This window comes from Ichthyophthirius multifiliis (genome assembly GCF_000220395.1).
Source record: "Ichthyophthirius multifiliis unplaced genomic scaffold scaff_1120509250387, whole genome shotgun sequence".
In the NCBI taxonomy this organism is placed as follows: domain Eukaryota; phylum Ciliophora; class Oligohymenophorea; order Hymenostomatida; genus Ichthyophthirius; species Ichthyophthirius multifiliis.
In genome coordinates this window covers 1-55910 of record NW_004086786.1, presented here as the reverse complement: position 1 = coordinate 55910, position 55910 = coordinate 1, and the positions used below count along the sequence as shown (strand labels likewise).

The following is a 55910-nucleotide window of genomic DNA, read 5'->3' as shown; positions in this document are numbered from 1 at the left end:
TATTTTCTCTATTTGATATAAAATCAAACTTTTACATCTCATTTCTAATTTTATTTAATTTTAATTTATTTATATAATATTTATTATATTAATTTAGATATTTTAATTTATATGATATTTTTTTATTTTAGTTAAATTAGTTATATTATTTTATTAATTACCTATTAATGAAATCGATTAGTTTCTAATTATGATATGTCATATTTTTAACTTTATAAATATTAATTATTTATTTATGAGTTAGATTGTTAAATTATATAATATTTCTTTCACATTATATAAAATAAAAAGGGTATTTAAATTATTTTAATAATATTATTTATTCCTTTTACATATAATATAATAATTTTTTCAAAAAAAATATGAATATTATTTATAAATATACTCCATATCTTTTTAGTCTCTTATATTAGTATTATTTTAAAAATCCACAATTTTTTATTAAGAGTTTTATTAATTTTAGAATTTTCCCTTATAAGCAATTTTTTTATAAAATCAAAGTTTCTAATATATTATTTTTGCTTTATAAAAATTAAAAGATATGAAAAGCCTTTAATTATTTTCTAATAAATATTATAGTTTTTAATGATTTAATAGATAATTTATTTTTTTATTTAGTAAAAGTTTTATCTATGTATTAAAATATTAGTTTTCGATAGAATTCTTTAAATTATATTTGTAAATAACATTAATAATTTATTACTCAAAAAGATTATACTTTTTTTAGTTTCTCTATTAACTTATTTATTACAACTTATATTAAGCTATTTTATTTTTTTATTTAAAACTTTTCAGAAAAAATAAAAAATATCTTACAATCGTAATAAATTTTATATATTTATATTATCTTTACAAAGTTTTTTTTTATAAACAAGTCTATTATATCCATCTTTATTTCATTTAATAGAATCTTTAATTTATTTTTATCTATTTTATTTTTAGAAATCTTTGAATTTTTTTAAAAACTACTTTTTATTAAAAACTATAATGATTAATATAAATGTAACTAAATTTACAAATAATCTTTTTTGATCTAATTTGAGTTTTATTTTAGATTTTTATTTTTTACTAGTTATTTTAATAAATTATAGGCTTATCTGATGTTCTTTTCTAACTTTGCATTATAAGTATATATTTAAAGCTTTTTATATTTAAAGAATGTTCATAAATCAATTATTTAAATGAAATCTTTTTGTTATTTTTTTAGATTATTTTAATAATATTTTCCATTTATAAATTATTGAATCTTTTATTTTCGAAAATTATATTCTCAGATTTCAATCTTAGTTTATTAATTTTAATTAAATATAATTACGTAAAAATATTATTTATAAGCATTTAAGTGTTTTTAATGTCCACAGTATTTAAACAGTAAATAAAAATAAATAAAATAGCTTGCATTTAAATTGTAAAATAATTTAATATATTTTAAAACAAAACATTAAGATATATTATATATTCTAAAATAATATAATTTTCAAGAAAAAATATAAATTAGATATAATTCGTATTTAAATACAATTAAAATTATGAATAACTAACTAAAGAAAATTTTGAAAAATCACTTACTTTAATTTTTTTTTAAGAAATAGTATTAATAATTACGTGTATAATAATAAGTTAATAAAGAATAAAAGAACAAAATATATGAGAAAGTTAAACTTTTAGATGAAATATACTAATAATAAATTATACAAAAAATGAAAATATTAGGCAATAAACAATTAGAAACTAAAAACTTTGCCTAAAGATAATTAAATTTTATTTTTTTTGGAATACTGAATTAGTTTATATACTAAATTAAGCTAATATTTGAAATATTTTTAAATAGAGAAAATAAAGTAAATTATACATTACAATAATATACAGTTGAAAATTTATATAAATCTTTTTTAAAGTTTTTTTTTTTCTCATAAAGGATAAATTATTAGAATGACTAAACCATTTATCCGTTTCAAATAATTTTTTTATAATTAAAATATTTAATAAAAATAAAGAGCATTTTTATAATAAAATTTAGATTTAAAACTTATTATATTTTTATTATTAAATGATGAATTTTTTAATTTTAAAATAGGTATAATATATAAATTAAATTATTACTTTTACTAATAATATTTAAATATGTTTTTTGATTATATTTTTTTTTTTTATATCGATAATTTTTTTAAAGACTAATCAAATAAAAAAAACAATTATAAATTTTTTTCTTGGCCTTATTTTTTTTGATTGTGTTTTTAAATAAAAATTACAGAAAAGATAAAAATAAAATATGAACATTTTTCTAAAAATAATATATTTAATTTGAAATGAATTTTGTTAATAAAATGATATTATTTATTTAGTAAATATAATGTTAATATTATTATTTTATTTAAATAAAATAAAAAATTTAAATTAGAAAGCAATATTTTAATATGTATTTTTTTTTTTTTTTTATAAAAAAAATGAAGCTTAGACATTATCATTATAGAAAGAAAATTAAATTTAGTATTTTTATTGATAATTCTAAAAAAAAAAAAATTGGGAAAAATATATATTATATTAATAATCTATTGTTAATTATTGTTTTTTAAAAAATACAAATAAAATAATTGCATTATAATTGTAATATTAAATAATACTTAATTATATAGTTTGATTCAATTCAACTACTTTTTTTCATATTAATATCTTCTTAAAAATAATCTTCCTTAAAGAAATACATTAAAAGAATGGACAGTAAGTAAAAGGTAATTTCTTGGCTAAACCCTCCAAGCAAAACGCATGAAACAAGCTGAATAAGTTGTTAATATAAGTTACATATTTTTAGAAATTTTTTATGCAGGTCTATCCCAATCTAAAAATCCTTAAAATACAAATCCAGCATTAAATAATGGACCCCAAAAATGGGTAGTTTTTGGACCAACAGGAGAATTTAAGAAAGTTATTAATACTTACATCTTTCTAAATATTTTTAATTTTATAAAAAATATTATATTTTAATTAACTAATTATAAAAAAATATTTAATATGTATAAGAGGAATATAATATAATAGTATTTAATATTTTATTATATTAGCTTATTTATAACTGTTTTTGTATTAATTATTTATTTTAAAAATATTTTTATAATGTATATATTATTTATATTTAAATTTTAAATAAAATATAAATATATATATTATATATAAATAAAATAAAAATCTTTTTTAGTTTAATGAAAAAAAAAAAAAGAGTTTACAAATTTTATATAAATTTTAATAATTAAATAATTATTATTCATTCTCTTTTTTTAAAAAATAAAATATATTATTATTTATATTTAAATATAAACAAAAATTACATGTTTTTAGAATATCCGAATATTTTTTAACCTAATAGAGAAAATATTTACTAGGACACTTTCTTTTTTATATATTCAGCGAAATCATCGTAAAGCTATTTATTAGTCCAAAAAATTTAATTTATAGCATAAGGTTATATAATAACAGAAACTCCATTTAATCTCTTTATTTTTTAAAAAAATATTAATGAAATTAAAATAATTGAACCTTTAAAGCAGAAGAAGTTTTGTAATGAATACATATTTTTAGATCTTTAATAACAACTCTATCATAATAAGAAGGAGGAATAAACTATTCATCAAAATCAATAGTATTAAAGGATTTTAAACTTTATCTATTATCCTCATTTTATTCTGCTTCTTTAAAAAAATATTAATAAAATGGATCATATACATCTTCAGTTAATTTAATAATTAAAGGAGGAATATTAATTTCATAATTTTAATATGAATGCCAGAAAGTATTATTAGTTAAACCAGGAACTATATAAAAAGTATTTTCAAATTTAACTTTTTGTTCATTTCCTGCATACTATACAATTTGCATAAAATCTGAATCTTCTTATAAATTAATAACACTTAATTTCATTAATTGAATTAAATAATTTCCCTTTTTTTATTCAATATATTATAAAAACTGCTTTTTTTTTTTTTTTTTTTACTGAGTTATTAGAATAATAATTTGTTTAAAGCTTAAAATCTTCAATCTGAAAATGTAAAAAAGGTTAATCTTTTTAATCAATCATTTAAAAATTACATTCAAATAATTAATATGTTATATGTGATTATTAATGTTTTTAGGAATTTTAATTGAATATTATAAATCTTTATATTTTACTTATTACTTTTCCACTTCCTATTCCTTTTAATTCTCTTTCTTTTCTTTTTATAAGGGTATTATAATTTTAAGTTCTTTTTTTTGTTTATTTTTAATTAAGATTTATATTATTTTTTATTTTATTTTTATAAACTTTTTTTCTGAAAAAACTAAGTTTGAAATAAACTCTTAAATTTAAAGGAATATTTAATAAGATTAAGAATTCATTCTAGATTCGAAATTTTAAATTCTAAATATAAATCCATGAGATCTTGGTTCCTTAAAAAAAAAAAAAAAAAAGGGTTAAAAATAAAAAATAATTATTTATACGTTTTTCCAAAAATAATGTTAAATATTCTAATCTATATTATTGAATTCAAATGATTTAGAAAAGTCTGCTGCACATTTTTATAGATAAAAGTTCGTTATACTAATTGTAGCATGTTTTGCTTTAATTATTTTTACTATTTTTTCTTCTATACAGAGATTTTTAGTATAAGCCCAGTATATATGATTAGATTTATTACGAGTAATAAAACAAAAAAGAACAGGAAAATAAACTTTGAAGTCTTTTTTGATATCAATTTAATATTTATCATATGGTAGAATAAAGTTAGAAGTTATTATAAGACAATCTTATTAGGAGGTGAATATTATTTATATTTTTTTTTCATTACAAAAGAAATTAAACTATGGTTTTTAAACTGAAATTACATAATTATTAAGTTTAAGATATTCCCCAGGAAATTTTCGGAGTAAACTAAACATGTTTTTTTTCAACAAAAATTAACTTTTTTTTTCTCTTTAAGGATTATTATGGTCTTCTAGTACTTCTTAAATTTCATTATTTGTTGTTTAATCTTCATCGTCTTTTTAATTTTCATTTTTAGAATCTTATTTGAAAAATATTCTATTTAATAAGTTATTTAGATTACGGGTTATTAACATTTTGCAGCCTATAAATTGTAAATGATTTTTTATGTTTTTATTTATTGGAATTTCTGTTTCAAAATTTCCATTTTCATCTTTTTTTTTTTTTTTTTATAAATTTTATTTTGTTTTTTACCTAAAAATTTTAAGTCTGAATCATACTTTTTGTTTCTTTAATAAATTATTTTACTTGATTTTAAAAATACTCCTTCATTTGAAAATTATGTTTCTTTATTTTATTCATTGCTATCTATAATACTTGCCTTTTTTTATTATTTTGATCTTTTAAAATCTTATTAATTTATAATTTCTTTCAATTCATTATAATTTTTAGTCAAAATTTCTTAAATATCAAAAATCATTTATTTTTATTGGAGATTTAAATTATTTATTTAAAAGAATTACTCAAAAGATGTTGCAGAATATTCTATTTTTATTTATTTATTTCAATATAAATAAAGAATATAATTAAAACCTTTATTATTTTCAAATGAATTCAAATCAAGTGGAATTATATCAAAATTATAATCAAATAAAGAACCTTAAATATTATTTAGGTTTCCAAAGCTTTCACATATTTACCAAGATAATTCCTCTGAAAATTGGGTCATTCTTTAATGCTTAATTGCAGATTAAAGTTAAATATTATTAATTATTATTGAAAAACCTTTTATTATGAATTTTTAATACTTTTTTTTTTTAATTTATAATTAATATTTACCTATAGGAATATCTTTTTACGAGAAATCTACATTTGTATTTATATTGTCATTTGACTATTAATTAACAATTTTTTTATTATCAGAAAACAAGATAGTTGCTTTAGGTAAAAAAATCTAATACTAAATATTTTATATATGCTTAAAAATATTCTATTTCTTTTATTAATTCAAAATATTATTTAAAGTAAGCATTAGTAAACTTAAAAAATCAGTATTCATCTAGATTTATATAAAAAGATATAATATATATTATATTATTTTTTAATTTACATAATGAAATTATTATTACTGTTAAATATCATCAGATTCATTGTTTTTATTTTGTGATTATTCTTATATATTCGACAAGGTTTAATTTGTTTTGCTTTCTGTTTACTCACTTTATGATTTTCTACTTATTTCACTTGATGAATTAAATTATTAATAAGCATCAGATTCTTTTTTGAGCTTAATATTGTATAATAATAATGTATCACTTCTTAATTAGGGAAGATTTTTTAACCATTCGAAAACATCTTTCTAATAATGAATAAAAACGGACTCAGTAGTTTAAGCCATTTTTCTTTTTTTCTTGTTTATATCGTTAATATTTTATATATTATATGAAGGCTCTACTGTTGGAATGTTAAATTTACATTAAATATCCAATTGCTTAGATATGAAATTTCTTAATTGCTATTAATTATTTTACAAATCGAAATGATTATTATTTATACTATTCCATAAAGTTTCTATTTATATTTATATCTTTTTAATTTTTTATTATTTTAAAATATAATTTAAAATATTAATACTAAGGGTATTTTTATTATATGAGATTCATCAACTTTTCTTGGAACTCGTTTTACTTGAAAATCTTAAACGTCTATTTTTATATCTTCGCTTTTATAAAGAATAAATGATTTTCCTATTTAAATCTTTTTATAATTTATTAATATATGTCTATTCTAATATAATTAATTATTAATACACACAAGGCTTCATTAAAATATGGAAATATATGGGTTAGTAAATTAAACTTTAACAAAGAATCTTTGCAAACGAGAATTTTTCCATGATAAATTATTCTAATTTTATCCCAAAAATTAATTTATAATTCATTATCTTCATTTTTTTATGTATTTTAAGTGTTATGTAAAAATGTTTTGCTTTTTAACCTTATTGTTTTTTTACTGATATTATAATCAATTTCTTAATTATCACATACATTTACTCTTTTTTAAAAAATTTAATTAGAATTTTATTTATTTTGAAAATAAAATATTTAATTTAATCTTTTTATTAAATAATTAATTCCAGGAGACATACACAAGCCTATATTAATAATTTAATCTCCAAATAAAGTTTTTAGATCATAAAAAATTCTCAACCTATTAGTTTGATCATTTATTTAATCAGATTTTAGTTATGCTAATATTGCTTGTAAAGAAAAACTAGATTTATTAATTTCGTAAATTTTAGAAGGATAATCTCTGACTTAAATACTTAAATTATTTATATCTGATTAGACTATTAATAAAATGTATAAATGTTAAATATATTTTTTGTTACTTTATAAACAGGTGAATTAAACAAAACTTTACTAATTTATATTTTCGTTATAATTATTATCAAGTCCTTAAATAAATTCTTGTATATCTTAATAATTTTGTATTTTTTAAAAAGGTTCTATTAAAAAGTTTATTTATTATAAATTTAGAGAAAATAAAGGGTATGTCTTTTTTAATTGATTTATTTTTAATATTATTTTCCTTTCATTATAAGGAAAATCATTTTATAGATATTCCCTTATAAACTTTTAATAACAAAGGAGATTCGAATCCATTTTGGATTCTTCTATTTGAAATTAAAAGTTATTTAATTTTATTTCTAACTTTTAATTTAAAAATTGAGAAATAAATTATTTTTATTATTATTATTGCAAGTTCTTTTATTTAGTTGATTACTTTAATTTATATATAAAAATAAGATTAACAAAAATATTTTCATTTTACTTTATTTACTTTAGTAAATTATTGTTTTATTAAATTTAAGCTTTTAGTTAAATCCTTTTAGAAATCATATAAACCTTATAATTTTTCGCTAAATGATATATTAATTTAATCTATATTTAATAATTGTTATTCATTTAAAACATATTAATATTAAATTTATTAAAATTTTAAAATTTATTCAATAATTTATTTTTAAGGTTTGAATAATATATATAATTCGTTTAAAGAAATATCATTATACTAATCTTTATTTTAATTATAAATTAAATGATTACATTTAATTTATATTTATTATTAATTTTCAAATGAATAAGTTGATTAAATTTTTTTTATATTTATATTTATTTATTATTAATATTAAATGGTGTTATTATTATCTTTTATTTTTATCTATTCTTAATTTTCATTTAATTATTAAACTTATTACTATATTTATTTATAGTATTTCATATCAAATATATTTTAAATTTCTTATATATCTTAATAAGATTCTTCTTATAATGATATTTCTAAATCAGAACATGTTAATTATTCTTAATTTTAATATTTTATAATAATAAAATTAAATATTTTTTGTTTTTTGTTTTAATTAAAATTAGAAAAATTTACTTTAAATAACATTTTTAATTAAATATTCTTATTCATAGTTAAATTTATCTATCATAAAATATATTAAAGTTTACTAAGTTTCTTCGGTTTTTAAAAATTTTAAACTATTAAATTAATATTTTTATTAATTTAGAATTAATTTATGATTAGTTATATATGTATATTAAGAATTTTAAATTATAAATGAATAATCAAAAAGTCGTATTTTTAAAATTTCAACCTGAATTTTAAACAAAGATTGTATGTTTTACTTAGTTTCGCTTTTTATTTTTACTTTTTGACAATAATCTTCAACAGGATTTTCAATTATCATTTATAAAAGCTATTTTTCATCATAGAAGTTAATTTCTAAGTTAGTTTCTTTCTTTTATTTTTAAATATAATTTTCTAAATATTATCTATAAAATAAAAAGTCCAAATTGCATTATATTGAAACGTTTAGTTTTTAAAATATTTCATATATTTGCAACAATATAAAATCAAAATTAAATTAAATATTTTTTAACTGTATTTTTTATTTATAAATAATATAAATATATTTCTTTTTTTTACTTAAAACTCTTATTCTATTTATTTATAACTTTCATTTGATTAATTATAATTGCCTTCTTATAAATCTAATATCTAAATACTTTATTATTATGATAAACAATCAATTTTCAGAGAATGAAAATTGCATTTAATATTCTATTTAAGATATTATTAATTAACCTTTTTTGTAGTTAGTTATATGTTTAATTGCATTAATCTTAAATATATTTCTTTACATTTATTATCGGTTTCTAAAGAGATAAGCTTATCTAAATTAAGAAAAGCTATTTTTAGCTCTGGCAATTATATTAGTATATTTTTCGGAAAAGAACTATTTTTATTAGTTTTGTTATCTTCTTTTTAAAAAGAGTTAATGTAGCTTTAAAAATTTTAATAAAAATTCAAAAATTTCTATTTTTTTTTTTAAAATACAAACATATATTAAATATTTATTTTAACTTAAATTTTATTCAATTAATTAATTGTTTATTGTGTTTAATATATTTGTAAAGATTCGGTTAATATATTTATTTCTGAAGAATTTAAACATTCAAGAAAAGTAAATGCGAAAGGCATTTTGAACAAAAAAGTTAAGTTGATTATGCTTATAATTTTTTAGTATTTTATTAATTCTTTTAAATTAAAATTTAAAGTATTTATTTTTAAACGAATCTCTAGTTATTAATTCTATTATTTATATATTTTTTAAACTTTTACAATATTTAAATATATATTTTACTTAATTTATAAAAGAGTCTAGTTTGATACTTTTTATTGATACTTTTAGTTATTTATTAGAGGTCTATATTTTTAAATATTCATCCATTTTGTTTTATTCAAATGATTTTTCTTCGATTTAATTTTAAATAAAAATTATTGATAACTTTTCTATTTATAATTCAAAAAATTAGTAAAAAATCATAATTATAAAATTTATTAATGCGTTTCTTATTTTAGTAAATTAGGTTTCCTCTTGTTTTTTTCTATATTTTTGTAAATATTTTACTAATTTTTTACTTATTCTAAATTTTAAAAAAACTACGTTAATAAATATTTTAAATTTTCAAAAATAATATTATTGCTATCATAATTATTATTTTCAAATATACAAATTTCATTTTTCTGTATTTTATAAAGTAATTATTATTAAAATTTAAAAAATTATATTTAAATATAAAAAATTACTTTTATTTATAAATAAGTTTGAATTTCATTAATTATTATTATTAGCTTTTATTTTTATATTGTTACTTTAATACTCGGTATTTTTAAAAAACCTTATTTATATTATAGTTTAGCTAACAATCGAAAATTATCAAAATGTTTTTTAGGTTATTTAATGATGCAAATTAAAAATCAAAATAAAATATTTTTTTATTGACTAAATATCTTAGTATTGATGGTATTAAGAGCAATATAAATAATATTAATATTATTAAAGATATTATTTGCATTAGCTTTTTTATTTTTAATAAAAAATAAGTTGATACTTGTTATTATTTTATATTTTTCTATTTATTTTTATTTTTATAATTTATAATAAATTAAAAATATTTTTATTTTTTAAATTTTTTTTTTTTTTTTTTATAAATTAAAAATAAATATATTAATTATTTATTAAACTAAAATAATATTTTATTAAAAATTTACCATAATTTTTTATTTATTTTATGTAATTAAAGATTATATAAATAAAATAAAATTATTATATATTAGCATTTTTTTTAATATATATATATATATATTAGTATTAAAATTATTATTAAATATTCAAAAGAATATTAAAGTCATATGAAATTTCAATTTATAATTTATATCCTAAAATATAATAGAAAATAAAATAAGAAAATAATTTATTTATTATTTAAAGTTGAAATAAATTAAAAAAAAAAAAAATCTTATTTAAATTGAATTTATATTTATCTTTATTTCAATTAATTAATAAAAATTTTATATATTTAAAAATAAAGTTTATAATAATATTATATTTTCAAACGTTTAAATTAAAAAATAAAATAAAAAAGAAAAATTTTAAAAATAAATAGAAAAATATTAATATCAAATAAAATTATTTTAATCTAACGATAAATAAATATTTTAATTATGTCTAACATCTGAAGATGTTGAATTATTTCCTTTTTAAAAATGATAACTTTGTGCAAAGACATTTTATGATTGCATTTTTTTCTTTAACAAATTTTAAGATTAATTATGTATATTATACTAATTTTTAATTATTTATTTTTAATTTGAAGAATTTTAATCGTAATATTTCATTTAATTTTAATCATTATATTTCACTTAATTTTAAATATTCGAAAGAATATGATTATTTTAATTCTAAAATTAACTTTATTAAGAAATCATATTTTAATTATAATCAGAATTATTAACAAAAAGCGAATATAAAAGTTGTTAGAACATATATGAAGAATTTATAACTTTAGTCATTTCTTAACTTTTAGATACTTCAGTAAGCATATCTTAAAGAAAATTTAAAGTTTATTCTTAAGAAAGCATTTCGGGGGGTATAAAATTCAAAAATTTTTGAGTATTTTATTACTACTGAATTTAAGCTAAAAGAAGTTATCTTTTTCTTTCAAATTAAATCGATATTTCTTATAAGTCTTTTTTATTCATATTTATGAGGTTTATTTTATCTCTTTCTAATATTTTGTTTTTAATTTTAAGTTCCAGTATTTTTTATTTGTGTCATATTATTTTTCCATAAAAGATTCTTTTATTTCTTTAAATTCATTTTCGTAAGATTCAATTTACTAATAAACGTTTTATAATTTTATTGTCATTTCTATTATATCTTAATCTGAGTTTATAAGTGAATTCATACATTTTTAAGATGTTTTTATACTATTATTTATATTATTACAAATATCTATATTATTATTATTAGTATATGCTGTATTATTAAAAATATCATAGTTATAATAGTCATTATTTTTATAATATTTATTATTAGTATTATTGTTATCATTGTTGTTATATTTATCATTGTTGATAATATTACTATTGCTATTATTGTTATTATTTTTAATAATACTATTATTGTTATTATTTTTATTATTATTATTATTGATATTGTTATATTTATTTAAATCATTGTTATCATTGTTTATATTATTAATAATATTATTGTTAATATTATTATTATTATAATTATTATTGCTAATATTGTTATTATAAATATTTTTTGTTATTTAAGTTAATATTAGTATTGTTTTTATATTTATTATTATTATTATTATTATTATTATTATTATTATTAAATGTATAATTTTTACTGCTTGAATTATCAGTTTCGTTTGTAATATTATTATTAATATTCATTAATAAATTTATATTTTTATTATTATTATTATTCATTAAATTACTATTTTTATTTATATTATTTTACTCGTTTTTATAAGAATTTAAACTTAATTATGAGTTACTTACATTATTATTAATAATTTATTATTGTGGAAAATAATTATTTTTAAATAACTTTAGGCTTGTAATTTTTGCTATATTTTATTATGAACTTGAACTATTTAATGAAGTATTTTTCTTTTATTATTTTGTTTAAAATTTATTTATATTTGAACATGATTTTGCTTTATTATGATAAATTGGTGATTATTATTATGAATTTAATTATAATTATTATTACATTTAATCATTTAAATTTTGAATATTGCTAGAAAATTGGAAGTTTGTTTCACTCAAATTACGATTAGTTTTGGATAAAATACGTGAATTTTATGCTTATTCTTTAAGTTCTTTTTATTTATAATTGAGTTCTTTTGAACTTAGGTTAAATTTTGCCTAAAGTTTTTCATAGTTTATTTTTAATTAGTTTATATTATCAAGTAGTTGTTAGTTTTCTTTTTATAGTTCTTATATTTCTTTATCTTTTTGGAGAATTTCTTTAGCTTTTTTTTCTATTTGTACTATTAAATGATCATTTTCGATTTTTAGGAAACCCTTTTCTTAAATTTCTTTTTTTAGTTAGTTTTGGGATATATTTTCATCGTTTAAATTATTATTAATAAAACATTCATTATTATTATTATTATTGTTGTTATTATTATTATTTATTAATCTTTTTTTTGTATATATATATTTATAAATAAAAAATAAATATTAGTTTAATATATACGTTAATTTTATTTATTTTAAAATAAAAAAAATGTCTTTTTTTTCATTTTTTTCAGGAATTTTTAAAGGAACTATTTCTTTGAAAATATTAAATGTTTTAATAAAGAGGATTTCACTTTTTTCCTTTTCTATTTCCTATACATGTACTTGAAAATCTTCTTATACTTAGTTCATTTCTTAACATAATTATATTATTTTTTCTTATAATTGTGTATTTTCTTCTCTTAAATATTAATTTTCAATACATTGTTCTTGCAATTATTGTTAAAACTCATTCATTCGGTTAATTTAATTTTTCAAATCATCTATTATTAGATTTTGGTTTGATAATTGTAGTTATAATTTTTAATTCTTTTCTTTTTCTTTTGATAATTCTTTGCCTCTTAATGATTTTAAACTTGTATTATCTTTATGTTTAGCTTAAAGAAGCTAAATATAAGAATTTAAATCGTCTAATTATTAACAAAAATACATTTTTTCAATTTAAAATTATTTAAGTAGTTATTCTAGAGTTTATTAGAGATTATTCTTTTCATTTTGAGTCTATTGAAGTTAATTTTTTATTGAAAAATCTTCACTTTATTTAAGATTTATGGTTTAATTTGATTTATTTTATGTATTTTATTAATAAGAAAAATTTTCTTCTTCTTAATATTAGTTCTATATGTATATTATATTATTTATTTATTTTATTTATATTTACTTGCTATTATTTTGGAGAAGATGTTTAAACGGTTATTGATAAATCATTAATTGGAATAGGGATTTTTTCAATTATTTTTTATAAATCTTCATTTGTTTTATTATTGAATGATTATCGATTTATTAGTTAATTTTGAATTGGATTTTAACTTTTTTTAGGTTGTGATTGTAGTTGTGTAAACTTTTTGATTCTATACATGAATCAGAATCATTCTCAGTATTATGGAATGCATTATTTATTTAATACATTTTTTTTGTTTTGGTTTTTTTTATTTTAAATAATTTATTTTTTATTTTTTTATTTAATTTTTTTTTAAATTTTTTTTTTGGTTTTTCAAAATCTTCTTAAATATTATATGTATTTTATTTAAAAAAAAATGTCATTTCTATCTCCTTCAAAAAATAATAAATATATTTACAAATTTTCTCTATTATATGAATTTTATATTTGAAGGATTTTTAAAAAAGAATATACTTTTTATTAAACATTTCATAATCTTTTTATTTATATATTTACTAAAAACTAAATATTATTCTGATTATTTTTATTATATTTATTATTTTATATAATGATTTTTATATATTTGAAAAATATTTAAAAGTTTAAACTTAGAAAAATATTTAGTTTTAATATGGAAAATACTTTATAATTATTTAAATATATTTATTTAATTTAGTTTATTTTCTATAAGCTATAAAGGAGAATTTTATTGTTTTTTTTTTTTTTTTTTTTTATATTTTTAACTTTAATTTTTTTTATTTTTATTCACTTTTTAATATTTCCAATTTTTTTTTTTTAATTTTTAATATTTTTTAATTTTTATTTTATATATCTAGAAACATGATTTGCTCTTCTGTTTATTATTAAATTTAAATAAAATATTCATATTTAGTTTTGACTTTTAATGAATTTATAATTTTATTTATGTTGCTTTTCTATTCATTTAATTTAAAATCTCTTTTCAAATCAAAATATTGAATTTTTTTTTTTGATTACTATTAATATTCTTTAAATACTTAAGAATATATTTCTAAAAAAAATTACTATTTTGAGATTAATTTCCAATAAAAATTAACATTATTTTAAAAAAAATAAAAAATTCGCCCTTCTATTAATGGAATATAGATTATAAGACTATAGTTTAATCTTTTTTTTTGAAAAAACTGTTTTATGTTTTATATTAATAATGTAAAATATTTATAATAAAAAAATAGAAAAAATAGTTTCTAATTAATTAAATACAAATAAATACAAAACACAAATATTATTTAACATGTATAATTAAATTATTATTAATATTTTTGAAAATAATAACAAAATTTAGTAAAATATATATGCGAAAATTTCCTTCAAACAACTGGACATTTAAATTCAAGTAAAGTATTATCATCAGGTTATAATCCTGCACAAGCTCTAAAAATATTATCTAATCCAGTTTTTTATCTAAAGAGAGAGTTAATATGAGGTGTATCCTAATCAGTAAGAGGAGCTTTACACAAATACCCAAGAGTGGATAAAACTCTATTAAATCTAGAGAAGTTTCTCATTCCATCAACTTAATAATCAATTCTTTCAAATAATTCAGTTAGAAGTATTAAATCTAAAATAATAGGAGCTGCTAAAAGTGAATCTTCGCAAACATTGTACATTACAATAGTATTTTATCCTCCTAAGAAAATTTCACTGATGTATTCATCCATAGCTTTCTTAGAATCTCCGGTATATGGGACATATTTAATGACTATTTCGTGGTCAATTTTATGAGTTTTGGGATATAGGACTTTGTTGGATGCTAAAATGTCATCTACACATGATTTTTTGCTCAATTCTTTAGATTTGAATTATCTTTCGGAGGCTAAGTTTTTTCCGTCGTTGTTACCTAAATGATTATATGAAACAATAGACATAGGTTTGATTCCGGCAGTTACTAAAAAATCGGTGAGGGAAGTTTTCATTTTGGTTTAGCCGGATTTGAAGTCGTCTCCAACGATGAATACGTCTTACATTTTAGCAAGTTAAATAACTCCAGGAACTAAAGTGTTTTAGGGAGAACCGTTAATATAGCTAGATCCTTCTAAGAGAGAGGCCACAGCATATATGGTAGAGGCAGAGATTTCAGGATCGGAATTTTCGATGGCTTTAAGGACGTTTTCGGCAGTATCATGCACTCCAGTCTTGATTTCACAAAATCTTTCTGTATTTGCTGTCCATAAAACAATTACTTTTTCGCATTTATTCTTTTCTTTAAATTCTCTGATGTCCTTTCTTATAGTTTCTAAGTGTTTTTATTTATCGTTTCCTTCTAATATATTAGTGGCTCTATCTTTTTGATTTGCAGCAATGAAATCTTCATAATAAACAGATTTCATAGGCACTAAATCTTACATGTAAGGGGATACTTTTTCTATTAAGTTATAGTCTAAAACTTAAGCCCTTCTCATGGCATCGGATAAGTTCATTTCGTTAATATCCCAACCTCCAATTATTACATCATCAGGATTTACTAATGGGAGAATATCTTTCATGGGTAAAAATACTTCTTCAGATCCATTACATCCGACTTTTATGGTTGAAGATTAAGTAATAGAACCATAGTAATTAGCAGTTTATTCACCTCTTTTGTTTTACCAAGATAATTTATTTTTATTAGCGAGAATTCCGGCAGTGAATGTGGTTCCGTTGTTACCACCCCATCCGACTAACAATATGCCAAGTTTAGGTACCTTTGTATTTGTTTTAAAAGTGTAGGATGTTGTTTTGGGAGTGATAATGATCTTTCCATCTTATTGTTTTTCAACATTTTAATGACGATATTCATAGGTTGCGGTAATTTAGTCTTCAGAATAGACTACATTTTATGAGTTTACTATCATTTTTTTTAATTTTTATTTGTTATTTGTTATTTTTGTATTTTTATTATTTATTTATTTTATTTTTTTAATTTTTTTATATTTATAATATATATAGCATAATTAATTTAGAATTTAAATGCGAATTTAATATTTTAATTTATTTTGTATTGTTTTTGAAGTGCGCACTTTTTTTCACTTGCTTTTTAATTTTAATTTATAATTTTATAATATTTCTTTTTAATTTTTTTTTTGATTAAATATAATAAATTAATTTTTTAAATTTAATTTAAAAAAACAATATCTTTAATTAATACACAAAAAATAAAAATAAATACAAATATAGTATTTAAAAAGAAGTATAATTTAATAAGATAATTTTTCTCTTTTATATTTTTATTAAATATTACAAAAAAAAATTAAATTTAAAAATTATAAATTATTATATAATAATATATATAGAAATCATATATAATTTTAATATTTTTAATATAAAATATAAACTATTTCAATATATCATTTTTATTTACATGAAAAAAAAATTAATATTAATATAAATTTAAATTTAATTAAATTAAATAAAAAAATATAATATAATATATTATAATAAAATAAAATATAATAAGTAAAAAAATATATTATTATTATTTTATTCATTAATAATAAAGATTATTATAATTGCTTTTATTTATTTAGATATTAATTTCCTTATTAATTTTTATAAAATAAATATTAATAATGAAGATTAGCAATAAAAAAAATTAAAAGAATTGATAAAAATAAAATATATGTTATTGAATTTAATTAAAAATATACATTTTTTAGTTATATATTATTATTTTTTCTAAATATTTTATAATTAATTTAAAATATTGATGTTTTGAAAATAAAAATTTCTATATAATGAATTCTTTTAGAAACAAATACAATGTTTTTTTATATGAATAATTTATATAATCAAATTAAATACTTATTATTTAATATTAATTATAAATTAAAAGATTTTTTTTTAATATTATAGCTTCAAATTTAATTATATACTTTTATAATTATATATTATCTAATGTAACTTTTTTATTATTAATTTAAGTTTAAAGTTAAAAATAAAAAATAATTTCTAATATAATATTAGATAACATAGAAGATAAATAATATAATAAGATTTAAAACATTAAAGTTAATTTATTACTAAAATATATTTACAAAATTGTATTTAAATATTATTTATTTATATAATAATAAATATTTATTTATCTTTTTTCTTAGCTATATTTTAAGTTAATTAAAATTTTATTTATAATTAATTAATTTTAAGAATAAATAATTAATATTTTGTATGCTAAAGATATAAGGTAAATATTGAATTTAATAAAAATTATTAGTTAACATTTATTTTTTATTATATTATTTAAATATGATATTATAATTTTAATATTATTAATTGAAATACAATTATAATAATATTGTATATAATAAGAAAAAAAAAATAAAAAAAATAATAGAAATAATAAATTTAAAAAATTGTATAAAATTAATATTAGAACTTTTTTAAAATATATATATGTAAATAAAATAAATTTATATATATATATATATATATATATTTAATATTCTAATTAATTTTTAAATATTTACATTTAACTTTAAATTTTTATTAATTGAAAATCTTTCATTCCTTCATCCAATTATATTCTATCAAAAAATTTTATATATTTTTTATTTATAATAATAATACAAACTTTTAATTTTAATATATAATCATAAAATAAATATTAATCAAACTTTTTTATATATAATATAAATTTAAATTTTATTAATAATAAAACTTTATTAAAATATAAAATTTATCATTCAAACTCAAAATTATTAAACAAAAATATAATATTCAAATTAAAGTATCTTTATCAAAACTAAAATATTAAAATAAAATTCCATCTCCTTAATAAAATTTACTTTAAAATTCTACCCAATGTAACCTTATACTATGCAAAAAGCATTCGAATGCATCAATACATATCAAAATTGCGAAACTAAGAACTGCAAAAAAGAAAAATCCGATTATTATATATAGAATATTATTGCTTTAAATTTAAGTTAAAAGTATTTTCTCGAAAAATATTTCTGCTAATTTTTAATGAGCTAGACTTAAAGCCCATAATCTTAAATAACTAGCTAAATTCGAGAAACTGCCGAGTACAAACTCAATTGTAAAAATTAATTAATGAATGAAAACTTCGGAAAAATCTTCTTCTTGTGGATACTATATATTATGTTAAATAAGAACATATTAATTATTTAAGTTTTTTTTTTGAAGAGATTTTAAATATAGGAAAGAAGGCTTTGCCAAAAGTAAAGAAAAACAGCAAAAAATAGGTAAAAAAAAAAGATAAAAAATATCATTTTTTGTCCCCATAAATTATTTATAGAATAAGTTTTTTTCATCAAGTCCAAAATTTAACATAATTTAAATTATAGAAGGTGCAGATGTATTTTCTTATAAAAATTAAATATTCCACTTTTAAATAATTAAAAGTACCAAAAAACCATAAAATGAGTTCACGAAAATTATTTATGGGATAAATTCGAAGATAAATGTGGCAAAATCTTATTATATAAATAACTTATTGAATCCTTTAAGTAGTAATCCGAGTTGGATATGGAAAAAACCGAATAATATGGACATTTTCATCTTATATGAGTTCATAAATTACATTTTATTATCAGAAATTCCCCATTTTGGATCTATTCCGAACTTATATGGGCAATCCTTTTCTTTAAAAAAACAAGAATCAAATAGATTTAGGCTTATTCCGCCAAAATCATTATATATAAAACCACAAAAAGTTGAAAATAATCCCATTAAAAGCACTAAATATTTAATTTATTTAAAAACTGTGAATGTTTTTTCTAAAAAAAAAGCGAAAAAAATCAAAATTATTCCATGGAAAATATCTCCGAACATGATTCCGAAAAAAAAGGAAAAAAAACAATATAAAAAATAGCAGGATTTATCTCATTATAAGCAGGAATTCCATATAAATTAACAATTTCTTGAAAAATTTTGGTAAAGTTATTTATTTGAATTTTCGTGGGTATTTTTTTGACTTTAAAATTATCATATTCATGTTATGGGACTAAAAATAATTGCACATAAGATATTTTCTGGCTTTTTAATTATTCTAAAATTTAATCTTCTTTAGATTTAGGCAACCATAATAATGCTTTGTTTATGTTTTGGATTTATTTGGTCATATTTAGAGCCTAAAATAATATTTTTTAGTCGTTTAAGTTCTCTTTATAGGTCTATATAAGACTTTATTTACTTTTTTGTTAACTTATACTTATATATAGGTCTTTTAGGGTTTGGTTTAGGAGAAATTTTAGTTTGTTGTTTTTCTTTAGTTGCTAGAGGTTTTCTTTTTTAATCCTTTCGACCTCGTATATATCGTAGAGGGGAATATTGAATATATTAGCTTGGTATATAGAGAGGACTTTGTTGATTTTTTATTAGATAAGGACTGATTTGAAAAAGAAGAGGTAAAAATAGGAATAATTTCCTTGCTTTTTTGCTAGAAATATTCCATTGCCTTTAGTTATTCGGAAATATAATTTTTATAATAAATGTTCTTGTGTACTTACAATAGATCCGCATATTGTTTGAAAATAAAATTCTGTATTTGTAATTGTTTTTTTTTGTAAATAAAATATTTAGTCCATTAATAAGTCAATAAATACATTTTATTGTTCTAATAAAAGGTTATTTTCGTCAATTTTTTATAAAGATTCTTTATATTAATTTATGTTTTGTTCGATTTTTTCAAGGCTTTCTTCTATTTCGAGTAATGGAATTTAGTTTTTGGTGTATTTTTAATTTTTATATTCTTATATTTGAATTATATCAGATTTATTTATATAGTTTTCAATTGTTTTTAGTTTTTTAATAAGTTTGTTGCATCTTGTTATTTACTATTAGTATGGTCGCTAAAAATAAGGAGTTTTTTAATCCATATTTATTAAATTTATACATTCTTAATTTGCTAATAAGGTCATTATTTAAAAACTGGATTCTTGACAAAAAAATAATTAATAAAGCTCAAGCTTTTCGGATTTTATAAAATTTAACATTTTTTAAAAAAAAAAAAAAAATTAAGATTTTTTAATTAATTAAGGATAAATTATAAAAATATTTTAAATATATTTAATGACTATTTTAGTTTTTTTTATTATTTTTATAAGTTTTTTATTGATTTAATTATTATTTTTTTAAATATTTTATATATTATCATAAAATAGTTAGAATTCTGATAAAAAAAAAATTATACTTAAATAATTATTAAGATTAAAAAATAAAATTGTATAAATTATTATTCTTAAATTACATATAATATAAAAATACATTAATATTTTTTTTTAATTATTAATAAAAAAATAAATTAAGAAGTTGTTTATAAAAAAAGAAAAAAAAAGTATATATATATATTGTATAATGAAAAAGTTTATTTATTCGCATTTTTTTTATTAATTAAAAATAACAAATAAATCTATTTTTTTATTTAAAAAAAAATAAAAAAAAAGCAAGATTAAATTATATAATTTAAATATATATATATAAATATATATTTTTTTATTTAAGAAAATATTTTTTTTATTATTTAAAAAAAAAAACTTACAACAAAATAAAATTTTAATAAATATTAAAAATTAAAAAAAAATGATATAATCAGAATCATATATGCATAATGCAACATACTTTTAAAATTCGCAAACTGCAGTAGATTTACAATTAAAAAACTTTAAAGGAGAAGCTTTTAATAATGAAGAGAAATAATATATTCTATCATCAATGAAAATTCTATCAATAATATTTATATTAATAAATATTCCTTTAGCATTTGTATCAACAATACATTAATTAGAAACAGACTCTGTATTTATGTTAATAATAACAATAAATGGATCTTTAATGATTTTGTTAGGTATATTAATATTCGTATGGGCAAGATCTACATCATTGAAAATTTTCAATAGTGAAAATAGTGTAGAGAAACTACATTTAGCATCTAATATATTTACACAATTTATTTTTATTTTGAGTATTTTAACTGCTTTTGTGAATATAATTATTCTACTTTTTATTTTAGAATGGAATAGTTTTAGTGATGATAGATATATAGCAAAAAATGGAAAAGTAAAATTTGAAAATTTTTAATAATGTAATTAAATAATATAATTAAAATTTAAATAAATATTAAAATATTTTTTATTTTAATATATAGTAAATATTTATTATATAAACAATAAAAAAAATAAAAAAATCACATATTTTTTTGAAATAACTATTTTAAATAAAAAATATGAAATTTGAAAATAAAAAAAATATAAAAGTAGTAAAAAATAAATATTTATAATAATGATTAAAATTATTATTAATATAATTATTATTATTATTATTATTATAATTATTATTATTATTATTATTTTTATATTTATTATTATTTTTAATATTTTTAATATTTTTTTTTTTAATAGCCTATTATTATAGTTTAATTGTATGTGTAACTTTATTGTCTATAAATTAATTATTTCTAAGTTTTTTTATTTATTGGGAATATATAATTGGAATCGGCCAACATGATTTAAGAGTTGTTTCTCATTTTTTTAATGTAGTACTTATTTCATTTTCTTTATGCACAGCTTGGAGTTGTAAACAAGCCTAAGAATATTATTCATTAAATGGTATGGAATCTTTTTCTAATTCTACTTTAGTATAAAATGCTCATATATTAGCATATGTTGTTTTAGGTTTTTCTTTTATAATTTATTTTACTATTGTGAAAAAAATAAGAGCAAATTATCTAATTATAGGGTCTATATTATTTATTTTGAGTTGTACATTAACTGGTTTGAATTAAAAAATGTTCCGAGATTCTTAGTAAATAAGAGAGAAAATTATTAAGACATGGAATGAATAATTGCCTTATATTTCAAAAGATTATGTACTTGAAAATTTTCATTGCGAAAAATATATTAGAAAATAAGTCGGCAATGAAAAAATTTACTCTTTACATTGTGATCCTGATTTTTAAACTTTAATTTGGGAAGAAAATGTAAATTTAAAAGTTTCAGATAGATTATATGAATATGGATGTTTAAATTAGGACTGTAAAGGAGTACTCGCAGATAACTTTTCAACATGGTTTTATAGAGTTTCGCTTTTTATGTGTTGTTAAAGCGCATGTTTATTTATTATTGCAACTGTTTTTTATAATATTTCACTTATTTTTAGAGTAAAGCAAAGTAAAATGTTTAATGTAGATTATTTTTACGGATTCGCATGCTTAGTATGTGTTGGTGTAGGAATTGTTTATATGATTTTTTATTAATTTGGAAAACCTCCATAATAAAATAAAGGCGAAATTTTTTGAAAAAATTAAATACATATATATATATATATATATATATATATATATATATATATATATATATATACATATATATATATATTATAATCTTTAATTATAATTAAATTATCCTAAATAATTTTCAGCAATATTTATCTAATAAAAACTAACTAATTATATTAATAATTTATATTTTAATATTTATTAATTATTTATGATTATTTCAAATATTATTATTTTTTTATTTATTATACATTTTCAAATATATTTTTTTTTAAATTCATTTTAACTGAATTTTAAAATTATTTATCAATATATTTTATAACTTTTAATTTTTATTTCAAATTTTAATATTATTTAATATAAATAAATTTTAGAATATAGATTAAATTTTTAACTGCCATTAATTTAAAATATATAAATTGGCGAGGATTTAAAAAATAATATTAACTATATAATTATTATATATATAATTAAATATTTCATTCAAATTTGAATTATTTATTTTATATAATTTCTGATAAAATAGCTTTTATATAAATTAAATTAAATAACTTAAATATTAGAAAATATAATTAAAGCAAAAATTATACATATAATTAAATAATTTAAACATTAAATTATTTTTATAAAAAAATTAAAATTAAATTATAATTAAATTTTTTTTATGTATTTACACGTTACAAAAATATATATTATTTACATTTTTTTTTTATCATTAAGAAAATATTTTTAAAGGTTTTTATTATTAACTTAAATATAGTGAGACTAAAAATACATTATCTTCAAAGCTCTCTATTACTTTTTTGACTATAACCTATTTATTTTAAGATATTAAGACAAATATGCTATTAGAATTTTCTTTAAATTGAGGAATATCGTTTTCATCAAAACATATATAAACTTATTCATTATCAAAAATATTTATTTCTTCCTAAAATTATAAGTCTTCATCTTTTTAACCTTCCATTTATAGAATAAGGCCTTAACCACTTTATAATGGTATTTCTTCTAAAAGTTAGTTTTTATTCATTTAAATGGAAGAAGAATTCTAGTATTGTGAAGATTAGTAAAAATCAAGTAATTATTATTTTTCTTAATTTTACTTTTACTAATATTTAGTATATTCGAATTCTATCATATCGATACTTTCATCTAATATACCGAAAACATTTATTTAATAAAATTATTCTTAAGTATCATAAAGATTATTATAGTTGAAGCACTCTTGCATTTATTTTTTAGTTAAATTTTTTTTTAATTGTCTTTTATTATTATAATTTTATAAAATTGAAGAATTTTATTTTATCTATTATTAATGTTAAATATACTTTTTTACTATTTATTTTTTAAAAAATATAAGTGTAATTTTTACTTCTTAATTTAGCATTTAAGAATTATTTAATAATATAATACTATCAAAAAAATTTTATTTATGGGAAAATATATTTTTTTTTTTTTAATGCACTATAAATTAATTTTTTTATATATTTTTTAAGCAAAATAAAGAAACAAAAAAAACTGAATAAAAAATAATTAAAATTATAATTATAAATTAAATAATATAGAATAGAATAATTAATCTTATAAAAAGATTTAAATATAAAGAAAAATATTACATTATAAATGTTTTAATAATTTTTATAATATAAATTAAAATATATATATATATTTTTTTGTTTCTTTATTTTTATAACATAATAATATATTTTTTTAATTTAAGGTTAAGGGTAAATAATTAAAAATTTTATAAATTATTTTATTAAACACAAACTAGTAATAATTGTTAAAATATTTATTATATTTTATTATTATTAATATATATTGTTACATGTTATTTTATATAAAATTTTAAAATATCAAAATTAAAATTTATAAGATAATAAAAATAATACAAAAAAGACTTTGAATTTAAAAATAATTTTTATAATCATAAATTAATTTTCTATATTTTTATATTAATTATTAAAATAAGATAATTAGAAGAAAAATATTCCTTAATCAATATAATTTATAATAATAAAAAGTAAAAAATTAATTAAAATTGAAAATAATGAATAAATATTTTTTGTTTTGCTTTTTTTTTTTAGAAATTTTAAATTAATATAAAAATTTATTAGTTTAGTCAATATTAAATATTTTATATTTTTAAATAAAAAATGAAAAAAAAATAATATTAATCTATATAAAAAAAAAAAAAATTAACAATAGAAAATTAAAAAATTATAATTTCAATAATTTTTTAAAAAAATATTAATTTTATTTCTTTTAAAATTATTATATAAAAATAATTTTCATTTGAAAAAAATATTTAAAGTAAATATAATATATTTTAAAGCAAACCGATAATTTTACATAAATAATTATAAAAATTTAAATATATATATATAATATTTATATAAAAATGAATGATAATATATAAAAATAAATTTATTTTTTAAAAATATTAAAAACATATATATTTATTATTATACTATACATAATTTTACTACCATTATATATTTTATGTATAAATATTTTATAATTAAAATTAATTATATGTTTTTTATATTTTAATACTTAAAATATTTTAAATTAATATTATTTCTTTTTACACTTGCATAAGAATTTATATTTTTAAATTTAAAAATTTAAAAATAAACATAATTTTTTTAATCATCAATTAAATATATAAAAGTATAAAAATTAATATTCTTTTTATTTTATTAAGATATTAACGATTAAAATTTGTAATTTGAAAATTTATTTGCTTTTTACATATATTTTTTATAAAAGTATGTTTTTTGATAAGAATAGGTTGAATTTTTTATTATTTTTTTCTAAAGAGATAAATATTTTATTCAAAATATAATGATGATATGTAGTAAATATAAAAAATAAATATTATATAATTAATAAAAAACTGAATATTGTGATGAAATATTAATTATATATTTAAATTAAATATGATTTTTTTAAAAAAATCAATATTTTTTATAAAAAGTAAATATAATAAATTTCTATATTTAATTTAAATAATATCTTAATATTTTTATATAATTCTTTTGATAAAATTATTTTAATTAATAAATATTTTTAGTCGATATAAGTAAAAAAAAAGCAAAAGCCATAATTGCAATTTTTTAGATATAAATCTTAATATAATTAATATGTTTCGATTTTTTTAAAAATAAAAAATTTGACTAAATAACCATATGTCTATATATATATCATTAAATTATACTAAAAAAAAGCATAAAATATTAATAGAAGTAATTATTACTTTGATAATTCATTAATAATTAATAAATAAAAATAATTAAACTAAAAAATTAATAAAAGTAATTAATTTTAGAAATAAAAACAAGAAATAAATTAAAATAAATGGAATTACTAAAAAATCTCTAACCCAATAAACAGATATAAAATTATGCTTTTTCCACAAATGCATGCATAGGAAAAGGTTCACAAGGTACAGTATACATTGGCCGTCATAAATAAACAAACTAGCCAGTAGCAATAAAAGCTGTAGATATGCGTTTATTACGTACTGAATATTCTCAAAAAATGTTATAATCAGAAATAAATATAATGAAGAAATTAAAACATCCACACATAGTGAGATTATTAGATGTATTTTAAACTGAAAACAACACATATATAATCTAAGAATTCTGCAATTAAGGCGACTTGAGAGAACTTTTGAAAAAGAAAAAAAAATTGCGGAAAATGAGATTATATGTATTATATCTTAAATTATAAGTGGATTATTTGAACTTGCAAATCATGGTATTATACATAGAGATCTAAAACCAGCAAATATTTTGATAAATGACGGAGTTTTCAAAATTACAGATTTCGGATTTGCGAAAAAGTTAACTAATATTTAAGATTAGTTAATGGAATCTTTAGTTGGTACACCTTTATATATGTCACCTTAAATTCTTCATAAAAATCAATATTCCTCAAAAAGTGATGTATGGAGTGTTGGAATTATAATTTATGAATTAGCTTATGGTGATACACCTTGGCCAGCTAGTAATTTAGTGGATTTGATTTTCAAAATAAGTAATTTTCCATTGTAATTTCCTAAAAATGTGTAGATTTCATCATAATTAATATTCTTTATTTAAAAATGTCTTAAATTTATGGAGGATGAAAGATTTACGATTTAGGAATTATGCACATTTTCACTTTTTAATTATTATAATAAATTTATGATTTAAAAATTAAAAGAATAAAGTCCTAAAGATCGTTAAAATAATTAAATACCTTAAACAAAATAAGAGAATTATATTTTAAACAATAAATATTAAGAAATTCCTATTATAAAATATTATGATAATAATGAGGTAAATGAAGAATTATAATTTAAAAATAAAATAAAAAATAATAAAAATAAAACTTGTGTATAAATTAAAATTGAACCATAAAATAATGAATAAAAATAATATTAATAAGTAATAAAAAATAATCAATATAATAATATAAATATAAATATTAATATAAATAATAACGAAAATAATAATAATAATAATAATAATAATAATAATAATAATAATAATAATAATAATAATAATAAAAATAAATCAATCAAATTAATGAATGTGATACATAGATATAGAATATTAATACATATTAAAAACCTTTTTCTCGATAAACTATTGATATACAAAGTATGTCTAAATTATAAAATTAAAATATATAAAATAATAATAATTATTATTCTTCGCCTTAAAGTTTATAAAAAATTTAAGATTAAAAAAACCTTTCTATATCTCCTTTTAAAAGAGATTTACATACAAAATTAAAAACTGAAGGAAGTAACATATATTAGAATAACTTTAATTTAAATAAAAATATTTTAAACACAAATCATAATAATATAAAGCCAGAACACAATAATGAGTTAATATCTAAAATGCTTATGTTAATAAAATGTTCTAGATTTTTAAAAAACTAAGCCGAAATTAACATTAAAGGTATAATTTAAATTTAAGATTAAAATATGTTTGATTTTCTAGTTTTTCTTTTGAATAAACACCTTCTTATTTAAATTTATATTCTTAAAGTTTTGTAAATTGATATGAAAATTAATACTCTCAAAATTAAAAATTGGGAAGAAATTAGAAATTCAGAAAATTTTAATTAAACTATTAATACAATATAATAATTATATACCCATATTATGAGTACTGTTTAAAGTAATTAAAATAAATTTCGTGAAAACGCTGTATTTAAAGAATTGGCTTAAAATAATGCTAACTTTAATAATATTTTTAATGTGGAAAATGTCGAAATTTTATATTCTGAAAGCAAAAATTTCTATTTTTATATATTTGGATTTTTAAGAGATTTCCTAACTTAAGTTTATTAATAATGTTCTATTAATATGGTTAAGATTACTGATAATTGTTAAATGAGCAGAGAGTAAGGAATGGTTATTGAGTTTTTAATTAGATTAATTGATCTTTATTAATATATTTGCCTTGTTATAAAATATAATACTGATTTTGGATTAGCATTGTAGGAAATAAATATACATGATATTATTAAAGAAAAAATTATTTCAATGCAACTCTATGAAGACGTTAAAAAAAGGCTATTAGGAATTGGTATTATTAAAGAGTGAGTTATATAAAGTCTGAGAATAAGACTGTAAAATATGTATTTTATATTTAGTAAAGAAATATTTTTTAATTTTTAAGTATTTCTAGTTATAAATATTCTTGTTTTCATTTTTATATATTATGAAATTTAAATTCAGTTTGTATACAAGCTGGTTTAATAAGTATCATGTTAATAAAGTATAACATAAATAATACTTTATATATAAAAAAGAATAAATGAGATGTTAAATTAAAAATGAAAGAAGAAAAAAATAATTATAGCATTTAAGAAAAGAATTTTTTTTTTTTGTTAATCATAGTTGATAAATTAATATTAAATAAATTTATAATAATAAAATATTTAAATTGATATAATACAAGTTCGTCTATATCTATATATATATATATATATATATATATTTTTTTTTTTCATTAACTTAAAAATAAATACAAATTTAAATAAAATATTAACTTTCGAAAAAAAAAAATAAAAAAAATTATCAATTATTAAACAAAAAAATCAAAAGCAAAACTTAAAAAATAAGAAAGAATTATTAAAATGAAATCTTATTAAAAGTATCTTAATAAAATATAAAAGTTAGATAATATGAATTTAGCAAAAAAAGTGCAAACAAAAGTTTAGCTTGGTAAAATAAATGTTTATATAAGAAAGTATTATATTAAAATATAAATTAATTATTTAAAGATAATAATACCTATAAATCTATTTCAAATTAAAATACTACTATAAGTAGATCAGAAAATATAAGTAATAGATTTGCTATGACACAATCATCAATTTAATAACAAAATTCTTAACAATACTTAGTAGAAAATAATGGTTTTAAAAGATAAAGAACACAAACTCGTTACATAGAATCTAGTTAGTTTGAATCTTTTAATTCTCAATAAAGTTAAAAAGCTAACAAGATTTAAAAAGTAGAAATAAAATTAAAAGTAGAAAAAGCAAATTAAATAAATAAGAATTCTTTTGGAGCTTTTTTACAAGAATTCAAGAAAAAAGAAAGAAATTAAGCACATACAAACTTATTTAGTAAGTTAAATAAATTAACAGTCAATAAAAAGCCAACTGATTTAAAATAAAATGCAAACAAAAAAATAATAGAAAAAAATAAAAAGCTATTAAATAATAATATTATTTATAAAAATCCAATTTTAGAGAAAAAATAAAATGTTTAGCAAACTAAAATATAAGTAAATAATAATTAAAAAGAATATTTTATTTATAATTATAATATAGAAAAACCAGCAATTGCAATTTATAATGTTTTTCAAAATAAAACTTTAAAATCAACTAATTAATTAAATTTAAATGTCAAGAATCTTTATTTACCATACTAAAATAAAAAATCTTAAATTTATTTTAAGCTCCTAAATTAAAGTCGAACAATAAGACTTTAAATTTAAATACATTTAAATATAATCAAAAAAATATAGAAAAACCTTTAAAAACCAAAACTATGATAGGTCAATTGAAAGAAAAAACGAACAAAGTAGAAATATAATAAATTTAAAAAAGAAATCCCCTTTATTAAGATTTTTTGGATTTCGATATAACTATTAATTAATTCAAGATTGAATAAGAAATAGGAAAAGGCTCTTTTGCAATAGTTAAATTAGCAACCAATAAAAATTCTTTTATTTAATATGCTTTGAAAATTTACCCAAGATTTGTACTATTAGATTCTTAAAAATTGAAAAACGTAAAAAGAGAAATCACAGTTTTAAAAAAAATGGAACATAATTCTATAATGAAACTTTATTATGCAATATAAGATAATTAAAATGTATTTTTTTTAGTTAAAAAAAAAAAATTAATTTATATAAAGTAAATTATTTTGATAATGGAATATATTGGGAAAATAAGTCTTAATTAATATTTAAAAATATAACCAAGAAAAAGATTATAAGAAGATAATGCAAAGAAAATATTCAAATAAATAGTGGAAGGAATTAATTATTGCCATGAAAAAAATATTATTCATAGAGATATTAAATTAGAAAACATCATGCTTGATAATATGAATAATGCTAAAATTATTGATTTTGGATTTAGTTTACAAATACCAGATAATAAAAAACTAAATATATTTTGTGGAACACCTTCTTATATGGCTCCTGAAATTATTTCTAAAGTTGAATATTTTGGATAAAAGTCTGATGTTTGGGCATTAGGAATTTTACTTTATGTAATGTGTTAAGGAAATTTTCCTTTTAAAGGAATTACAGATAGAGATTTATATGCCAAAATAAAAAAGGTTAACTATAATTTTGCTAATAAGATATTTCTTATTCTTTAAAAAACCTTATTATTAGAACTTTAAATATAAATCCAGATTAAAGACCAAGTACAAAAGAGGTATTATAAAATTATTTTTATTTTTAAATTAAATTTTTTATTAAAAAAAAGATTTTATAAGATGATTGGATGAAAATATGAAAATAATATAAAAATTTAATATTTTTTAAAAAATTTAATAATAAATATATTTAATTTTAATGAATGATATAATAAATTATAATAAAATAAATTTTTATGTTTTCAAAATTAATTGACTTATATAATAAATTTTAAAAATTAATTATAAATATAAAAAATATATTAATTCATTAAATATATTTATAAATAATATAATTAAATATAAAATTATAAAAAAAACCATTTAAGAAAAGATAATTAATTTAGAAAAAGAAAATAAAAAAATAAAATTGAAAATAATGATAAAAAAAAAAATATTAAATAAAAAAATAATAAAAAATATATATAAAATATTAAAAATAAATAAATTAATAAAATATTTTTTATTAATAAAATTAAATTAAATAAAAAAAATATATATAAAGAAAAAAAAAAAAAAAATTAATAAATAAATAAATTTTATATACATTAATTAATTGTTTTAATATTTATTTTTTCATAAATTTTATATTTTTAAATAAACTTCTTCTATTTAATTATGATTTGGCTTTTAAAGCATAATAACTAAATAATTATATGTTTAGTTAAATTTTGTCATAAAACTAAAAAATTATTAATTAATTTATTAAAAAAAATTATGTAAATTAACAGAACTTATTTTTAGAATATCATATAAAACTAAAAAATTATTTAGAATTTCAAAAGAAGCCACATCATTTTTATTTGAGAAATTATTATATTTTAAGTTTAATTTATCATTCAAACTTAATATTATTACGTTTAAAAAATTTAGAATTATTTAAGATAATTCAAAATCATCAATATTTGAGTTTGTAAAGGCATTTTAAAATTTTATATCAGTCAAAACTTATTACTAAAATAAAAAATTAGAACTTAATTTATTATATTCGCTTTCTAAAAAAGACTTACATTCATTAAATAGAAGGAAAAACTAAGTTTATGTTTCTACAAATTTTCCGAAATTTAAAAATTAATCCCAATTTTATAAAAGTAGAATATTTTCTTTATTTTAGCACATTTTTTCATGTAAAAAGCTTAATTTAGAAAAGCAGTTTTTTAATAAAAGAAATTAGATTTTTTCAACTAAAAATTTTTGAGTAAAGCTTTTATCAAAATTTGAATTTGTTAATATTTTATATAGACTTATAAGAAATTTGAAATAATTTATAGTTGTTTGTAATATTTCAGTGTTTTCTCGATTTAAATTTTATGCTTTTTGATATTATTCTTAAGAATTTTTATATATTTTTATATTTCCATATTATTTCTAATAATCGATTTCAGATTTATAATAATCGCATTTATAATCTTGTTTTATTTCTTATTTATTTTCTGGTTTTTATTCCTATTTAAAATCGTTTTTATTATCTAATTAATATTCCTATTTGATTTCTTGTTTATATTCTTTCTTGTTATCTTATTTAAATTTGCTTATATTATTTTTTTGAATTGATTAAGGGGATAAACTTACATTTTTATATGAATTACTTAAATTTGAATTTCGGTTGTACTTTTTGTAATCTTTTACTTAATCAACTGTTGTTTTAAAAGGATTAAAATTATTTTTCTTTAAAATATTTGAATTTTATTGCTTTTACTTTTCATCCTAACTACTACTTGAAAATGCTATAGTAGCGAATTTATTAAATTTTTAAACTGTTGATTTGCTAGATTTTTTTTAGATAAAAGTTGTTTAATTTGTTTTTTTGGGGTGACTGATCTATTATTTCTGAATGATGAATTATTTAATAATTTGTTAGCTATATTTTATTATTTTCCTAAATCTATTTTAACTGTACGTATAATATTTCCTAATTGTTCTTATAAAAATTTTGCATTCTAATTATAATGTTCTTATTTTATTTTTAAATTTTGTTTAAATGCTTATTATTATTATTATTATTATTATTATTATTATTATTATTGTTAATATTATTATTATTATTATTGTTGTTGTTATTGTTGTTATTATTGTTGTTATTGTTGTTATTATTATTATTATAGTTATTATTATTGTTGTTGTTATTACTGTTGCTATATTTATTGTTATTATTGTTGCTATAATTATTGTTATTATTGTTGTTATTATATTTATTATTATTAGTATTATTATTATTATAACATTTACTATTATTACATTTACTATTATTATTATTATATTAATTCATATCTGTTTTACTTTTATTCGTTTTATTATTTATGATTATTTTCGAAACTGTTTTTTATCCTTTAATATCCTAAGTTTACCTTTAAGTTTTAAATTCTTAAAAAAATTTTCTATATTTTTATTCTTAACTATTATTATTTATTATGTTTTTATTATTATTATCTTATGAATATTTTATATTTAAAATTAAGTCTTTTTTTGGATTATAACTATTTATTTCTTAATTTGTTTTAATATAAGTTAATGGTGGTGTTGCAGGTGATTATTAATTACCAAAATTGATAATTTAATCATTTTGTTTTTTTTTGGAAAATCTTTACTTATTTTTATTTTATTTTTTTAGTCTAAAAATTATTATTTTTTTGTACTTTTTTAATTATCTGTACATATTTACGGCGAATTATCTTCAGTTTTATTGTAATATTTTTTTCTTTCTTTTTCTCCTTCTAATTCATATAATTATTAAGTCTGTTTATATGGACTTTCTAATAAAAATTTACTATTATTTTTTATATTTAATTTCTTTGTACTTTTTCTATTTTAGTTAAATAATTAACTCTTCATTATATCTTCCCAAGAAAATCTTTCATTTTCTTCAAATTATAAACATCCTTTTATAAATTCTTTCACGCTTTCATCTATTAAATCACCGTTTTGTCCATATTAAGGGAATAAAAGAGGCATTTAGAACATATTATTTACCAAATCAATAACTGAATTAGATGGCCAAGGTGTTTTGCCATAAATTAATTAATAGAAAATTATACCTAAACTCCAAATATCGCATTTATATGTATAATTTTATCTTTTTAAAATCTATGGGGACATATATAGGGGAGTTCCAACTAAAGATTTCATTAAAAAATCTTCATTTTCAATTTTTCTAGCAAAGCCGAAATCGGAAATTTTAAAAATGTTTCCATTTTCGCTTATTAATATATTAGCGGGTTTTAAATCTCTATGAATCACCCCATGCATAAACAAATGTTCTAATCCAAAAATTATATTTTCAATTATTTTCAGTGACTCCTTTTGGGAAATTTTATTCTTATTTTTTTTCATATATTCAATTAAATCACCTCCCTAGCATAATTCAGTTACTATATATGCGTTATTTTGAGTTTAATATACATCTATTAATCTCACTATGTTTTTATTATTAAGTTTCTGCATTATATAAATTTCTTGACTAATTAAACTCCAGGTATATTCATCTTTTATTTATTGTAAGTCGATTACTTTTATTGCAACATTTTCGCCTGTAAGTGTATTTTCGCCTAAATAAACAGTACTTGAGGCACCTTTTCCGACTATATGAAGTAATTTAAATTGATAATTATCTATTTTTTTCATATATAATATATATATATTTTTTTATTTTATTTTTTTTATGAATATTTAATTTTTTTTAATTATATAAATATATATATATTTTATGTTTGTTTATATTTTTTTTATTCAATATTTTAATGTATTTTCGTTTGATTTATTTTTTTATTAATTTTTTTGATTTTTATAGTTTTAATTTAATTTATTTTCTTTACTTGAATATTTTATTTATTTATTTTATAAATTTCGTTTTATTATGTAAAAAATAATAATTTATAGTCCATAAATATATTCAAATTAAAAATAAATTGAATATTATAAACCAATATATATTATTTATTAATTATAAAAGTTAATATTTTTTATATATTAATATAAATTAATATTTATATTCAAAATTTATAATTCCTGAAATAAGATTTTATTTAAAAAAAAAGTTTAATTAATAATTTTAAAATAATAATAATAATAAAGATAATCTTTAAAAATCATATATGTTTATAATAAATATTGAAAAAAATCATATTCATATACATAATTATATAAATAAACATATTAATTATATTTTAAAAAAAATCAAAAAAATATATAAAAAATATTAATTTCTTTTTATTTGCTAAAATAATATGTATGAAAAAAATTTGATTTCAGAAAGGACCTGAAAGTCCAATAGTGCAACAAGCTAATCTAGCACCAGCATGTCCTGTTGTTTTTGAATCTTCGAAATTTCCTTTTCCTAAATCATCTTAATCAGCATGTATAACAAAAGATCTTCCCAAAACAGAATTTAATCCATCTAATTTAATAAGTTTATCAACGATTTTAAAATGAGTAGTTTATCCATCTTCTAATGTTTCTACATTTCCCAAATCTCCTACGTGTCTTTCGGTATCTTGTGGTCCTCCGTGAGTGCTGTTAAAAGGATTAAAATGAGGTCCTGCTGTTTTACAGCCTTCTGTTAAATTTCCAAATTAATGAATGTGGAAACCGTGTAAACCTTTTTTCAAACCATTTATTGTAGCCGTTATAGTTGTATAATCTCCTTATTAAATAAGCTTAACTAAGCCGTTTACTCCTGAATTTCCATCTGGAGATAATATACATGTTGCGTAGAGAGGTAAATTATTTTACATTATTTTTTTATAATATTTAAAAATATATTTTTTATATTTATTATTTTTATATTGTATTATATTTATATAAATATTTATTATATATTTTTTTAATTTATTTATCATATATAAAAATTATTATATATAAAATTTATTATTATTTATTTTTTGTATATTATTTATATTTAAAATTTAATAAAATAATAATAATTTATTTTGTATAATTATTTATTTTAATCAAATCTTAATAAATAAATATAAAATTAAATTTAAAATATATTATTATATATTATATAATATATATTTATATATATTTATATATATATATTTAATAAACTTTATCCTTTACATTCTTAATATTTTTAATTATTTATTTTATTTATAAATATTATATTTTAAAAAAATTAAATTAATATTAATTATTTTATCATTATAATAGTTAAATTACATTATATAAAATAATTATTTTTTACTTTAATTATAAAAAAATATTTTTTTTTTACTCTTAATCAAAAAAAATTTATAATCAAAAATATTTTTATATATTAATTTTTATTTATATTAATTATATTTTTATATTATTTTTTATAATTTAATAAATATAAGTTGTTTATTTCCTTATTACTTTAGATAAACAATATAAATATTATTAATTCGTACAATAAATTCTAGCAATCTGGATGTATGGTGTAGTGGTTAGCACTGAGGATTCTGATTCCTTCGACCGGGGTTCGACTCCCCGTATATCCTATTTTTTTTAAATTAATAAACCTATATAGATATTTTTTATATAAATAATAAAGTTAACTAAGAAACTTTAAAAATATTTTTTTTTTAGTGAAATAATGTTTTATATAAGATTTTAAATTAATTATATTGAAATTGATACTAATTTAAAATTGATTCATTTTATAATATATATTTTTTTTTTTAATATAATTATATCTTTCTATTATTTTATATTAAAATAAAAATTATTAAATTATTTTATATATTAAAATATATATTTGTTTTAAAATATTATATTTTTTATTATTTGTAAATTTATTCTTCTTTTATTTTTATATTAAAAAATTTTTAATATCATTTAAATTATATGAAAATAAATATAATATAAATTAATTTTAAATATATTATATTTTTTATAAATAAATTAAAATATTTAGTTTAAAAATATTAAATAAAATTAAAGATATTAAATCAAAATATATATATTACTATTAATAAATTAATAATTAGTTATTGAATAAAAATTAAGAATAAAAACCTTATTTTTTTAAACAAAAAAATTTCATATACATTTATATTTAATTTTAAATTTGTAAAAATATAGTTAAAAATATACATACATAAAATTAAATTCCAAGAAAAAATAAATGAAACTAATATTAATTGATATTAATATATTTCTTATGAATAAACTAATATATGAAACAAAAAAATAGTTTTTTTTCAACAATATTTAAATAGTCGATAATTAAATATAATTAAACTAATAATCCTGTAATTTTAAAAAAATAAACTTAATAACATATTTATTAATTAAATATATTAGGAGTAATACTTAGAAATTTAAAACCTGAAAGTATATTATTTTCTTATAATAATTTAAAAACGATTTTCTTTGTACTTTCTTACTATATTTAATATCATTGTATAAATATTAGTAAAAAGATAGTAGATATTTTAAATTAGATATCCATTTAAATAATAAATGATCTATAATATTGAGAGTATTGCGATATTTGGAGTTTAGGGGTTACTTTTTATATTATTTTGTGAGAAAAGATTGAAGGATAAAATATTTTTAAAATTATATAAGGTATTTTTTGTAATGCAAAATAATTAAAAGTATTCTAAATATGTAAAAAAAAAAAAATTGATTTAAATATTTAAAATATATTTTCAGTTTTAAAAGCTTTTAATCATTTTTTAGTTTTTTAATTTAGAAAAAGAATTTAAAATAGAATTTTTTTTGTAAAAAACGATGTTTAATTTATTAATAATTTAATTATTATGTGAAAAGATTGAGTTGAGTTCTTGTTAATTTTTTTGCATTAACATTTAACATAGTAATGATCACAAAAAAGGGTGGATAATAAATACTAAGAGTAATATTGTTTTCTAAAAAAGAATTTACTTCTAACTGATAATAATTACAAAAACAATATTTTTAGTTATTATTTAATTAACAAGTAAAATAATTAAGGCTTAGTTTTAATAAACTTAATATTTTATTTTCTTTATTATTTATATTTTTTTAAAAAGTATATTATAAATAAACGTATTTTATATTATTAACTATATTAGAAAACATAAAATATTATTTTTTTTTATAAAAAAAAAAACTTTAGAAGCAATATGAAAAAAAAAACAATAATTTAATTAAAATATCCATAAATAATAATATTATATATATATATATATAAATCAAAATCCTAAAGTTAAAGTATCTAACATAGCTTATTTTTCCTATAAAATATATAAGTATACAAAAAAAAAAAAAGGATTATTATAAATATATATAAAATTATTTACTGCAATAATTAATTTCAACTAAGCAATTTCTTTTGCATAATTTTTAGCATTCTCAAGCATTTCTTCTTCCATAGCTTCAATTTTGGAAGTGGCTTTATGCAATTTAATTTCAAATTCTACTTTTTCATTTTCCCATTAATAATCTTACACTGTTTATGGATTTTTACTATGTAATTATCCTTATAAATCCGCTATAACTTTTTAGAGTTTAACTATTTCTTATTTATATATATCTAAGGAACTATTTTCTTAATTTTATGATGTATTATTTATTACATAGGCATTATTTTTTAATTATATTTATAAATTAATATTTTCTGTTTATAGTTTTTCTGCTTCTAGTTAATATTTTCGAGCATTTTGAGTATCTTTGAGTGTATTCTCAATTAATTTTTCTAGTTTTTCGATTACTTTTTCTTATTTTCTTATTGTTTCTTTAAGTAAACTTGTTTTAGATATTTCTTATTAATAAGAAGATATTTTTTTTAGAGCATCTTGCTATTTTTTTTATAAAATCTCGAATTCATACTCTATTTGGCGGGCATTTGATATATCTTTTTGTGTTTTTTTCAAGGCTTTTTCGAAATCTTCGTTTCTTATTCTTTCGTCTCTATATGCGGTGGCTAGTTTTACTATTTTTTGTCTTAATTATTCCATGCTCATGGTTGAAATTTCCTTTTAGATTATACTTTAGACTTCTATTTATTCATCATGGTTTAATTTTTTCCTTAATATAGCATTTTCGCTTTATAATAATTTTATCTATCGACGTAATTCTACTATTTCGACTCCTATTTTATTGTTTATTTTGTTATATAATAATATTGTTATTTTTAATAGTTTTACCAGTAATTTTTAAAGATTCAGATTTATCGTCAAGATCTTTAATCATTCTGTGTACAATTTCTTATTTTTGGGCTAGTTCTTTGGCTAGTATTCCCCATTTTTCGTTATTTCCAATATTTTAGGGTACATTTACACCTAAATAACCAGCTAAAGTATCCATTGGATTTTTCGGGTTTTCGCCTTATTATTCTTCTAGTTATTTAAGTCCTTCGGCTTATAGTATTTTTTTTTAATCTTCTTATGTAAAACAGGCAAGTTCTAACATACATTTAGTAGTGGAAAATACAGGGTATAGTTTAGTGTCTTTTTTCCACAATAAAGGTACAAAAGCAGCCCTTTTTTCTTTTGCAAACATTAATTTTTTTAATGTATCGTCTTATTCTAAACTCATTCCAGCAATTCCGTTTGGCATTTAATGTGGACATGCGATTGAGTCGTCTTTTCCTGCGAGGAAAAAAAGGATTTGTTTAGATAAATAACTTCTTGGAAGTGTAAAATATGCAACTGCTTTATAAGTTTTGTGTATTTAAAATGGAGGGATTTTTAATATGGAAGATATAAAACAGGCATTTAATTCTAATTAATTTTCCATAATTTTCTATGCAATGTTTTATGGACTGTCTAAGTCTATATGAATAAAAGACAAACTATTTTTTTTTTTTTTTTTTTTTTTTTTTTTTTTTTACGATTAAGGATTATAACCATTTAATGTCATAACTATAAACATTCGGTTTGTATATGGAAGTGGATCAAAATGGACATTATGGATAATTACATCTACTAAACCGTCTACAAAAGATTCTTAGTTTGGAACTTCTAAAGTTAATGATATATAGTATTTTGATTTTGATTCATATTCTACATTTTGGCTTTAAAATTCCTGTAAATATATATATATATATATATATATATATATATATATATATATATATATATATATATATATATATATATATATATATATATATATAATACTAAATTTATTGGGATAAATGGTCTTAAATATTATATAGGGATATATATTGTGTCTAAAGGTTGAGAAATATATTGGTCTCTGAAGCATATGTATATGAATCCTTCTTAGCGTGTTATATCTTCAGGATTTGAAAGTAAAAATTATGAATTCCATATTGGATGTCTATTATTTTCGACTATATTTGTCAAAAAAAGTTATTGCATGTTAGGCTATTGGTTATTATATAATGTATATCCAACCTCTATTGAAAATAAAAAAAATAAAAATAAATATATATATATATATCTAAAACCTGCAAAAGGAGATGGTAAGCCAGATGGATTTGCCCTATTTAAAGGTAAATCAACCCCACATCTAATATCGACTCTAACTCGCCATTAAAAATCAAAAAAAGGGTCAACTAAAGGCAATTCATGGAAAATATCTTCTTTGTCTAATGGTTTTATATCATCTTAATTAGTTATTGGTATAACTTATTCCGCCTTTTTATTAATTTAATTATAATAATTTTTTTTTTTTTTTAGATTACGACTAATTTTATATTGACAATAAATCGACCTACTGTAACTTCTTTATCACCTGAAATTCTTTAAAACTTTAAACTTTAGCGGATTCCGATTCCACTAAAATCCATTAAAGCAGGAATCGAAGAACCTAATTCTAATTTACATTCTCCTAATAATCTTGCTTAACCTTTTGAATGCAATTCCTATATGTTATTTTCACCTCTATCTAATACAACAAAAGCTGCAAACTATTTTTTTAATTTTGGATTTATTTTTATTATTTCTATTTATTTAATTTATTATTACATGTATTTTTTCACTTATATCTATTCTTTATTATTATAATGGTATTACAAATGTGCTTGCTGTAAATACTGGATTTGCTACACATGCACTAATATCGGTTCTACGCTATTTTTATTTGATTTTTTTAGTTTATATTTATTTTTGTTACTTTCTCGCCTTCACTTTCCATTTAACATGTAATAAAATAGTGATAATCTCTTTAAAATTCAACATTGCTTATTGATATTAATAATGAAGCTTTTTAATCGTTCATTTTTTTTTTTTTTTTGATTTTTTTTTTTTAATCAAAATTTAAATCTTTTAATTATTATTAAAAATAAATTATGAATAATAATCTAATTTTTTTTTTAAAAAAAAATATATAAATATTTGTGTTTATATGTTTCTTTTTTTAATGATATATACTATCTTTTATTATTTTAATTAACGAAATTAATTATTTAAAATGACTATTTTATTTTAATATTTTTTAAAAAAATATTTATTTAAATAAGACATCTCTATTCGTTATTTTTTATTCATTTATAACATTAAATTCTTTTAAGTTTAACAATAATAATCATTACTTCAATAATTAACTAAAAAAAACTAAGTTAATTAATTAATTGAAAATAAAAATAAATTTTTAAGTTATATAATCAATTTTATTTTATAAAATTATAATCAATTTTATAAAATAAAATTATTTAAATTTTATTTACCAATATAGAAATCAATAAAAAAAAATATTTTTATATATATTAATGAATTAAATATAAATTTAAAAACCATAAAATAATTTAGTAAATAAGGCAAGTAAAATATTTTTATAAAAAATAAATTAATTATATGTATTTATGATAATATATATTCAATCATTTATCTATATATACTATTTTTAAATAATAAGGTTTTCATTCTTTTAATAATGATGAAGAAAAATAAAATAAATAATCTCCTATTTTACTTTAAAAATTTGAATCTGCTTCACTTTAATCTTATAATTCTAAAAAAAATAGAAAAAAAAAGCACTCATAGTAACATAATCATGGTATAAAAAAATTATTTTAAAAATAAAAAAATTAATGTTTTTTTTTTTTTATTATTTATTATTAAGATGATAACTATGACTATCTTAAAATACCTCCAAATTGGGATTTAGCTAAATTACATGCTGTAAATAATTTTTTTAATTAATTATAACTTATTAAACTTAAATTATATATTTTTTTTTTTAATATAGAAATCTAGAGAAACAAAACCTGAAATTGGCGATGAAAACTAAATTCAAGATATTTGTTAATGTTGTGGTTATGAAATAGTAAAAAAAAAATAAAAAAAATAAAAAAAATAAAAAAAAATAAAAAAAAATAAAAAAAAATTAAAAAGAATCGAAAACCAATAAACCTTTGGGTAAATTTAATAGATATAGGCTTTTTAGGACCAGGATTTCCTTTATTTTATAATTATTTAAAGAACTGTGTAGTTATGTTGACCTTTTTATTCTTAATATAAGGAATTCCAAATATAATAATACATAGCTAGGGTACTTTTTGTCATTCATCTTCTTTAAAAGCCTTTAAGCATTCAGAACAATAAAAAGAACATCCGAAAAAGAAATTTATAGAATATTGTGTTGAAAATAGTGTGGTGAAATATTCTTTAGCTAATATAATAAATTAGTAAGGTCATGAAAGCTTTGCAATATGGTCTTTATTGGCTATGATTGTGTAACTTATATTAACTGTTTATTTCCGAAAATAACAAAAAGATATGGATAATGTTGTCGATGAAGAAAATGTTACTCCGGCAGATTATTCAGTTTTTGTGGCAAATATCCCTAAAGATCTCCCTAATACAAAGAAGGAAATATAGAAAATTTTCGAAGAAGAATCAGTATAGGGAAAAAAAGTTTAGGTTACTAAAGTAGTTTTAGTTTATGATATTAAGGAAATTTTATTACTCGAAGAAGAAATAGATGAAAAGATTAAAGATAAATAAAATATTTTGAATGATAATTTTGATCTGAAAAACCCTAAAGTGCTTGAAATTGATGTTGAAATACATTATTTGCACTCTTAATTACATAATTTATAACATAATATAGAAAATGATTCAAATAAATTTACTGGATAGGCTATTATTTGTTTTTAAACTGAATAATGTAAATATATTATTATTATTATTTTTTAATAAAAAAAAATTAGAAAAAATTGATGTTTTATAAAATAATAAAACTAATTCTTTCAAAAAACTAGTTAATTATTTCAAAGGAGGTGCTTCGGAAAAATACTAAGATTCTTTATATGTAAAAGATCGTCATTTATATATATAATAAGCCCCAGAACCTGCTGAAATAGACTGGGAATATATTCATTCAACTACAAAAGAGAAAATAATAGCTAGAACAATTGCTAATTTAGCTACTTTACTTTTAACAATTTTTACTTTTAGTGTTATTGCTTTATTGTCGTATCTATAATCTTTAATGATAGATCATGCTTATGAGAAATTATTTGAACAACAACTACATAATAAGGATAAGAAAGTAAATGATGATAATATTATATATATAAAGTCTATATCATTTATTATTTCGTTATTTATTGTACTTTTTAATAAGTTTTTTTACCTTTTCTAATACATTAGATCGTTGATAGGGAAAAATGGTCTACTAAAACAAGCTTGAATATATCTTTTGCAATTAAACTTACTCTTTCATTATTTACTAATACTGCACTGATTACTTTTTTTGTAGAAATTATCTTTTTCAAGAATTATTATGGAATTGGAGGAGGAATGATTCTAGGAGAATATCTTGTATTTATTAATAATGCAATTATTCCAGGTTTGGCATGGATTATTGACCCTTGGAGTATAGCTAAAAATTATTAAAGAAATAAAGAATTAGCTAAAGGTGATAAATCTACTCTTACTTAAAAATAAGCTAATATGTAATAATGAATTTATATATGTAAATATTAATATATTTTATTTTTAAGACTTATGGAACATCCAGATTATGCTATGGGAAAAAGATATGCTGATGTAATGAAAACTATGTGGTTTACCTTCTTTTATTCACCTGCTATTCCTATGGCAACTTTATGGTCTATTTTAGGAATTATTATTTATTATTTTGCGGATAAATATAATCTTATTTATAGAAGAACTGTTAAAGAAAATATTGGAAAGGGACTAACATTTGAAATGATTGAAATGATTGAATACTGCATTCTATTACATTGTGTATTTTAAAATATATTATTTAAATTAATTATATCTTTTATTTTTATATAATTTTTTAAAAAAAGTTTGGAAATTTTTTTTTTAAATATTAATTATTTTAATACTTTGACATTCATAATATCATTATGTTTATTGTTGCTTTAATTGTTTTAATGTTACCTATGCAAGATTTTAATGATTTCATATTTAAAAATCAAGGTGAATAGGAAATTAATAATTATGATGATGTTTAAATGTTTTTTGATACGGTATACTATTATTAATATATTAATTTAAAAATTTTAAAAATGTATAAAGGACTATGATAGAGAAAATCCTGTTACAAAATAAAAAGCCTTAAAAAAAGTATTAACATAAAGAAGTATTAATATATATAAAAATATATATAAATATATATATAATTATATATATATATATATTATATTTATATTTATATATTTATTTACTTATTTAAATTTTTAATATTAGCTACTACTAAATTAGAATTTGAATAATAAAATATATAGAAATAAATATGATTTTTTTTTTATAATAAATATTTTTATAGATATATTTTTTCTATTTATATTAAATTAAACTTATTAAATATATCTTATTTTTTTAATAAAAATATATATATTTTTTTTTATTATTTAAATAAATATAAATTTATATATTTAAATTTTTTTTATTTATTTTTTTTAAATAATTAAACTATTTTATCATTTTTTTATAAAATAATAATTTTACACGTAAATAAAATAAATTTTAAAATAAAATCTTTTTAAAATTAATTTATTTATAATTAAAAATATAAAAATATAAACAATATATTATAAAATGTGGGGTATAAATAATTTTATCCAAAAAGGTATAGGTTCTAAATCAAAAGAACCTGTATTCTAATAAATAGATTAATAATAATAATAATAATAGCTTCCTGAATAAATTCGTTTAATAAAATAATATAACGAAGATTTACAAAAATTAATATAATAAAATGAAAAAGATTAAAAACAATAGAAATCAAATGAAGCCATTAGAAACATTTTGAAAGAAAATACAAGCAGTTTTGTATAAAAAATAAAAGAGAAAATTATTTAGAAAATTTATGAGAGATTAAATGATTTAATTAATGAAAATCTTAATTCTTCCTTTGAAAATATTTCTGAAAAAGATAAAGAAGAAATAAGAAGCTTTTTAAATATATAATTAGTAAATGATGAGGTTTTTAATATAAATGAAGAGTTTAATTATTAGGTTATTCTATAAAAACTCATTTAATAATAAGATTTTGAAGAAATTAAATTGAAAATGGAAATCGAATAAAATACTAATATTTAGTTAAAAGGATTTATTGATTTATATATTGAAAAGGAAAGAAACGAACTTAAAAACTCAAAGGAAAAATTAGAGAAAGAAAATTCTAAATTAAATGAGAATATTTTGCATTAGGAATAGACTTTAATCAATAAAAATAGTGAATTATAGAAATACATTGAAGAAAATAACCAACTTATGGAAAAAATGAACAGTTTTAAAGGGAAATTATTAGAATTTTAATCTAAAATAATTGAATAATAGAAAGTTTATGAGAAAAATAAAGATTTAGTGTAAAAAATAAATGAATTAGAGGAAAAAATTAAGGTTTTAGATGAAAAGAATAAGGTTTTAGGTTTAAAAAATAATGAAGTTATTGAAAAAAACAGTGTTTTTGAAAAATTAATTTAATAAAATAAGAAATATATTGAAGAGTTGGAAGAATAAAATAAAGATAATTTTAATAAAATTTAAGGGTGGAAAGAGTAAAATTTTGATTAAAAAATGAGGGATTTTTTAGAAATAAAAAAAGAAAAAGAAGAGATTATTTTAAGACTGGAAAAAAAAAGTGAAAATTTTAAAGATTAATTGAATGTTTTGGAAAAAAAAAAAAATAATTCGAAAAAGAATTGGACGAAAAGAATTAAGAAATTCAAATATTGAAAGGTTAGGTATTAAAAAATGATGATAGGGTAATATTTGAAGAAGAAAAAAAGAATATTTTAAAAGAATTAGAATAAAAGGAAGCTCTTTTGAGAGAAATGGAAGGAAATTTCAATGAAAAAGTTAGATTAATAGAATAAAATATGGATTAGAAGAAAATACTGATAAGTAAATAATATGAAGAGGAAAAGGTGAAAGTTTTTAACTAGTTTTAGGAAGAAATAAGTAAAAAAAATGAAGATATACTTATTTTGGAGAAATAGGTTTTGGAATTAAATTAGAAAATTTAAGATGAAATAAATATTTAAATAAATTTGAAATTATTATTGGAAGAAAAAAATAAAATATAGGAAAAATTAAATTCAGAAAAATTAAAAATATAAGAAAATTTTAATATAGAAATATAAAAATTATAAGATGAAAAATAATTGCTTTTTAATGAAAAAACTATAGTTTTAGAATAAAAAGAAAACATATTGAATAAATATAATGAATTAAGTAGTTAAAATTTATAAGTTTAAAATGATTATTAATAGGTATTGGAGAAAAGTTAAAGGTTTTAGAATGAAAATTAGTTGCTTTTAGATTAAATTAAAGATTAGGAATATAAAATTAATTAATATTAAGTAAATAATAATAATTTATAATTAAATAATCATAATAATAATCAAAATAAATAAGATTATTTAAATGAAGAAAAAATATAAAAATTAGAAAATTTATTAAAAAAAAAATTGAGGAAATATAAGATATTAAATAAGATAAAAATAAAGAAATAGATTAATTGAAAAATAATATTTAATTATTATAAGATGATATTTAAAAAAAATAAAATTTAATTAATTAAATATAGAAAAAAGAAAGTGAATAAAATGAACATATTCTTAATTTTAAAAAAGAAGAAAATAATAGACAATATGATTTTTAAGAAAGCAATATATTATAAAAATAATAATAATAAATTAAATAATTAAATAATGAATAAGAAAATATAAATTAAATAAATAAAGAACTTAAATTATAATTAAGTATTAAAGAATAAGACATGTAAAAATTAAATTAAATATAAATATAATAATAATAATAATAATAATAATAATAATATAATAATAATAATAAAATACAAGAATAAAATATTATATTAAATGAAGATTTATAAAATATAAACATAGAATTAAATAATTTAAATATAAAATATTTATAAATTCTCGAAGATAAATAAGAAAGCTAAAGAGAAAATTAAAATTTTTAAAATTAAATTGAAAAATATTAATTAGAAAAATAATAATTATAATAAGAGAATTAAAACTTAATTAAATAATTAGAATAGTTTATTTAAGAAAAATAATAAATAATATAATAAAATTAAAGTTTAGATAAAGAAAAACTAATTTAGAAAATTAAACATAATATTAAGAAATAAATTAATAATAAATATAATAATTAAAAGAACAAATTTAATAAATAAATGAATAAATACAATATAAAAATGAATAAATATAATCTAAAAACGACTAAATACAATAATAAGATCATTAAATAAAATAATAAAATGAATTAATATAATAATAAAGTTAATAAATAGATACTAAAATATAAGAAATTCAATAATAAAGTGAATAAATCTAATAACTGAAAGAACAAACAAGCTTATTATCATAGTAAGTAACAAACTTAAATGAAATAATATAATAATAAAATAGTACATTAAATGATTAAAAATCTATTTTAAATTAAGAAATAAAATCTTTAAATGAGAAGATAATAAAACTAAATGAAGAAAACGATAATTTATAAAAAAGCTATTTAAAAGAAGAAGAAAATGGTAATACTTAAAATAATTAAATTTAAGATTTAATATAAAATATGGAAAATTAAAAATAAGAAAATATAAGAAACATATAGATTTTAAAAGAAGAAATAGAAAAATAAAGAAAAGAAAATGAAAATAATAAAATTTAATATGAAGAATTATAAAAAATAAACAAGATGTTAACCGAAGGAAATAAAAGCGAATAAATAGAATAAGAAATAAAGGATTTTTATGAAAAATAAATAAAATAATAAAACGAGGAATAAAAAAACTTAAAAATTAAATAAAAGAAACACAAGAAAAATCTGAAACTTAATTAATTAAAACAAAGGAAGGATATATGAAAGTAATTGAATAATTAAGATAAAGTAATAAGACTTTACTAAATAAAGTAATTGAATAATATTAGATTTTAGCCTAAAATTTAGACAAGATTAACATTAATAATTAAATATAATTCCTAAATGAATAAATTGAAAAAAAAAGTAAAGAAATAATTAATGATTTTGCTAAATTTTTAAATGAAGTTAATTAAATTATTGTCTATTAATTCTAAAATAAAATTTCTTTTGTTAAAAATAATGAGAAAAATAAGTATGAAAAATTAGAGGAGGCTTATACCAAAAATAATGAGGATAATAAAATACTTTTAGATAAAAATAAAAATTTGGATTCTAAAATTAATGAAATTATTAATCAATAAAAAATAACAATTAAATAAAAAGAAGACAATATGTAAATTATACAATAAAAAGAATAAGAAATTAACATCTTAAATGAAAAAATAGCACTTTTTATCAAAAAAGGAGACTCTAATAAAATCAAAATTAATGAAATTTAATAAAAACTCGAAGAATATGAGAAAGAGAATGCTAATTATAAATAAATAAATAACTAATTATAGGAAAAAAACATCTAGTATTAAGCTTTAGGAGAGATATTAAAATAAAGGGACCTTTTAATAGAATAATAAGAAAAAAGTTTAGTTAATTTATAGTAAATTCATGAAGAATATCAAAAAAGAAACGATTAAATAGCTAAAAAATACGATACTGAGATCCGAAAATTAAGAAATGAATAATAAATTTGGAAAGAAAAAGAAAAGAGAATTCTAGTGTTTTAGAAAAAAATTAATTTTAGAAAAAGAAAAAGAATAGATTTTAAAGGAAATTTCTATTTGGAAAAATAAATTCGAAGAATGCGAAAATGAAAAAATCTCCATTAAAGCAGAAACTAATAATATTCTCAAAAAAATAAAAAATTAAACTTTAAAAAATGATAATTTAATCGATAAAAGAGTCATTTCGAATTTTCTTGTATAGTATTTTGATTAGAATACAAGCTTTTAAGTTAAATTGTAGATTTTAGATACTTTGAGTAGTGTTTTAGCTTTTAGTGAAGATGAGAAAGTCAAAATCGGATTATAAAAATAAAAATTAGGAGTACTTTAGGGCAATTAAATGGCTAGTAGTCCTGGATTGAGTAGTTAAAGGGAAGAATAAAGTAATAATAATGGAGGAAATGGGGGATTAGCAAGTAAATTTTTTAATTTTCTTATGTCAAAAGATGAAGATAATAATAATAATAAATGAATATTAATAATAATAATTATAAAATTGTATTATTTTAATATTTATGCTATGTATTATTTTTATAAAAAAAAATATATATATATATAATTTTTTTTAGTATATATATATATATATATAAATGTAAATTATTTTGAGAAAAAAATATTTAGTTTTATAATTTTTATCTTTTTAATTTTCTTTTGTTTTTTAATTAATATATAATCGTTATTATTAAGTATTATTATTATAGATATATGTATTAATTTTATTTTATTTTATTTTTAATGGCTTAGTGTTTTTTATAAGCTTTATTAATAATATTTTTTTTTTTTTTCTATTTTAAAAAATATTATTATATAGTTTTTAAATATAAAATTGTAAAAAAATATTAATTTAATTATTATTTCTTCTTTGTATACTTTTTATATATTAATAATTGTAAAAATTTAACAATACTTAGGATTCTTTATTTTTGTTTCAAAATATAAAAAATTAGATTGTTCTAGTTTATTTATTCATTTTTTTTATTTATAAAGTTTTCTTTGTATTTAATTTGTGATTTTTTAATATTTAAATATTCTAATATATTAAAAATAAGTACTCTTTTGGATATTTTTTAGAATTGTTTTTTTTTTTATTTATTTATTTAACAGTATTCTTCTGTTTAATTTATTTTTTTGAGAATAAATTGTATTTTATAATATTTTATAAAGATTATGTTTATTTTTTTTGTAATTTTATGGGGAAATTTTTGTTTCTTTTATTTTTAAATGAAATAAAATTATATGTTGCTTTAGTAATTTTTTTTATTTAAGAATAATAGAAATTATTTTATAAAAAATTAATAAAAAATATCTTAAAAAAAACTTTTATATGAAAAAGAAATTTACCTTTTTTAACAAAGAAATTCAATGATTAAATTAAAAAAAGATTGAATTATTATTATTAATTTATATATAATTATTTTTTTTATTATAACTAATAAAATATCAATTTATATTTAAAATTAAAAAAATATATTTTTTTAAAAATTTTTAAAATAAAGTGATTATATAAAAAAACATAAATGCTTATTAAATAAAAGGATTAAAATTTTATAAATAATGAAATCTAAATATAATAAGAATAAGATTATTTTATAAAAAAAAATAATACAAATATATAAATGGATAATGAAAATGATTAAATAAGTGATGATAATTATGAAGATAAAATAAAAAAAATTAAAAATAATATTAATGATATAAATGTTAAAAAAAGAAAGTCAATAATAAATATTAAAAATAATATTGATAGTAACATGATATAATAAAATAGTTAAAAATTAAGAACAAAGGCAAAAACCATATTTAGTAAAATAAGTATAGGAACATTTAAATAAAAATAAAAAAATACGTCTAACGTATTTAATTATATAAATCCAAAGGATAAATATAGGACATGGTTATTTTTTTTTAAAAAAAAATTAAATATAAAGATTATAAAAATATAAAAATATAAAAATATATAAATATATAAATATATAAATATATATATAATTATATATTAATAAATATTTATATTATATATATATTATTTAAATTTTTTATTATAATACTTATAATTTTTTCATATATATATGATTCCATTTTATTTTTTTAATTAAATTTTTTATTCATTGTAATTATATTTTATTATTATTGTTAAATTATAATTATTTTTTAAAAAACTTTAATATAAAATTTTTTCAAATTCTATATATTATAATTTAATCAAATCAACTATTTTCATTTTTTCTTTTTTTATTTATTGTTTAATTTTTTTAATTTTTTATGTTTCTTTTAATAGGAGAGATACTCATATTGATGCATTAGAATGTTTTATGCTTTTTTGTGAACATATGTTAGAAAATTAAACATTATAAGAATTATCAATAGGTTCAATATAATTTTGTGATTTTATAATAGGAGAATTATGTGAGACATTGAATTTATTACCTTCTTTAAAATATTTGGATTTATAAAATATGGAATTTGATTGCTTAAGTTGGCATTTTTTAAGTAAATATATTAGTAAGAGTAAAGTTTTATTGAATTTAAATTTATATAATAATTATATAAAAAATGAGTGCTTAAATGATTTTTTGAATATATTCAGGTATAATAAATATCTATAGGAAATAAATTTATCACATTGTTTAATTAATACATGCTCATTAAATATTTTGTTAGCTCTTTTAACTAAAAATGAAAATTTAAAATGTTTAAATTTATCTAAAGGAAGCTTAAATAAGGAAAATGCTGAAGGAATATCTTAGTTTTTAGAAGGTTGTAATTCTAGAATAGAATTATTAGATATATCTTATAATAAATTGGGGAAATAATTTTTTGATAGAGTAGATAATAGTTTAAGTTATAGAAGTCGATCATTTATAAAAAGTTTAAATTTAACTTGTAATAAAGTGGATTATTTATGTATTGAAAAATTGGTGAGTATTTTAAAAAAAATATAAGGCGTATGTAAACTTAATTTATCTAAAAATAAAATTACAACTGAAGATTTAGTAAAAATGAATGATTCAAATTTTTATAATTATAATAATAATAATAATAATAATAATAATAATAATAATAATAATAATAATAATAATAATAGTTCTTATATTTTTTTTTCAAAAAGAAGATTTCTTTTAGTGTAAGAAGAACTTAATTTATCTTAAAATATTATTGCGAATTCATTCCCAGAGAATTTTTTCCAGAATTTAAAAATCTTGAATTTATCACATAATATATTAACTTTGAATTCTGTTGAAATTATTGCCAGAACATTAAAATATGAAGAAACTAATTGGGAACATTTAGATATTTCTGGGAATAATATATAAAATAATGGCCTTGAAATATTAATTAATTATATAAAGGAAAATAATAAGTTAAAAGAATTTATTTGCGCAAATAATAATATTGAAAGTGAAGGTATTATTTCTATAATAATTAATTCTGAAAGGATTAATCTTACTAAAATTGATGTTTCTGGTAATATTTTTACTTTAAATAGTATTATCACGTATTTAAATTCTTTAAAAATATCTTCACTTTCTAATATCATACTTTCTAATTATAATAATTTTAAAAAATAAAATAATAATAATACTATTAACTAATCCAGAATTGCTTATGATTAAGTCTTTTAATTAGATTTAAGTTATTCTAGTTAATTAGCTCGTAAAATTTTTAAAGGATTTGAAAAGCATATGCCTAAAATTTGTGTTCTTAATTTATCAAATTGTTAAGATTTTACAGATAATGATATATAAAATTTATCTTTATATATTTAAAAATCTAATGTTTTACAAACAATTATTTTTTAAGGAGTTGTTATGAGTTTAAATATATTATATATATAAAAATAAAATAAAATAAAAAAATATATATTTATTAAAAAATAGGCATATTTATTTATGCATATTTATATATAATTATATAAATATATAAATATATAAATATATAAATATATAAATATATATATATATTCATTATTTATTTATTTATTTTTAACAATAGGGAAATATTCTATTGATTCATTAAAAATGCTTGCAAATGCTTTCTCATAAAATAGATGTTTGAAAGAAATTAATTTTTCTAAATGTAAACTTGGTAACAAATTTTTATTTTTTGGCAATTGCTTTGGAAATATTAGTTCATTAGAATTCTTAGATATTAGTTATAATAGTTTAAATGATAAAATTTCTTCTATTTTAGAAAATATAATATCTTAATGTTTTCATTTATAATCTATTAACTTATCTTATAATCCAGTAGGTTATAAATGCATAAAATCGATTATTAATGGTGTAAAAAATAATACTTCTTTAAAATTTCTAAATATGGCTAATATAGATATAAATGCAGGCGATTTGATTTATATTTCTTTACTTTTTAAATATTGTGGACATTTAAAGCACTTAAATATATCTAACAATAATGTTCTGGATGTAAATTTAATTACTATTAATAAACTAAGATTGAAGCCTGAGAATTTAATTTTTTAAAATAAAAGATTTAATGATTTATAAATGTAAAACTTAATAAAAATAATCTAAAATAATAAATTGACAAAAAGACTTTTTTTTAATAATTGTTTTATGACTTTTCTTTAAATATAAAAAGCATTCAAATATATACCCACAATGCATAATTTATAAAAACTTCTTATAAAAAAACTACCTATAAGCTCTGTATTATTAAACTTATTAATAAAAAATCTAAAATTAAACTCACATTAGATTAAAAAAATTTAATTTATAAATTTAGATATATAAATAGATTCTTTGTAAATTTTAAGTTAGTTTTAATAAAAAGTAGCTTTTTGAGAACTCTGGAGATTTCTTAAAATATATTAGATGAAAATAAATTAAAAATTCTCTTAAATGGGATATAAAAGTCTTCTTTGTAAAAAATAATACTTTGTAATGATAATATATGCACAATTGAATGTATAGAGATAATTGGAGATTTTTTTCCGGAATAGTCTTAAATAAAATAACTTAACTTAAGTTATAATTAAATTGATATTTATTTAATTAATAATTTAATGGAGAAACTATAAAAAGTACCCTCTTTTGAGTAATTAATTATTTATAATAATAATAAATATGATTTAAAGAATTCTATCGAAAATCAGTATTTTAATATAGAAAGTTTTTTTAATTTAAATAAATTAATTCTTTAAAATAACCTTTTAAATCCCCAAATATTAAAATCATTATTATAAATATTAAAATAAAAGTAAAATAATTTAAAGTATTTAGATTTATCAAATAATGTTTTAAAAGAAGAAGGCGCTTTATATATCTATTAATTTTTATAAAGTGATAATAATATATTGGAGACTTTAATTTTATAAAAATGCTGTTTTTAACCCCCGTCTTTTTCTTATATAGGAAGAGGCTTAAATTAATAAAACTCTAAATTAAAAATTGTAGATTTTTAAAATAATACTAATCTAGGAGATATAGCTATGGAGTATTTTTGTTAATAAATTTCTCAGTTTTTTTCAGTTAAATTACTTTTACTATCAGGAAATGGTATAAGTTAAAATGGGAATATTTTTTAAATAAACTTGTTAAAATTTAACCGTTACTTTCTATTGTTAATAATTGGAAATAAATGCAAGATGATTTAGCTATTTAACTCATTTCTAATTTAATTAATATTCATGAAGAAGATAAAATAATACCTCATTATTATACACTGGTCGATTTCTCTAATGGATAATTAACGGATAGATTTTGCTTTTTTTGACTGAAAATTTAGCTTTATTGAATAAATTGGAAGCTCTAAATTTGAAAAATAATCCTTATATTTAATAAATTGGAATGAAACATTTATATACAGTTATTTATGATTAAAGATATAACGATAGTTTGAATTTAATTGTATTAAATTTTACTCGAAATAATGAAGACGAAGAAGAAAAAGAAGATTTAAATCAAAGCAAATTATAATTAAGAAAGAAATTTTACTTTTTATAAATAAAATATTATTTATATAGAAGATTATAGTTTATTTATCATCAAATAATTTATTAATTTAAATATTAATTCGATTATTAGAATTTAGAAATGTTTAAATTATTAAAATTTTAAAATTGGATTATTTTCGGACTATTGTTAGTCTTTTTGATTTTAATTTTTTAGATTTTCATTAGTTTTATAATTCTGGATTTTACAATTGAAAGAATAGTGAATATAGGAATTTCTTCTTTTTTTTTAATTATTGAATTTGCCATTTATGTGTTTTATTTAATAAAAAAGAGCTATAATGAATGTAATTTATAATCAAAAATAATCTTTATTTAGTTTTTTAGAAATCTAGTGTTTAATTTTAAATTTTATGATATTTTCATTATTTTTAGAGGCTATACTATTAAAACTGAATTATTTTTGACTTATAATGCCGTCTTTGAGTATTATAAATAAAATTTGGGTTCTTTGTATTATTTCCATACAATTTTTTTAATAATAAAAATTATTAATTTCGTATATTTTCTTCTTTAACCTTTTCTTGATCTCTTTATTAAAAAAAATAAAAATTTTTATTCAAAAGACAAATAATTTCTTGATATATTGGAAAGAATTTCAATGGTTTTGGGTATGAGTATGACAGAACATATTTTTTCTCTTTTTAATCCAGGAAGTTTTCATGTTTTTACTTATTAGAAAATAAAATAGTAAAAAAAGTTTTAAACAATCTCATTTTCGAATAAAAAACTTTACGAAATCTCTTATTTAATTTTTGGGATTTTACCTATGCTTATTTTGAATTATTTCGTTGCTATAGATTACGAATAACTAGGAAATAAAAGCTCTTAAATAATTATTAGAGCAAATTTTTTATAAAGTATATATATATATATATATATATATATATGTTATATATATATGTATTTATTTTTAATTTTAATTAGTCTTACTTTCCTTTTTAATTCTC

The 55910-nt window shown here is 16.4% G+C and overlaps 6 protein-coding genes and 1 non-coding gene across 7 annotated transcripts, besides 93 other annotated features; 3 read left to right on the top strand and 4 right to left on the bottom strand. All coding sequences in view use genetic code 6, as the record gives it.

Annotated features, from left to right (window-relative positions):
• Positions 1-953: 953 nt before the first annotated feature.
• Positions 954-985: a microsatellite.
• A 9082-nt stretch (positions 986-10067) lies between these two features.
• Positions 10068-10113: a microsatellite.
• Positions 10084-10127: a microsatellite.
• A 350-nt stretch (positions 10128-10477) lies between these two features.
• Positions 10478-10511: a microsatellite.
• Positions 10512-10941: 430 nt separating this feature from the next.
• Positions 10942-10985: a microsatellite.
• A 199-nt stretch (positions 10986-11184) lies between these two features.
• Positions 11185-11240: a microsatellite.
• Positions 11241-11869: 629 nt separating this feature from the next.
• Positions 11870-11904: a microsatellite.
• Positions 11881-12022: a microsatellite.
• Positions 11897-12208: a microsatellite.
• Positions 11915-12012: a microsatellite.
• Positions 11961-12212: a microsatellite.
• A 43-nt stretch (positions 12213-12255) lies between these two features.
• Positions 12256-12337: a microsatellite.
• Positions 12338-12985: 648 nt separating this feature from the next.
• Positions 12986-13026: a microsatellite.
• A 1039-nt stretch (positions 13027-14065) lies between these two features.
• Positions 14066-14113: a microsatellite.
• A 395-nt stretch (positions 14114-14508) lies between these two features.
• Positions 14509-14598: a microsatellite.
• Positions 14557-14601: a microsatellite.
• Positions 14602-14986: 385 nt separating this feature from the next.
• On the bottom strand, positions 14987-16716 carry IMG5_070970 (myo-inositol-1-phosphate synthase, putative). The gene has a single exon (XM_004036708.1). It carries the CDS (start codon positions 16658-16660, stop codon positions 15137-15139), a length of 1524 nt encoding a protein of 507 aa, XP_004036756.1. The 5' UTR covers positions 16661-16716; the 3' UTR covers positions 14987-15136.
• Positions 16662-16734: a microsatellite.
• Positions 16669-16724: a microsatellite.
• Positions 16735-17214: 480 nt separating the features above from the next.
• Positions 17215-17274: a microsatellite.
• Positions 17222-17260: a microsatellite.
• Positions 17275-18215: 941 nt separating the features above from the next.
• Positions 18216-18240: a microsatellite.
• A 200-nt stretch (positions 18241-18440) lies between these two features.
• Positions 18441-18484: a microsatellite.
• Positions 18485-21216: 2732 nt separating this feature from the next.
• Positions 21217-21256: a microsatellite.
• Positions 21247-21297: a microsatellite.
• A 556-nt stretch (positions 21298-21853) lies between these two features.
• Positions 21854-21891: a microsatellite.
• Positions 21872-21926: a microsatellite.
• A 129-nt stretch (positions 21927-22055) lies between these two features.
• Positions 22056-22133: a microsatellite.
• Positions 22134-23074: 941 nt separating this feature from the next.
• Positions 23075-23144: a microsatellite.
• A 101-nt stretch (positions 23145-23245) lies between these two features.
• Positions 23246-23314: a microsatellite.
• A 1884-nt stretch (positions 23315-25198) lies between these two features.
• Positions 25199-25263: a microsatellite.
• Positions 25264-27445: 2182 nt separating this feature from the next.
• Positions 27446-27604: a microsatellite.
• A 1408-nt stretch (positions 27605-29012) lies between these two features.
• Positions 29013-29045: a microsatellite.
• Positions 29046-30106: 1061 nt separating this feature from the next.
• IMG5_070960 (protein kinase domain protein) lies at positions 30107-31078 on the top strand (the record flags this gene model as incomplete). The annotated part of the gene is made up of 3 exons (XM_004036707.1): positions 30107-30445; positions 30476-31005; positions 31057-31078. 3 exons carry the CDS (start codon positions 30107-30109, stop codon positions 31076-31078), a joined length of 891 nt encoding a protein of 296 aa, XP_004036755.1.
• Positions 31079-31204: 126 nt separating this feature from the next.
• Positions 31205-31251: a microsatellite.
• Positions 31224-31285: a microsatellite.
• A 54-nt stretch (positions 31286-31339) lies between these two features.
• Positions 31340-31402: a microsatellite.
• Positions 31371-31423: a microsatellite.
• Positions 31375-31445: a microsatellite.
• Positions 31385-31524: a microsatellite.
• Positions 31393-31498: a microsatellite.
• A 398-nt stretch (positions 31525-31922) lies between the features above and the next one.
• IMG5_070950 (protein kinase domain protein) lies at positions 31923-34606 on the bottom strand (the record flags this gene model as incomplete). Its single annotated transcript, XM_004036706.1, has 2 exons — positions 31923-31939; positions 33811-34606. 2 exons carry the CDS (start codon positions 34604-34606, stop codon positions 31923-31925), a joined length of 813 nt encoding a protein of 270 aa, XP_004036754.1.
• Positions 32971-33248: a microsatellite.
• Positions 34607-34914: 308 nt separating the features above from the next.
• Positions 34915-34970: a microsatellite.
• A 259-nt stretch (positions 34971-35229) lies between these two features.
• IMG5_070940 (hypothetical protein) lies at positions 35230-35715 on the bottom strand (the record flags this gene model as incomplete). Its single annotated transcript, XM_004036705.1, has 1 exon — positions 35230-35715. One exon carries the CDS (start codon positions 35713-35715, stop codon positions 35230-35232), a length of 486 nt encoding a protein of 161 aa, XP_004036753.1.
• A 22-nt stretch (positions 35716-35737) lies between these two features.
• Positions 35738-35880: a microsatellite.
• Positions 35744-35783: a microsatellite.
• Positions 35754-35840: a microsatellite.
• Positions 35812-35852: a microsatellite.
• An 88-nt stretch (positions 35881-35968) lies between the features above and the next one.
• Positions 35969-36022: a microsatellite.
• Positions 35969-36025: a microsatellite.
• Positions 36026-36051: 26 nt separating this feature from the next.
• Positions 36052-36092: a microsatellite.
• A 50-nt stretch (positions 36093-36142) lies between these two features.
• Positions 36143-36204: a microsatellite.
• Positions 36150-36214: a microsatellite.
• A 12-nt stretch (positions 36215-36226) lies between these two features.
• Positions 36227-36273: a microsatellite.
• Positions 36231-36288: a microsatellite.
• Positions 36289-36372: 84 nt separating this feature from the next.
• On the top strand, positions 36373-36444 carry IMG5_070930. Its single transcript has one exon. It is a non-coding gene; the product is annotated as a tRNA-Gln (tRNA).
• Positions 36445-36688: 244 nt separating this feature from the next.
• Positions 36689-36725: a microsatellite.
• A 136-nt stretch (positions 36726-36861) lies between these two features.
• Positions 36862-36901: a microsatellite.
• Positions 36868-36911: a microsatellite.
• A 1013-nt stretch (positions 36912-37924) lies between these two features.
• Positions 37925-37957: a microsatellite.
• Positions 37958-38041: 84 nt separating this feature from the next.
• Positions 38042-41119, bottom strand: IMG5_070920 (hypothetical protein; the record flags this gene model as incomplete). Its single annotated transcript, XM_004036704.1, has 9 exons — positions 38042-38166; positions 38233-39023; positions 39079-39705; positions 39781-39958; positions 40054-40295; positions 40347-40536; positions 40584-40808; positions 40867-40971; positions 41015-41119. 9 exons carry the CDS (start codon positions 41117-41119, stop codon positions 38125-38127), a joined length of 2505 nt encoding a protein of 834 aa, XP_004036752.1. The 3' UTR covers positions 38042-38124.
• Positions 39729-39762: a microsatellite.
• Positions 39965-40049: a microsatellite.
• Positions 41120-41487: 368 nt separating the features above from the next.
• Positions 41488-41539: a microsatellite.
• Positions 41540-41609: 70 nt separating this feature from the next.
• Positions 41610-44584, top strand: IMG5_070910 (hypothetical protein; the record flags this gene model as incomplete). Its single annotated transcript, XM_004036703.1, has 9 exons — positions 41610-41661; positions 41756-41896; positions 41963-42021; positions 42089-42166; positions 42235-43009; positions 43104-43393; positions 43495-43799; positions 43848-44342; positions 44392-44584. 9 exons carry the CDS (start codon positions 41610-41612, stop codon positions 44582-44584), a joined length of 2388 nt encoding a protein of 795 aa, XP_004036751.1.
• Positions 42169-42226: a microsatellite.
• Positions 42170-42225: a microsatellite.
• Positions 42170-42233: a microsatellite.
• Positions 42171-42225: a microsatellite.
• Positions 42171-42233: a microsatellite.
• Positions 44462-44532: a microsatellite.
• Positions 44485-44539: a microsatellite.
• Positions 44585-44676: 92 nt separating the features above from the next.
• Positions 44677-44719: a microsatellite.
• A 938-nt stretch (positions 44720-45657) lies between these two features.
• Positions 45658-45698: a microsatellite.
• Positions 45699-45702: 4 nt separating this feature from the next.
• Positions 45703-45748: a microsatellite.
• Positions 45710-45761: a microsatellite.
• Positions 45762-46391: 630 nt separating this feature from the next.
• Positions 46392-46455: a microsatellite.
• Positions 46398-46474: a microsatellite.
• A 528-nt stretch (positions 46475-47002) lies between these two features.
• Positions 47003-47060: a microsatellite.
• A 58-nt stretch (positions 47061-47118) lies between these two features.
• Positions 47119-47179: a microsatellite.
• Positions 47128-47179: a microsatellite.
• Positions 47180-47313: 134 nt separating this feature from the next.
• Positions 47314-47347: a microsatellite.
• Positions 47348-47457: 110 nt separating this feature from the next.
• Positions 47458-47526: a microsatellite.
• Positions 47475-47640: a microsatellite.
• Positions 47600-47688: a microsatellite.
• A 2569-nt stretch (positions 47689-50257) lies between these two features.
• Positions 50258-50306: a microsatellite.
• Positions 50307-50479: 173 nt separating this feature from the next.
• Positions 50480-50523: a microsatellite.
• A 383-nt stretch (positions 50524-50906) lies between these two features.
• Positions 50907-50973: a microsatellite.
• Positions 50910-50985: a microsatellite.
• Positions 50943-51013: a microsatellite.
• Positions 50963-51033: a microsatellite.
• Positions 51002-51060: a microsatellite.
• Positions 51009-51049: a microsatellite.
• Positions 51061-51066: 6 nt separating the features above from the next.
• Positions 51067-51123: a microsatellite.
• An 884-nt stretch (positions 51124-52007) lies between these two features.
• Positions 52008-52073: a microsatellite.
• A 430-nt stretch (positions 52074-52503) lies between these two features.
• Positions 52504-52537: a microsatellite.
• A 346-nt stretch (positions 52538-52883) lies between these two features.
• Positions 52884-52935: a microsatellite.
• Positions 52890-52951: a microsatellite.
• Positions 52952-55821: 2870 nt separating this feature from the next.
• Positions 55822-55863: a microsatellite.
• Positions 55864-55910: the final 47 nt, after the last annotated feature.